The sequence below is a fragment of the Mytilus galloprovincialis genome, chromosome 8, assembly GCF_965363235.1.
Source record: "Mytilus galloprovincialis chromosome 8, xbMytGall1.hap1.1, whole genome shotgun sequence".
NCBI classification, from domain to species: domain Eukaryota; kingdom Metazoa; phylum Mollusca; class Bivalvia; order Mytilida; family Mytilidae; genus Mytilus; species Mytilus galloprovincialis.
Genome location: NC_134845.1, coordinates 91,008,967 through 91,081,055, shown reverse-complemented (window position 1 = coordinate 91,081,055; position 72,089 = coordinate 91,008,967). Strand labels below are relative to the sequence as shown.

General features: G+C 31.5%; 2 protein-coding genes across 2 annotated transcripts; both read left to right on the top strand.

Annotated features, from left to right (window-relative positions):
* The first annotated feature begins 39,185 nt into the window (after window positions 1–39,185).
* Window positions 39,186–45,228, top strand: LOC143043824 (transient receptor potential cation channel subfamily M member 1-like). The gene is made up of 6 exons (XM_076216002.1): window positions 39,186–39,227; window positions 40,449–40,652; window positions 42,377–42,517; window positions 42,903–43,157; window positions 43,657–43,834; window positions 45,218–45,228. Exons 1-6 carry the CDS (start codon window positions 39,186–39,188, stop codon window positions 45,226–45,228), a joined length of 831 nt encoding a protein of 276 aa, XP_076072117.1.
* Window positions 45,229–46,534: 1,306 nt separating this feature from the next.
* Window positions 46,535–57,988, top strand: LOC143043669 (transient receptor potential cation channel subfamily M member-like 2). Its single transcript, XM_076215867.1, has 4 exons — window positions 46,535–46,656; window positions 49,253–49,434; window positions 51,822–51,951; window positions 57,211–57,988. The coding sequence occupies exons 1-4, from the start codon at window positions 46,592–46,594 to the stop codon at window positions 57,362–57,364; spliced, it is 531 nt and encodes a 176-aa protein (XP_076071982.1). The 5' UTR covers window positions 46,535–46,591; the 3' UTR covers window positions 57,365–57,988.
* Window positions 57,989–72,089: the final 14,101 nt, after the last annotated feature.

The window sequence follows — 72,089 nt, the reverse complement described above, 5'->3', positions numbered from 1 at the left end:
AAGTTATAGACAAAACAATAAATGGAATACAAATATGGAACACAGCAACTAGTGAAAACCACTGAATTAAAGGCTTCTGACTTTCGAAACGCACGTTCATAATGGAGCACAGTGAAACATCATGGTGGTAGCCTTATCCTTCTCTAAACCTAAAACAAATAGTCCAATTTTGGAAACATTCTCTTTTGACATGGCTCGGTACTTACTAATGTGCATGGTGATGTTTTGTATTTTGGATGTTGCTAAATGTGCTTTGTTTGTATGACTTGTCTGTTACTTTTTTGGCATATATGTTTTGTTGTAGTGTTTGTTGAAGCGCTTCATTCTAAAAATGTGCGCACGGTCAACGCTTTTACAACCCTATGAAGTTACAAAAAGAACCATTCAATACTTATAATTACATATTTTAGCAATGATTATGAAAACACGAATTTTATAATTGTTTTATTAAATTCACCTGTGCATTTTATTGTGGGAGCACGTGTTATCATGAATAATAAGTTTTATTGAGTAATGCAATTGCTTATGGAATAACACGTGATGTGCAGATAGCCAATCAAAATAAAGCATTACAATGAAACATACATCTTCTGTAATTATTCAGTAGTGAAAACATTGCGTGTATTTGATAAAGAAAATCGTTGTGGAACACAACCATGGGTTACATTGTAATAAACGCTTACGTGTTTCATTTTTCACTTAAAAAATGGTTACTTCCCTGTTGAAAGTAATTTTATTACTCCTTCAATAGTTCCCCTATATGTTGTGTATACAGTTTCTAGTTTGATTGGATTTCAACTTCATCAAAAGTTACTATGGTTGTCTAACATAACAAAATTCAAAATTCAATATCTATGAAAACATGAAAAAACTAACATTTAGTGCAGTTACTATAAATGTTCTTTCGATAGTATATCATCATTAAACGAATGTATTTTGATATGTTGTTATGGTTACAGATCTATACAGCCTAATACCGATTATTCAATGTATCTTCAGAGGAAATCAAAATACAGGAAAGTGTTGGCAAGTACTATGTTTTTTTATAATCTTGTAATCGAGGATGATTTATTTGTATGTCATCACTAAGTCAGGGATTAGTTAAGCATGATTTAACTCCCTATTTTCAACATATTTATGCTTACAAGAAATAGAAACGTCAAATATTAATGTGGTGGTACTTTAAGATTGAGTTCGTGTTGAATGGTCGTAAATATTTTTTGGTCGCTCTCGACTATCCCTTTTGAAACTTCCGCCTATGTTTTCTTTTCACATAGGGTAATTTTGCATTGAGTGTTTTAATCGTCATAATGTGAAAACAACAAACACAAATGAATTCAAACTAGTGAGAGACGAGCATGTTACAGTATAGGTTTAATACACATATAAATTTACATTTCAAAGATATTATGCACGGCAACATAACATATATGTATGCAACAGTACATATACATGTAGTATGCATGTTCTACACTGTGTCAATTATTTAGGTCTAAATCTGGAAAATTTTTGATCGATCATTAGTATTAAAAATCCGAAACAATCAACACTATGATAAGATCGTATATGTTACAAATGAAATCATATTGAATCTGAATCTTTTTACAATCTGATCGAAGAGTATAATTCAAATTTTTGTGCTTTCTCTTTATGGATAGAACAATTATTTTTTTTTAAGTATGTATCTCATTTAAGGTTGAATGGCAAACAATTCACATAAGATGAAATGATAAGGCATTTATCAAAAATAGCTCTTATATATTAATACACGTTACGAAATTAGAATAATATAATAAAAATAGCCTTGTAACCTCATACTGATATAAATATCTTATTTTATTTCAAACACATGAAAAGTTATATTTGCAATGTTTTACTTAAATTATCAAATTGATAGCGCTACCTTGATTTTAGTCAACCATGACAATCGAAGGTGAAGTTTTATATTTTCTTTATCTTTTTTCAATAATTCCGAACAAGGATACTAATTTATTTACACCATTATAGTTTTAAAATAATAAATATGTATTACAGTATACACTAATTTCTGACACTGAAGACCATAGAGATCAACTGCGGAGAGAACTACCGAAACGATGGCGTGTACCTACACCGGAGGTTGTTATAGCGATCACAGGAATACATCATCAGTTCAACTTAAAAGACAAGCGAAATTTGAAACACATGTTGATCGAGGCTGTCAAAAGCACTGGTAAATTATAAAAAAAAGTATAAAATATTCTTTGTTTTCTTTTTTCATTTAATAACTCGTGCACGTGTACGATAAACATTTGTGTTCTGTTATTGTGGCTGTAGGAAATAAGTCAGCCTATTCTACACGAATGCAAAACGAAAAATAACACTAGTTGCCATTATCATCTTTCTAATACGAAAATTTAAAATGAAAATATTCAACAGATCTGTTATTTTTATTTTTTCGAATGTAGCTCTCCGTAAAATTCAATTAATCAAGACAAATACTGTTTTCCGTTTTATATTTAAGCGTTGTTTTTTTTACATGTTAGGTTTGAATAATCAATAATAATATCGAAATGTTTAGTTAGGAAAGTAGTAATACGCATTGAATGTGCTCAGCTTATGAGTAAGGTCTTTACGTGAAATTTAATGTCTATAATATTCTTATGACATTTGTACAATTGTAACACCAAAGGACGACTTCATATCAGAACCTATGAAAGAATAGACGGTGGCAATTGTTTGTTCTTATTTCTAAGTACTACGTATTCACTTATAGTATACCATTTTACAGCTTTTCTCAAAATAGGGCAAATATTCACGATTCATGTAGTTTATAAACAGTTATGTGCTTACAAGCAATTGATTAATTGAATGTAAGTTTAAACGCCACTTTCATATATGTTACTTTTTTCGTGGTGTTAAGTTTTTGTAGATGGAGAATGCCTGAATGACCGAAAAAAAAACAACCACCTTTAAATGGAAAACTGAAAAACCTATCTAGTTTACGACATTATTAATGATAGACTAGTCATACACTGGTTCAATACCAATCGACCACTGTGTCCTCACCAAAAACTCGGCAAAGATATCACCATCATAAAGTAGTTATTAGTTACAACGTGGTTGAAAGGTAACAGGTTTTTAGGATCTCTAGACATCAGTTTTGTTTATAGCCTCTTGTATATTTTGTACTAAATCTTCATTCAGATCGCGGATGATTAATGTACAAAAGTGTAAAATGTGCACCCTATTGACCAACTCGTTAGTTGTATTAAGAGGAAATGTGATCTTTAATCTTGTTACTGTGTTCTCTGATTTGAAAAGCATATATGAGTTCTCAGAATTAGTAGACTACTTTTGCAAATATAAAATATTTCGGCAATACACATATACACAGTGTGAGAACGGAAATGTACGGTTTTCTAATAATTTGGTTATTCGGGAGACTGTCAAGCAGGGCTCCGACATTCGAAAAAAAAAACATATTGCTTGATGGAAACTTTGGCGAACTCTAATGTTACTATATAACTTTTCTGCTTCAAGTTTTGATTGATTAAACATTCTTTATGTAAATATGAACTAATACAATAATAAAAAATGATATATGCATCCAAACGTTTTCCTTAGAATGGTGGAGCTCCGTCTAAAACGATTAAAAATGTCACACAACAGCGATAAAAATGTCAAATAAACATCGAAAACCCAATCGTTGCTATCAGAATTTTCACATGAACCCTTTCTGATATATAGTCTTACCTGTTTGAAAGTTCCAAAGCAATTATTCCAGTAGAAATGAAACAAACTGAACACAAAACCAGTCAATTGACAATTTAGATTCTATTAAGAAACTCTTTTAGATGACTATATCAGAGTACAAAACAAAATTCGTACAATAATATAAAAAATAGAAGACAACTCCCGGCCACATGAGACTAAAATGACACAGAAATTAACAAAAATAGGTCACCGTACGGCCTTCAACAATAAGCAAAGCTCATATCGTATAGTCAATTATAAAAGGCAAAAAAAAAAACAATGTAAAACAATTCAAACGAGAAAAATAATGGCCTTATTCATGTTAAAAAAATGAACGAAAAACAAATATCTAACACATAAACAAACAACCACTGAAAAAGTATACAAGATAAAAAAAGGACAGTACAAAATATGTTAACATCACTACTATAAAATAAAAATGCAAATAATCCTCGTAGAAAATAAATATCATTAGTTACATAGTGTGCTAGTGACCTAATACGATATATATGGGGTCTAGTTGGCCAAACGATTAACAGAAAAGCTCCAAGTGATTATACAGGAATGCTCCGAGAGATAGTACAGTACACTTGCAAGCGATTGTACAGTCAATAAAAATATCCGACATGGAAAACTGAATATATTTGAAATTCTACTGGAAAAATGGCTTTAAAGCTTTCAGACAGGTAGGACTATATATCAGAAAGGGTACATGTAAAAATTCTGATAGCAACGATTGGTTTTTCGCTGTTAATTTGAGAATTTTTGATCGCTGTTGTGTTTTACACAGAGCTCCACCATTCTAAGGAAACGTTTGGATGCATATATCTCCCGAATGACCAAATTATTAGAAAACCGTACAGTTCCGTTCCCACACTGTGATATACAGGAAAGACTATTATGCCATGTGAGTCATGTTTGTTGTAGGATCTTGGATTGTTACTTGTGGAACAGAATCAGGAGTAGTCAATTTCATCGAGGAAGCGGTAAACGAACATTCAACTTTAGAAAAATACAACATTCCTATTGTTGGACTAATGTCAGAGAGAGTAATAAATGAGGTAATTAACTGTTAAGTAATGTTGTGAAATTATGGCAAAATACAAAGCTCAAACACATCATATTCTTGACTTGGTACAGGCTTTTTCCTATGAAGAAATTAATGGATTCAACCTGGTTGTACAGCTTGCTAAACCTCTCACTTGTATGGCAGTGACTTCAAATTTCATTATATAGACAACGATAGGTGAAAAAAAAACCTGACACAATAGGAAACAATGTCAAAAATAGGATACAACAGTCAATATTGTCTTATCATCTCAATCACTATTAAAAAACTCAAAACTTTCATGCATGAAGCATGCACGATAACAATACATCTGTTTTTCGCTTCTTTTTTTTTATCAATTTGAAGGTGAAAATAGGTTTTAAAAATATAAATAGGTAAAGACTATTGCATTTTATACTTACATTAACCTCATTTAAACTTAGAAATTACTAAGATCATCCATATTTCATGGCACTAGAAAACAAATTTCGTTTTTGATCGGTTACTAAATGAAATGTTTAGACTAACCCACTGTGGTGACATCGACGTGTCCAATCAATTAGTTTGCACTCAATTGAGAAATGTACAGTAACTTTAATATGTTGTTGATGTATACTAAAACGACTGAACAGATATTAGTTGACTGAAAGCGAAAAGCGTGAACAGGTACTAAATCTGTCGTGGGGGATAAATCTAAATATTATTTGAAAAAACACAGAAAATGACCTAGTGAATTACAGTCAACCCGTTTGTTTGTTATCTGTAGAGAAGATAGTTATCAAAAGTACCAGGATTATAATTTTATACGCCAGACGCGCGTTTCGTCTACATAAGACTCATCAGTGACGCTCAGATCAAAATAGTTGAAAAGCCAAACAAATACAAAGTTGAAGAGCATTGAGGACCGTCTGTTTCAGATTATAGATAACATGATACAATAATAAGTATTTCTTTTTAAATACCTGTTTAAGATGTCAGTGTTTAAGATGACGTCATTCTGATGTCAAATGAATTTAACATTTTTTTTTCTGTTTCAATAAATATTGCCGTTCTAAAAGTCTGGTTCAAACTTATCGGACATTTTCTTGAAAGAATATGAAGATTGATTTAGATACAATTACAATGAACTTCAATGTTAAAACGTATAAGCAAATACGCAAGGAAATAATTGTATAAACGTGTTATGGATAACTAAATGTCAATATCAGCTTAAATCAACATGTTGTTATTTACTTACAGACAGTAAAAATGAATATTTATTTTCATTTTGGCTTGTTTGGTGATAAGGGATATTGCAAAATACTATTATAAAATGATTTTCTTTTGCAAGATTAAACATCTTGATGAACATAAAAAGGTTGAAAAGATCATTGATGGAAAAGTCAAAAGTGTTAAAACTCCTCTTTGTTCAACAAAGGAGACACTAAATCCAAACCATACCCAGTTTATTGTCGTGAAAGATTCCTTCGAAAAAAACTCCAAACTTTGTGCTTCATCTGAATGTAGAGAGGCTTTTGAAAGTTTCTTGTCGAATATTAAAGATACAGGTAAGAGTTTGATAGTATTAAGATCGAGCCAAACAAACATGAATATTGATTCACTGATTAACACTTATCATTAAGAATTTAACTTAGCACCAAATGGATTTCTAGTGAAGTGAGGATATTGCCATACATTTAAGTATCACTGCTATGCAAATATCATTACATTTATTGTGAAATTGCAAGTAGTTTAAAAATTAACAATGATAACTGTCAGAAACATAAGGAATAATTGGAATACTCTTATGACCATAAATGTACGTTGCAAAACGTAAAATTAAGACAAAAAAACTCAATGGTGAGAAATTATAGATAATTCCAAAGGAAGACGACACTGATAATTAGGAAATATTAGTCGTGTGTTTCTATCCGACCCGCTGAATATGATGTTTTCTATAGTATTGACCTTATATAAGATATCGTTTATGCTGAGGATAAAATTCGAATATCACGGCCAGACCATGCGTTAATTTCCAAGAAACGTATGGCTTCCATAAATTACCCATGCAGCACATATATCGCTTAATGTTGTGTTTTTCAAAAATATACGATTTCTATAGAAACTATTTAATATTTGGTGTTTCTGTTATTTTAATGTAGATTGCAAACTTGCTCATTATGACACAAATGGAATATTGCCTGTTGTCTTGGTACTACTTGAAGGAGGTATTGACGCACTGAAAACAACCTGGAGTGTTCTGAAAAATAACAACCCTGTTGTAGTAATTAATGGTTCTGGAGGAGCAGCAGATTTTCTCTCAATTTGTCATCAAGGACACACTAGGTTTTTATTCTCTGCATTACATATGTGGTTTTCTAAATCGTTTTTCAAATTTCTAGTTTTTATAATTTGTTCAGATATCTTTTTAACTAATTTTATCTTCGTGTTTATATCTTGTATCATAAACTTAATTATATCCCTTGCAGGCAATGGCTCTTTCTTTTAAAAACCATACGAGATATATATATATATATATACTGCAACACGTATATTACGGTATTTATTAACTCGAGACACTTACATTTTATTATTTAAATCGCGAGGCTTGAGGAGCATTTAAATAATCAAAATTTAATTGTTTAGAGTTTAGAAATATCTTAATACACGAGTTACAGTGGTGGAATCTTTTTCTCTAAAGTTTTTTATCCTTCCATGACGTCACAATAAGAAAATTTAGAAGAAAACAAGAAAATATAATGTCACAATTACATTTTTACCAATTATTTGCCGATAACAGATGTTGCTCTAGTTAGGAGAGTTATGCTTCTCACACCAATCAGGAAATGTAAAAATAGCACAACAATAAGAGAAAAGACTAAAACAATTTGTGTTAAGTCATGATAGCAGGATACATATTTTCATTTCAATCATCAAAATACCATTAATACAATGTTCTTTTGGTATATATTTGTTTTGCTATGATCTTCGAGTAAAAAACGGTTTATGTTTTCTTTACATTTGTTTTCGCTTTCTAAGCTACAGCATTTCAATCGTTTGAAATGATACTTTCTGATATTGGTTAACAGAAACACAAATTTTTAAATTATCATGTCTCGTGAAAAAGAACATGTAGGGTCATGCTACTATTGTGTTGCTCATCGTGGATTCAAATAATAAATTATGCCATTTTACACATGCAATTATACTTTCAAAGACAACAGTTGATAATTATCTAAAAACAAATAGTGACGAATTGAGAGCAGATTAGATATAATCTAAATTATTGATTGATTTCAAATCAAAATGTTATAACATATGTTAATGAGAAACCTCTGGAATGATTGCATTATATGAAATGTGGAAAACATGTAAGTATGGAATACTCTGGACGTTTTACTCATTTACTAATGTGCTTAAGACAGTAGTTTATTTCAAGTCTTATTTGGTCGGGAGTTGATTATTTTCGATACGTGCATTCTTCAGTATTCTTTCTTTCTATCATGTACTTTTTTATACATTATATCTATTGATACATGTAACAATCAACATTTGAATACTCTTATTGGTACGTGAGCCTTAATATGCCAATATAGGTTCAAGGGACTGAATATTGTTTTATGTGTTTTTATCATGAATGTGTGACATGAAAAATAAAAGTTAAAGTACCAACATGTAATTATTGCAAATTCTATGGTTTGTATGATAAATACAGGTTTTATGTTGTAACCTGGAAACAAAACAAATTGAAAAATCTGAAGTGTGATACTTTTCTTTCACTTAACGTTTATCATTTTGATTTGATTTGATGTCTAATTTTAAAAGGAAGACGGACAGTGAACAACTAAACCTGTCAGAATACGTTGAAAATTTACACGAGTTAATAAGGAAATACTTTGAAGATAAATCCTATGAGATGAAAAAAGAAGCAACCAAGTGGGCCACGAAATGTCTGACGAAACATGAATTGGTATGATTTTATTTGTAGATAAACAGTAGAGAATGTATAGTTACGACCTTCTTTACATTACATCCACATGCATTTTTAGACAGTGATGTGCACACAAGTGGTTCCATAGTCACTTCCCGTTATAAAAGTTCCTATAATATAGCGTATTGTGCAATTCTGGTCAAGTATTTGTTTCCGGCTTGCAATTTATAAGACGTATTTGACTATGGCACGTAGTTTTATATAAATGTACACTGTTGCAAACATGTTTGATGTTTATGACTATTAACCTAGAAATAAGGGTTGTTAATTTGATATTCCTGGTAATAATCTCGGTTTATATGAGCTTAAACGGTTTTAAAAGTAATGTATTTCTTAAATTATTTAGTAAAATAAAGCATCTAATTCGCCAGCATTTGTGCTATTATTTGGCATATCTGACATCTCCTAAAATACTGCTTTCGATTCCCTGATTATATTATTAGGTAAATAAGAAAGCATTTTGATCTTTTGCAAACGGTTTGAAATCACCTTGCAAAAAACCAAGAAGGTGAGAAACTTGTATAATATCCAAAACATGACAATAACATATTTGGTGTATGATATTAAACATTTATTGTGTTTCGAAAACTCACCCTATGTAACCGAAGACTTATCTATATGAAATGATCCCTCCCAAAGCGATAAAGTCATTGCGTAAAGTATTTTCTCAAAAATATTCCATACCCTTAATATGTCTGTTGAATTTTGTTACATAACTGTTTTGTATGAGAAACTTTTCTGTGGAAACACCTTTTGCTTTTGTTCTGATTATAAGGGCTTTCATTTTGTCTGTTGAAATACCATTGTTTTGTTCAGATTATTATGTTTTTCCAATTTTCCCTGAAAAGACCTTTTGCTTTTGTTCTGAATAGTTTTTGCTTTCTACCGCTTATTTTTTCATGCGCTGTGTTGTTATTTAAAAAGATGTCGCTTAGATATTTTGCTGACACCCCTATGTATCAGGATAAAAATTTAATGCGCTAGACCCACTCAGATCAAAATAGTTTTAATGCTAAACAAAATTGAAGAGCATTGAGTACCCAAAATTCCAAAATTCCAAAACGTTGTGCTAAATACGGCTTTGGAATTAATCCATGCCTGAGATAAAAAAAAATCCATAGCTTTGTATACAGGAAATCTATAAAAAGGATAATTAATAATTAATATTCATGTCAACACCGAAATGCTGACTTCTGGGCTGGTGATACCTTCGGGGAAGAAACGTCCAATGATAGTAGCATCGATCCAGTGGTGTAAATAGTTATCAAAGGTACCAGGATTATAAATTAATACGCCAGAACACATTTATGTATAAGAGTTATCTTTAAAACACACTTTTTCGTGTGTGTACTAATCCTTCGCAACCGTAAAAGTTTAAGACAACTGTATTTACAAAATTACTCGTTAGATTCTCAGGTTTTCAACAATCATTTGATCGAAGGGATCTGAACATTCTATATCAGAGGTCAATGTCATAGGTATATTTGACCTTTGCTTTAATAACATATTGATACATTACAAAGCCAAAGGACTTGATGCATTGGATTGAAAACCATATCACTTTGAGAAATCAAACAGGAAGCTTACATTTAAAGATACAATATTTTGAAATCCGACAACAAGGCTTCTATAACAGTAAAATTGAGAAAGGAAATAGGGAATGTGTCAAACCGACAACAACTAGACCATAGAGCAGACAAAAGCCGAAGGCCACCAATGGGTCTACAATGTAGTGAGAAATTGTAGCGAGTGTATGTTTTTCCATACAGTCAGTTATTTTAAAAATTCAGATATTCATACTTTGTAAATCATTGGTGGAAAAATGTTAAAGGCATGACTCTATAATCTAGTGTATCTATGTTGTTCTGTGTCTTTAACTTTTTAAGCCCTGGTGTTGACAGTTTATTTCCGAATTTTAATTTGGTACTTTTTGCCACTTTTTTTACAATTGTTTCCGCAAATCCGTAGTTGTTTCCTCGAATTTGATCTATCGGATTAGGTGTATCATCAACACTGTAGCAACATAATTAGCAAGACAGTTGTCACATGTACATGTAGAACATGATCTGAAAAACCTTTAAAAACATCTGATATCACCTTCAGTTTTTAGTTGTGTACCTGTAAGTTAGTCATTTGTCTTAGATTTTGTGTTTTGTAGAATTGTCAAATTTTGCTTTCGACATTGCATTGTCAACTAATGATATTTGTGAACTATTAGCAATGTTCCCATACACCGGAGCTGACAGAGACATAGCGTCTTTTGAATAAGGGTTATTAGGTCGGAGTCCACAATTGTCGTCCATTGATTTTAGTGTGGACAGTTTGTTAATTGCCAATTTTAGTATGTCCCTTCCAGATGTGTTTTTTTTTTATGTTTTATGTTTTATGCCTTAAATAGCTAGTATTGGATGAAATGACACTGTCAAAAAAATTGGGTCATGAATTTTAAAGTAAAGTAGTTATTAGTCCAGCTGAAAAAGATTAAAAAATAGCACTCCGGAAGCTGTCAAAAGATTTCATTACCTCCTTAACATCAAATTGTCCATATTTTGAGTTAGAGCTGATGAGGTTTTCTATAAATTAGATTATCTGTCCCAAAAGTAGTACAACACACTGTAAAAGAAAATTGAGAAAGAGCAGGTGGGATTGTTTTTGAATTTTTATGTATTGTCTAAAAGAAATACACTACGAAATAACTATGGTCTCAGACCATTAGTCCACTCGGGATGCAATGAAGACAAAGTTGCATACAAATTCCGTTTTTTTTTTAGAATTGTACGTCTTGCTACTTTATAAAAGTTTTGGTCAATAATCATCATTACTAGAATATAACATTTTATAACAGCTGTATCATAATTCAACGGAATGATCATGTTTTCTGTCATTTGTGCAGTTATAAGATCCGCTACACGTTTATCCAGGAATTCTAGTCAGTCTTTTTTGAAACTTGTAGATTCATGTATATTCACTAGAGGATCAAACAACTAAATTAGACGATCTGATTCAGAATGTAATTTTTGGCATATATAAAGGTAACTATAGATAAAAACAGTTTTGCAACTTATACTTTCACATTTTACAATTAACCACGATAATTACATTATCTTCAACAAATATCTAGTTAAATTAGTTAATAATAATAATACAAACGCTTATAATGGTATTACTATAACAATTTGCATATGACTAGCCGTCTACAAATTAGCATTCAAACCTTTGATGCATTTATAGAAAAAATATATATCATTTGTCTATCGAATTCGGAATACTACTTTTTGTATTTCTGTATTTCTATATTTGCAAAGAACTAATTAGCTGTTTAATAACAGAGAGAGAAAAATGAACATAAAATATGCACCCCACTCAAGTTAGTCTTTTACATAAAGATATTAATTTACGAAATGCCTATTCGACATTGAAATTGTTATAGTACAATCCATTTAAACGAGAAGCTGGATACACATACACACACTTTCTTAATTTTCGCTTTTGGAGGATTTGAGCATAAATGTAAACAAAATGTTTTATACAAATTTGTACTTTTACAGGTTTGTTAATAAACTTTAAGCACATTAATTCATTGTCTATCTGTGTATGGTAATCAGTTGGTGAATTTTGGTTGAGAGTCATATAGATTATTGTTTTTCTATGTTATTTTTTACACTCATTGCGTAATCTTCTAAGGGAAATGTTTCTGAAATATTTGCAATCATTAAAATTTCATGCAATACGTTACTAACTTGTATTATAAGTACAGAACCAAACTCACTCCCACCAAGAAAAAACAAATCTAACATTGATATATAAAATTATTTTACAAACATTGCTGAATGGTAAGAATTGAAATAGAAGTATTTTTCAAGTCCCTAGGTGCTTCTTACTAGTTGTGGAATATAGAATGAAAGTTTTAGCATTATATTCATAAGTGCAGATGTATAATATTGAACTGTAATTGCTTATTGAAATAATTTCATATAAGAGTGAAGTTAATCATATATTTTTTCATATATGTAACTGTATCAGCTGAAAATTATAAATTAAGTAACATTGGTGTCATGTCATCTTTTCTTAGAATATTTGAATGCGGAAGACAGTCGTCAAACAGATTGGACAAGCGGATATACTCCAGAAATGAATGCTGTAAAGAAACATCTTCAACTTGTTGCAAAATGGAAAAATTATGATATTGCAAAGAAAGAAATCTTTATAGCCGAAAACAGAAACCACCTTACCCATTTACAAGTAAAATCTACATGTTTGAAAAATTGTCATACAATAATTTTGTATCATATGTTTGTCAAGTTATAGGTGTTTTTAACAATATATATATATCCGTTTAAAAAAGTGTATATTAGTACGAAGTGTTAAACCAAACAATATTTAATATCTATTACTTCATATGCGGGTAACAATTATTCTAAATCATTTTCATAACCAATAGTAAGATTAAAACCAATAAAATTGAGAATGGAAATGGGGAATGTATCAAAGAGACAACAACCTGACCATAGAAAAAACAACAGCAGATGGTCACCAACAGGTCTTCAATGTAACGAGAAATTCCCGCACCCGCAGGCGTCCTTCAGCTGGCCCCTAAACAAATATATACTAGTTCAGTGATAATGAACGCCATACTAATTTCCAAATTGTACACAAGAAACTAAGATTAAAATAATACAAGACTAACAAAGACCAGAGGCTCCTGACTTGGGACAGACGCAAAAATGCGGCGGGGTTAAACATGTTTATGAGATCTCAACCCTCCCCCTATATGTCTTGACAATGTAGAAAAGTAAACGCATACCAATACGTACATTTAAAATTCAATTCAAGAGAAGTCCGAGTCTGATGTAAGAAGATGTAACCAAAGAAAATTTGTTGATAAATGTTTGCCTTTTAGCAGTTGTTTTCCATTTCTAACAAAATCAGAATGTAATATTCTGTTTGTTTATTTATTTGTTTTACTATTTTCTACTGCGTTATGTGGTTCTTCATTCCATTGCTGAAAAAATTCTTAATAATTGTTGTTTCAAATTGCAGGAACTAAATGAAAAAAGGATGTACACTTTGAAAAAGGAAATCCGGAAAGTAATAACAGCGGTCCATAAAGAATATGTACGATTATCAGTATCTGAGAAGAATACAGAGAAATTATCAGAGTCTTATTCGGAATTCAAAAAGGATGTATTACATGTATTTATTCTTTAATATTATACTATTGATATACCCACATCTATGTCTTTTTAATGAAAAATCCTCCCGGACGATACCCAGTTCCTACATTTTGTTCAAAGAAATTTTATGCAAGGAATAAAATAAAGACCTGTTTACGGTCATTATCGTTCCATGATATAAACTGCAGTATATAATGTACCGGAACATGTGTAACACTCAATTCATTTGATAGTTATCGAGTGGTATTCATGTTATTGACAATTAACTGCCATTTTCTATTTTCGATAGGTTTAAAACAGAAACTATCTTAAGTTTTCTCCTTTTATTAAGCTAAAATTCCAAATATTGCCGTTCAAAACACATTTTAACTTTCGAAACAAAATATCAAAAATTGAGACTTTTATCGATGACATATATTTATGATTCGGCATACTTACTCTATACTAGACTATTTTCCTATAACATAAATTAATGATTTTACTGTTGAAGGCAGAATTTTGTTTTTACGATATGTCATAATATTCGTCGAACAGAAAAGTGTCTTTTAGTAAGTAAACAGCACACGACAGTAAATTGTCAAGCTATGTCTGATCACATTGATCACCAGATGTTACATAGTGTATATGTAACTTTTGACTTTTAATGGTTTTCTTCATTCTCCATAATCAATGTGATTAATAATAATAGTACTTAAAGCACATTAACATATTATCAAGCCTTCGTTTTAACTTAAAAACTTATTATTCATGTATTAAAGAAAATCGTGAGATCGTCAGTGGTTGTTAATTTTGCACACAAATTTTATTCACAGTTCTTTTGGGTAAGAAAGTCAAAATACTTCGCAGACTTATCAAGATCATATTACAAGTTGGTAAAATATTTGCCATTTCAAGATCATCTTGAATTCCAGTCTATATCAGAAAGGTTTGCAAAGGTGAGTTTGATAACAAATATATTTGTTGATCTATGTATCTTTCTCTTCTCTGTTTTTTTTTTTTACCTATTCTGACATCGAAATCGGACTTCTCCTAAACTGAGTTTTATTATTGTTTACTGTACGTTTAAGTATGTGTTACCTTGTTCTAAATGAAGATAACTACATGTACTAGTATGTCATTATTTGGTTCTTGTACATATTCGATAATATACACTCAATCGAATTGGATGATGAATGTTAGCTCCTGGGGAAAATATCACAAAAGAAGATGTGATATGATTGCCAATGAGACAGCTATTTACACGGGACCAAATGTCACAGACATTAACAAACATAGATCACCGTAAAGTCTTCGAAAATGAACAAAGACCATTCCGCATAGTCAGCTATAAAAGGCCCCGAAATGACTAATGTAAAACAATTCAACAGAGAAAAAGTTACGGCCTCCTTTAAGTACCATCGAAATTATAAAAACCCAGCAAGAGCCACTGAATTATAGACTCATGGCTTAGGACAGGCACATGCATACAGAATATGGCGGTGTTAAACATGTTAGCGGGATCCCAACCATCCCCCTAACCTATGACAGTGGTAAAACAATACAACATAAAACTATCAAAATCAGTTGAAAACGGCTCAACTCATCAAGTGGATTGAAATATAAATACGTCTAACGAAAACACAGAGTTGCCAGGTACTTGTACATCCTAGCAACAAACAGACACTACTTGAAGATCTGAAAGTCCTCGCAGTTACTGGATGTAAGTTCAACGCCATTAACAACTGAATGAAACAAAAAGCGTGTATCAAAGTTAACATGCCTACTTTTAATTTAACTTTTTTGCTATTACTCCTAACTATGTAATGTTGTTCTCTTAGCCAATAATGATTGACAGCACGTACTTTTTTCAAATTGCAGATGCACCAATTTGATGAAAAGAGTATGGTCAAACTAGACAAAAAAATCAAAGAAACGATTAAGACAAAGCGGAAATACTATTCAAACTTAGAATTAGATGAACATTATGATCAATACAGGAATAAATTATCACAGGTATTCATTCTTGAAATATAATAATGTTATATGATATAAACGTTCAACTACTTTTTAGTAGCACAAAACCGGAATAAACGTTTCAATTTCGAAATGCCAGTAAAACTTTTAAAAGAACATTGACTCTCAAATGCATGTTTCCCGATGTGACAATTTTTTTTACATACTGAATAGTATAGTCTGGTGATGGTGAACAGAAGTATAGATGTATAGCAAACTCGTGAATAGGGATTTTTCTACATCTTGTTGATTTCATATTACAAGTTAAACAAATAATGTTAATCATATATTCTACCTGTAGAAGGATACGTTTTGTGAATTGAAACTGTCTATACAATGATATACCTTTGTTTCACTGTCAATACTGCCATTCTTTTTCTTTTGAAACACCATAATTCATGTGGAATCCATCTCCAGCTAATGAGTTTATTTGAAGGTCACATGCATACGGATTCAATGAGGTCAAATAATTTATTTGCAAGTGCATAATTTATCGTTGATGATTCTCAGCTCATTTTTACAATATTGTAAAGTATACTTGCTGCTACAAGCGAATAATATCAGATTATTACATGGCATTTTTCATATCGCATGTATTATCAGCCCTAGGTTCAATATCAGCCCAAGAGCCGCATGGCTCGAGGGCTGATATTGACCGAGGGGTGATAATACATGCGATATGAAAAATGACATGTTATGATCTTTTTATCATATGCCTCAACAGTAGAGAAAAATAACAGATTCATATATTGATCCTTTTACGTGGTTCCCGAAGTTTAAAGAGTAAAAACATGAGTTCACGGCCGTCGGACCCAAAATTTGATACATTCAATCTGAAATCTTTCTATTATATGCCTCAACAGAGAGAGAAAGAAAAAAAACCATATTAATATGGACGAATCGACAAAAAAATAAGTCAACAATATACATAATGATCATTGTTTGGAAAAGTCAACTTTTTAAAGAAACTTTCTAAATTATGTTTCAGAAAAACTTAAAAAATGCATTTGTTAAATAATTTGTTTGGTTTTTTTGTTTTTTTTTTGTTTTTTTTTATTATTTTAAACAATATACTTTCCAGTATTCAAGAAATTATTTTGTACACTACTTTGTAATGTTTTTCACTGAAAACGTAACATTAAGGTGTATTTTCCGGAATTGGCCGAGTATTACCGGAATGTCATGTGATAACGTTACGGAAAGGCATGTGATAACAATTGAAGCATGTGATAAACTTTTCATATCAGCCCGCTAAGCACCAATTCGAAAAATATGGAATTTACGTCAATTTAATGCTATTATCATACGGTAAAAATTATATGTTATTTAGTCTAAGTATATGATAATTAGTTTTATTACATTGCTGGTACACATTAGCCCAAACTGTTACTGACAAGGCAATAACGATAAAACATCAACAGAATAACTGCAGTTAATACAACAAATAAACCAAAGCCGGACAACAAGAATCAAAACACACATGACAAATACCGGGGACGTTCATATTTACTGAGGTAAAGTAAACAGATGCTGACCAATTGTTGCACCAATCGTGTGTGTTGCTAATGTAACTTTTCCCCGGCGATAAGTATAAATCATTTATGCACATAAGACGAAAAGGGGATTGTGGTTACTACATTAGAACATATTTCTCGTCCTCTGTAAGGCTGAGGCAGAAAATACATATCGGTAAAAAAAATCCAGATGGCGGCCATAGAGTTTTCAATCCAATATTTAAATAACACAACAGGGAACTCTTGGTTTGAAAGCTATTGACCCATTTTTTCATTCCATGAGACAGTATTCGCTGTATCCGTTATATCCTTCTTTTGAAATTGTATTGATAAATGAGTCAATACATTATCGAATGATGTAGTGCAAAGTTCAGTTAAAAGATAACACCGGCATCTTTTAACTATTTCTAAGACGCTCGCGTATGAAATAAGATGCATGTGAATAAATGAACAAAATGACAAGAAAAGAAGCATAGTTGATATACATGTCATGAACATATTTTTTTAAAGCTCGTCCTCCAAAGTTTCAAATATGTAATATATATGTAATAAAGCAATCTTGATCGTGTCAGATTAAGAAAAAAAAGAATTGTTGAGTCAGAGTGCGTTTTGTATTAAGTAAGATGTATCTCTCCATGTTATATGTGATACAAGATAACTGTATCCATCAGAAACTGCGAGTACTCTAAAATCGTACTTTCTTGTTAATTTGACCTGTTGATACTATTTCAAATGTGTTTCTGTTATTTGAAGTTAACTTGTATTTGGTCTATGTAACAAATTTGATTGTTGGGAATTACTATCTACTTTGCGCATCCTTGTACTATAAACACGGTCTTTAAAAACACCGCAAAGGACATGAAATTATTTAAAGAATGGGGAGAAAATCTTACGGAAAAAATGTTGAATTTTATCAAAATTGAAATTAAAGTTAAAGATTTACGAAACCGTGTTCTGTAATCGGTACAGGTATGCATAAGATCACGGCCCTTTTCTATATGATTTCACTAAGTTATTTATTCATATTTTGAAAAATATTAAGAAAACACAACATACAAATACTTTTTACTGTGTGCTCTTATCAAACTTCTTTGGGGTCCTTAGTGCTCCTTTGTGTACACAAAGCAGGTCATTCGGGTATTTTTAGAAACCCCTATAAACATCAATTTGATATCCTTTCTTTATATATATCACACTTCCGGCTCCTGTACATGACCCGACCGCGCAAGGGCTGTATAGCCAGTTAAGGTCGTTTAAAACTTCTATCTGTTGTCCTGTACATGAAGAACAATTTTTTTTTATCGAGCACCAATTTTATAGTTTTATTGCTGATATTCACTCCACATGTACCAAGTTTTAGGATAGTTTTATTGATAAACACGAATTTTATTGGTATCCCTAAACGGAAGATTATACAGACGGAAGAAGAAGTACACTTAACAATGTTGTTTTCTTCTGAACTTGTTTAGTATTTCACAGCGGTATTATACAATTTGCATTAATTAGCCATCCTTAATTTTATCAGCTTTGTATTTACATTGTATCCTAGATTTGTCCTACCATAGAATTTTACTTCTTCCTACTGTGAACAACAAAATTATTTATTTTGTAAAACTATATCCATCTCCATTTAAACTGTATACCTAACAACATAATTATTTTTATTTACCTGTATATAATATTATTACATTGCGCATGCTCGTATAAATGGTGGTGGTTTTAATTTGAGAGAGGAAAATTTTCATTGAACTTGATATTTTAGAAGATATATTGTGACAGGAACATTGCAAATACATCCCATTATTACATATAACACTGGCGGAATACTTTTAAAAAACTTTTTATGCGTTTTATTTGATATATATAAACACTTAAACCAATCCGGTAGTTGTGAGTCCATCCACAAACCGCATGTCATGGCGGCCATCTCTTAATTTTTTTTAGATAGTCTGTATGCACCTATCAATAATCATCTCTCTGAATTAAAGTTTTAATAGTATCATATTTTTATAAATATCAGTGAAACTTACTACGTTATTCAGAATGTGAAATTTTTGTGTTATTGTTTTACCGAATAAAACATTTTTTATCAATTCATGACTGTTGTAAATATATAGTCTGCAGATATTATATATCGTCTTCAAACAAAAGTGAATAACATTATTTTAAGAGGCTATGTCACGCCCATGTGGTTCAGTGCTTAGCATTATATGGACGTTGTGTCAGGTTAGGCAATACATGATATGTCATCAATCGAGATTATATAAGGCCTTAATGCTGAGAGACTAAAGTGTTTATATTTGTCTGTATATGTGAAAAACTGTTCTGTACCTATTTCGTTTATTTTTGTTGTTGTCTGATATTTAGTTAATTGTATGTATTCATTGTTTCTCAAGTATGAAGAAATAAAGACATGAATGAATGAACATATATCCAGCCTGCTTATATAACCCATAGATAGCTTTGCTTTTCTTGTACATGTGTATACTCCTGCACGCTTGTGAATATGATCTATATATTAACTATTGATTGAATAATATACAACTCATGACAGAATATAAATGATTGAAGTATCTACGTGAACCTCCTTCGTACCACCTCCTGGTCAACGCTTGTTAACTCCGGTTGTTCTTACTTACACAAACAAATGGTGGTTCAAGTCAGGACGCACTTCAACTCAAGGACTTGAGTGGCGACGAAGCAATCTATACTCAAAGATTGGTCAGCTTGATAACATATCTCTCTATATATGGTTAGGGACCTGTGATTTAACAACATATATGACGGAAAATACATAGCTGTAAGGTCCGAAGAACAAGACACAATCAAAACAATTACCGATAACTATCAATATATAATTGAACTATTTAGGAACTATTCGGGTTGTAAACTCACCTTCTTGCAGCTTCCACCATATTCTATACATGCGTGGAATAAATATAAACAACATCCTGAATTAAAACAGTGTATAGAACAAGACATCAAACTTCTGAAACAATATACAGAAATTAACGAGCATACTAGCAACCTCAACAGGACACTTGGATTAATTTCACAAAATTTTGCTTCAGATATCTATCATAAAGTAAACAAGAAAAAATCCGACAACAAACGTAAAGCATCTGATAAATATAACTTTAACTTGTACCGTGACGGAATACATCCAGATACGACCCTAGCAAGAGTGTGGCTGCGTAAGATAACAAAACTAGTGATATTTGACTGTTGTTAATTGCTCTATAGGTACAAGCGAACAGGGTGGGAATCTCCACAGATATCGCTGGTCTTATAGACAATTTTAATACTTGGAAATTTTATAATACAAGATGGCTTTAGTTAAAAAAAAACAATTTAAAGCATTTAATGAGTGACAGCAAGCTCTATATGGGAAAAACTTATGAGAACAGATATGTGTTAAATATTGAAAAGAAAAAATATGAGACTACACAGAGGTCTGAGATTGAATATTCATTTACAGGCGGGGGTATAACAGCTAAACTAGATACAGTTTCGTTTGAGTTATTCATATTCGCATGTGAAACATACTTTGATACATGTAATAAAACAACTACCAAGGACAAAACTGGCAACAAGGTACAATATACCAATCAAATCACTGACTCGACAAACTTGAGCTTCACAATCAATGCCTACTTAACAAAATGTACATAACTGATAACTTGGAAAGATGCTCATCAATTCATACATCAACATGCTCAAGAAATTCACAAAATTATGAGTAACACACAGATAAATGGAGCAAATAAAGGAAAAAACAAGCCAAAATTACAGGTGATGAATGAGGAAATCCGTAAAGCTATCAGTCACAAGAAAGTAGCGTTCTATAACTGGAAAAATAACGGAAGCATTAATGATCAGCACAACTACTATCTGAAGCAAAAGAAACTAACAACTTACGAACTGAGGAAGCAATGTCGTTTAGAAATAGCATTTAGAAGAATAAACGAGAGGCAAAAACTAATTGAATCTAAAGTTTCCGATACCAAAACTTTTTTTAGAATGATCATAAATCAAAGAGGAAAAATGTCCAAACATATAGATGAGCTCAATGTTGATGGTCAAATTTATAACAGCTCACAATCAAATAATTAACGGCTGGCATATACATTTTGGAGAACTAGCTAAAAAGTCTGTCAATACAAAGTTTGATCATAAACATTTGGAAAATGTCGAAAAAGAAGTTAAAGTTATCTGATTTTTGCCAAGAAAGATATATCCATATGCAAGTGACTGATGAAGAAGTTGAAAAAGCAATATCAAGCTTGAACAAAAATAAAGCAGCAGATATTTATGGAATCACAGCAGAAAATATTATATTTGGTGGTGAAGATCTTAGAGCTTAAATACGTGAACTCATAAATATGTAATTTAAATACTGCTTTGTTCCAGACCTACTAAAAATAGGCACATCATTTCCAATATTTAAAAATAAAGGAAATATTAAGGATGCTATTAACTATCGTGGAATAACTGGCTCTCCAACCTTATCGAAAATAACAGAAAAGATTTTGAAATTGAGAGAAAATGTAAAAATTATAGAATCTCAAAACCCATTACAAAATGAATTCACAGAGGATACCACCCCATTAATGTGTGAACTCATCATAGAGGCATTTGAGAGAGAAAATATAGACCTAAAAAGACCAACTTACTTAGCTATGCTTGATGGGAAATCAGCCTTTGGTGTTGTGGTACATGCAAATCGCATTAGAAGACTATACCAAATTGGAATATCTGACCAATCTCTACTAATGATACAAAACCTGTACAATAATGCTGCTACATGCATTAAATGGAATGGTCACCTTTCAGAACCTTTTCTAGTAGAATAAGGAGTACGTCAAGGTGGACCTATATATGCTGACTTGTATAAAGTATATGTTAACCCTTTATTGAACCTCTTGTGTGAAACAGGACTAGGCGGAAAAATTAGTAACATAAACTGTTGTGCACCTACCTGCGCTGATGATGTCGCTATTATAGCAACTAATCCACTTGAGATACAGTCTTTGGTCGATATTGCATTTGACTTCAGTAGAAGAGAAGGATATATCTTAAAACCAACAAAGAGGGTCATACTGCCAGTAAGAACAACCACAAAAACAATAGAAACTGAAGCAGGATTTTGGAATATGGATGATAAGCCAATGCTAGTAGTTAATACAGTAGTTAAAACAGCAAAACATATTGGAATACATGAATCAGAAAAAAACTCAGTCCTTTTAACAGTCGAAGAAAACATCAAAAAAGCAAGACACACTTTATATAGTTTAATGGGATCAGGTTCTCACGAAACCAACGGATTAGACCCGGAAACAATACTCATACTAGTTAAAACTTATGTACTACCAATTCTAACTTATGGACTAAAAAATTTGATCCCAAAAGGAAATTTATACCACAAGAAATTATTAAAACAGCTATTATCATTATCTACAAATACAGCAGACCCAGACATTTATATATTCTCTGGCATGATACCAATTGAAGTTGAGTTACATTTTGACATTATTTGGAACCATCTCTAGATCAGAAAAAACTTCAAATGAGTGGCAAATAGCAGAAAGACAACTTAAATTGAAATCCTTTAATAGTTACAGCTGGTTCATTGATATAAAAAAAATCTGCTTGTTATATAATATAGAAAATATAGAGAAGTATCTGGACAATCCACTTACAAAAACAAAATGGAAATCATTTATAGACAATAAACTGCAAAGCTACTGGACTAACAAAATTCTTGATGACTCAAAGATGTACTCAACTCTTCAATATATGAACTGTCAATATACTATCGGGAAAATATACCCACTGATACCCAGGCATAGATAACCTTAGCCGTATTTGGCACAACTTTTTGGAATTTTGGATCCTCATTGCTCTTCAACTTTGTACTGGTTGGCTTTATAAATATGTTGATATGAGCGTCACTGATGAGTCTTATGTAGACGAAACGCGCGTCTGGCGTACTAAATTATAATCATGGTACCTTTGATAACTATTACTACAAAAACAGCAAATAATAGAGACATTGTAAGGATTCCTTTAAGAAATAGAATTGCTACAGAAACTTATATATTTCAATCAAATCGAGCATCGTTCAATAAAAACAAAGTCAATCCAACATGTAAACTTTGTAATAAGAGTCCTGAAACCTTGTCACATTTTCTATTGACATGTCAGTCACTTGAAATGGTCAGGAAAAGATTGGTGGATATAATAATTGATATGGGTAGTGAACTTTTAGCAAAATCTTACTTTGCAGAGGAAGTTGACTTAATTCAACTAATAGCTAATCCCTTCTACTATACTGTGAATAAATGTAACAATGAAATTGTTCAAAATATTGCTGGACAACTAGAAAGAGTGTGTAGACAGCTTATTAACAATCTGCATATAAAGCGATATGATCTTCTAACTAAACAACAACAATGTGAGGAGAAAAAAACAATCTTTCGTGAGGAGTGTATATTAAGTAACATGTGACATTATGCTGATGATCAGGATGGGAATCTCCACAGGTATCATTCAGTTGTAATCAAATCAAATAGACAGTTAAATAAACCTTAATAAATTTTGGTTATTATATATGGGTGCATACAGATCAAAATTAAAAATAAATTTTATCTTTTTATTGTCAAATTCAATATAATATTTACATAACGGTGGCATTACAGAAGTCACTTTTTACCGATATATTACTGTGTATTCATAATTGGATTAGACATTCATTGTGTATTATAACATTGTGTGGTGGAGGATTACATATTCAACTCCTTTGGAGAATTTATATTGATACAGATACAGATTGAAAATGGTGAAGTGTTGTTAAAGCTAATCGTCGTTGTTTTCTTAAACTGTTTCACATTTCACAGCAGTACAATACTGTTGAAATACATCCCATATTTTCTCGTTTCTCGTTTTTTATGCTAGTATAGATTAGACCATTGGGTTTTCCAATGGTTTTACACTAGTTGGATCGTGGTCTAGTGGTTAAGACTGGTTGTATCTTTTATTTTGTATTCTGTGTAGGTTTTGTAAATAAGTTGAATGAGTGAGCTACATATGAGATAAGACTGAGATGCCTGATAGTATAAGGACTTGATGTTTTTGATATTGAAGATGTAAATTGATGTACTAGATGATAAATATATATGTGCAATAACATTTTATCAAGAGAAAACAGAATGATGGTTTCAGTGCTGAAGGTCCTGAGTTCGATTCTTACTCGGGACGTCGAATTTTCAGTACAACATTAGGGTGATTTTCACCCTCCTACTAGCATTCCTGGTATCCAGACCAGAGTCTAAACTAGTTTGGATACTTCGGCGGCCTCGGTAGGTCACAGTTGTAACCAGCTTGACCGGGGGATCAATCTTCTGAAATCTCTTCGGGTTTTCTGTTCCCGCCGAGAAGCCCGGTGGTTCTCTCCGAGTACTTCGACTTCCTCCACCATAATAACAGACTTCCCGGTGTCCTACGCGCTCCCTTGGACGGTGTTGGGGTGGGGATGTTCTGGTGATGGGTAAATACTGTAAAGGACACATCTCCATTAATCCTTAGGGAGTGTACATGGATCCACTGTACCCTTGCACTCAATCAAGTGGTGCGTCTATACTAGCGGAATCTCGAAGTACATACATACTTGTATTTTTTTGGGGCTCTTTATAGTTTGCTGTTTGGTGTTAGTCAAAGCTCCGTGGTAAAGACCGTACCTTGACCTATTATGGTTTATTTTTATAAATTATGACTTGGATATAGAGTTGTCCTATTTCCACTCATACCACAGCTTCTTTTATCTCTGTCAGTTATTATTTTATGAAACAAAGCTAAACTATTCGTATTTAAGTACTAAAGTTTGGAAGAAGGGGAATACTTGTATACAGTTACAAATGTCAAATATTGTGATGTTATTGAATTGAAGAGGTAAGAGATGTAGATAAAGTTAAATCCACCATATGGTTTTTAAAAGATGTTTAGTAATCATATCACATCTGTGCTGCCTCTAGATTAGTTTTAATTGATATAAGTCAAATTTTAAGAAAAATAGTCGAATTATTCAGATTACTGGTAAAAAAAATGGAGTCAAAATTTGTGCTGATACTATGTATAAGAATTATGAAGCTCTAAAAAAGCAATGCAAGCCAAAACACATTTCTTCTTATAGTTTGTGGAAATATACAGGTCGGATCACTTCAAGGACAAAGACTGGCCCAACTATTTCAAGATCATAAACAAAGCTACATACTTTACAAATGTTTCAAAATCTTTCACAAAGCTGATTAACACTATGAAGGATGAGTCTTTTATAGAATATGAAGGAGACTTACGGAGGATACTACAAGAATTCGTTGATGTGAGTTTGATACGAAATATATCTTCTTGATCAATACGATAATTTTGTATAAGTGAATGTTTGTTTTTTTTTTTTTTTGGTTTTAGTTTAGTTTGCTTTTATTACTTTTATACTCCCGTTTACGGGACGTATAACGATAAACCGATGTCAATCGTTCCGTTTGTCCGTCCTTCGGTCGTCAACAATAACCGGACAATAACCGAAAACCGCTTTAACAAATGCCAATGAAACTTTTGTGAATTGTTTATATCTAGATTAAACGTATGCTCCCTTTCTATTTTCTCCTAATTTTGTATCTTACTTTTTAAGTTATGTTTTGTGGTTTTATACACTCAAAAACGGTGATTTTTCAGTTTTCAGACAATTACCCAAACACAATTTTACCAATTTGCATAAATCTTTGATGAATGGTTCATACCAATTGACATGTGGTCCCTTTCGATTTTTCTTTATTTCAGAATGTGTGTTTCCGAGTTATGTTGTTTCATTCATAATGAAATGGTTAATTTGTATAAAGTTTATGGTCGTTATAATCAATCTATTATGGAAAGTCAATTTAAATTGAATATAAGATATACAATTTCGAAACCCAATATTAGTTTTGTTTGAACACTAACATTGAGAATGGAAATGGTGAATATGCCAAAGAGACAAAAACTCGACCATAGAGCAGACAACAGCCAGGGCCACCAATGAGTCTTAAATGCAGAGATAAACTATCGCACCCGGAGAAGTCCTTCAGCTGGCTCCTAAACAAATATGTTACTACATGTAGTTCAGTGATAATGGACGTCAAACTAAATTCCGAATTATACACAAGAAACTCAAATTAGAAATCATACAATACCCACAAAGGCCAGAGGCTTGTGACGTAGGACAGGCACAAAATGCGGTGGGGTTAAACATGTTTTTGGGGATCTCAACCCTCCCTCTATACCTCTAGCCAATGTAGAAAAAAACAATACGCATGATTAAACTCAGTTGAAAGATTATGGCTTCATCATATGAATTTCAAGCATTAAGCATCAAGCGTTAGGGGTTTAGTATTATACCATCATTAAATATATGATAAGAACATAAACCGTGTCATGACAACAACTGGTTTTAGAGTAAATGAGTTTAATTCCGGTGCAAAGACCATATACGTGAATCAATATTAAATCCAAAATATGAAATCTTTAATGACCTGACAACAGTATCGTAACTATATCCATTCTTAATAAGTATGTTTTTTTTTTATTTTTTGTTAGCTTTTGGGGTGAATACAGAAATGATTGTGCTTTGTAAAATATATTTGTATGATAAAATGGACGTGAAATACCTGAACGTATAAGATGTTTACATGTTGAGTTATATTTACGAATGATGTTCTTGTACCGATGGTAAAATTTAGTAAATGTTTTGACTAGTTTGTGACAACGAAAACCCGGGTGTTATAATTTTCAGTAATACATAATTTTTTTCTCGCTAAAATATAAAACGTTCTTACATACACGAGCGAATCGTACAAGTTGAGATATATAAACACCATAAGATGGTAACAAAGGAACATCAACATCTAAAAACAAATAATTAACGATAGAAAATGAAAAATCATTTCTTTTATCATAAATTCTTGTATTTAGCATCCTGTTTATGATATAGATCGAGGAAAGGGCAGTGGTCATTGTTAGTCTTAACTCTATTTTAAAGTAAGTTCAACAGGAAACATTTCTTAAGTATTCATACAGAAGTCGTCATTATTGAGAGCCAATATATCATTCAAATATCTAAACGTATTGTTTAATTGTTGTATCAAATGTTGTTTCGATGGGTCTTTGATGGTTTTTGTCATCAATTGTAACTCATAGCAATACAAAAACAGGTCCGGAAACAGTTAATCCTCATTGTGCTGATATGAATAGTCATTGATATGGTTATATTTTTAAATTTACTGTTTACAAAATTTTTAATTTTTTGAAATACTAAGGCTTTTCTACCTCAGGCATAGATTACCTTAGCTGTATTTGGCAAAACTTTTAAGATTTTTGTCCTCAATGCTCTTCATCGTCGTACTGTATTTGGCCTTTTGTTAACCCTTTTTTTTATTCGAGCATCACTGATTACTCTTCTGTAGACGAAACGCTGGTCTGGCATATGTACTAAATTTAGTCCTGGTATCTATGATGAGTTTATTTTCTGCTAGTTAAGAAGTCGCTAAAAGTTTATGATTGTTACAGATGTCGTTTTCCGAAAATGAAATCATTTGGAATGTAGTTGAATTCGTGATTTCTTTTTTGCAGAACCTTGATAAAAAATGTACGTCAAATAATACTGATTTCCTAAGCAGCAGCTTTTTGTTTACGGGCCAGCTGAAGGACGCCTCCGGGTGCGGGAATTTTTCGCTACATTTAAGACCTGTTGGTGACCTTCTGCTGTTGTTTTTTTCTATGGTCGGGTTGTTGTCTCTTTGGCACATTCCCCATTTCCATTCTCAATTTTATTATCAACCGAAACAAGAAAGAATTCCTTGGCTTGTTCTTTTAGTTTGTATTTATTACCAGAAATAAGGTTTTTATGGCCGTTGTTAAGAGAAAGAACGTTCTTTAAAATGTTTCATACGTATGTTCATTACTTTATTGAAAAAAAGTCCAAAGATTTCTAGTCAGCTTTTTCTTGTTTTATCCATTTCAAACAGTAAGTACGGAGTAAGTCGTGAATGATTAAACGACACTCATTCCAATTAATAATTGACGGAGGACGATATATATTATAGGTTCTCTTGCGCTCAATCCTTTACTGAGTAATGATTTTAACTCTCGGTCGCGAACGACGTTAAGGTCTCCTGTTATTACATGGAAATTGGGGCCATAAATGTATCCTGAATTACTGCAATTGTATGATATCAATTATTTTGTTTCTATAAATGGTGGCGTTAGTTTTTGTTGAACTTCTTGCTGTGCCTTTGTTTTTCACTTGGATGTGCTTGCCTTAGTTTAAGTTTGTAACCGGTTTTGTTTTCTCAGAATCTATTTATGACTTTTGAACCCCACTACTGTTGCCTATATTTGTGTTCTAGAAACAAATATTTCAAATCGTGTAAACAGTCCTTTTTGACGTAAATATTTATCAAAGGTACTAGGATTATAATTAAATACGCCAGACGCGCGTTTCGTCTACATAAGACTCATCAGTGACGCGCAGATCAAAATAGTTATTAAGCCAAACAAGTACAAAGCTGTAGAGCATTGAGATCCAACAATTCCATGAACTTTTGCTAAATACGGCTAAGGTATTACACAGTTTACAAGAGAACAAACATAATATCAAAGTTTACAATACTAATATTTATATCGCTCTGAACAAAAATAAGACTAGAGCCAAAAAAACAAACATTGGAAGGCTTTTCAAAATAATAAAAAAAAAATATATTTTCAAAAACAGGAATACGAAAAAGACAGTGTTTCAGAACTCTTGGAGTCGTCGCTTTTAGCCGACAAAACGGACTTGGTTATTCTGGTAATGCAGAAAATAGAAAGCATGAGCTCATTTGTAATCGACAACTTACCAAATGTATTTATGCTTGTAAGTAGAATGATTGTTTGTCTCTCGTATTTAACGTAGAAACAACATTATTAACTTTTACTTCATTAAACTTTTAATGCTGTTGTAATAGTCGTATTTGATAATCACATTTGTTTTAAATTTATTTAGTATGGACCATAACGTTTTGGAAATGTTGCTACACTGCATACCTAAGTTAAAAATAAAAGAAAGTGATTAAAGTGTTAAACTTTATAAGCCATATACCTTTGTCAGTGCTACCTCCATAACTTGATATGTTTATAATAATATCAATTTCAGAGCATTGGAATCAAAGAGTGTTCAGCAATTCAGCTTATTGAACAGGTAAACTCTCAATTATTTTGAAAGATATATAAACACCTTTGACAATGGTACAATGATTTTCTTTGACTTAGCATATACTCAGAAAGTCTACAAGTATGTCTATATAAACGACACGGTTCTTTTTTAGTGAGAAGATTTAGAAATAAAAAGTACATTAATAATTTTCTTTTTATACAAAGAGAACAAGTGTGTAACTCTGTAGGCATATGCTGTCGATTCATTAGGATACGTGGTATTATTTCGATTCTTACAAATTATTAAGCAGTTTATTTAAAATGTTGCAATTTGTTATCCATGTTAACCTTGACTTAAATTAATTACATATTTTGACATCGGCAAAAGGTTTAAATACAATTGCATCTCATATCTTCCATACATATTTCCTCCATTCATTGATGCATTCAACGACGTCATAGTTAATAAAACCTGCGTATTACTGATTAGAAAGACGTGTCGGCAATATCTATTTTTACTCTTTTAGCATTTGGATAAACATAATGAACAAGACTTAGAGACCGATTTGGTAAGTGGAAGTTTGACTTTATTGATTGTTTACTTCACTATTGCGAATTTATGTGAAGCACAAACAAAACAGTCTTAACTTGTAGTTCAGTTTGAAACATGTTGAAGATTGTTAATCATACTCAATCCAAATCTTATCCATAATTGAACTTGTTGAAGCTGTCAGTCAGGTTTATCTATCTTCGACTTATTCATAATCTATCACTCGCCAGGGTCTGATTTGATGAACCAGGGTTAGGCAAAAAAAAACCGCCTCGTTGATAGATATTTCGTATCAACATCACACATCTCTCCTATTACATGATGGTTTCAAACTATAAATTGTAAGTACTAATTTTGTGTATCATCTTTTTTCATGTTATACTGTTGTTTTTATTTTTTTTTTATTTCTCTTAGCATATTATAAACATATCCTTTTTAGTCCATTTTGGAATTTGTCCTTTTGGTGTGTTTGGTTTTTTTTATAATGTGTAAGATCAGTATGCCACATGTGCAATGTTCACTGCTTTACCCAAATTTTTGACTGTTTTATGTATTTAGCGTGTTTGTTTTGAGCACTCACTGCTGTCAATATGTTGGAAATTTTAGTCAACTGCCAATCAAGTGAGAAGTTAAGCTAGGTATTAAACCAGGTTTATTCAAATATGTTATACATGATGAAATGCTTTTATCTAGTTAGGAATGTGACAATTGTTCGGTGTATTCGAACTTTTGATTTTGCCATTTGATAAGGGATTGCTGTTCTAAATTTTCCTTCGAGTTCGGTGTTATTGTTATTTTACTTTTAATTATTTGTTCTACTAGTATTTATATTTTTTAACAGGATTGTTTTCCCTTGGCCAAAAAATAAACCAAAAGGTGTAAAAAGAATAAATGTACAAATGTTGTTTATTGTTTATTGTTTAATAAAACGATATATTAGACAATGATTATACTATGTTCTGTACAGGTTGAGTACAGGTCGAGAATTGGTAAAAGACAGTTTCTGTTTGTTTGAGTAAGTTTTGTCAATATGGTCCAGGTAAAGATCTTTTTTTTATTATCTTTTTTTTTTTATTCTTTTAGCATTTGAATACACATCATGAACAACACTTGGAGAGCAATTTGGTAAGTGGTTATCAATGTTGTCATATTATGAGTTGTGTTTGTACAAGTGTATTAGGCTGTGTTGATTCGTTTACAGTTTCTAATAGGTTTATCACTTGATAAGCATGTGTAAAAGGATATAGTGCAGTTTAATCACACAAACCTTTTATGAACCAATAAGCTGTATTTGAAAAGCCAAAGATACGAATATGAGAGATACTTAACAGTTTCATATTTTGCACGCTTTCCTACATACGTTAAAAAAGAGATGAATAAAGTAAAGAAACTCATAAATCGAAAACAAACTGAAGCCATGGCTAAAAAGAAAAAAAAAAGACAAACAGCCAGTAATATTACACAAGACACGACATAGAAAACTAAAGACTAAGCAACACGAACCCACAAAACACTTGGAGGTACTTCGGAAGGGTAAAACAATCCTGCTCAACATGCAGAACATGTTATATTGCCCATAATATTACAAACCCAGTAAATAGTCTAATTCGGTAGAGAATATTCGAGAATCGGTAATTGTTGCTACGAAATAAGGAACATATCCGATATCACCTGTGAAACGGATATTCCATATCGGTCAATTAACTCATGATGGCGTCCGTAAAATAAACGAAGGTATCATTTCAACTTCACCAATCGTAACTCTTAGTTTGATAGCTTCCTTGTGAGCAGCAAACTTCAAAGAACTCATAATAGGAAAAACAAGTCCGGAAATGTCGTATCACTTCAAAGATCTGTACTCTGTATACAAGCGCTGCTGGAATGTGACTACCTAGAAATAGAAAGCTCACATTTGGGAATGTGAATTCTCCTCTTTTGTCGTACAGTTTGTTTCCAACCGATCATCATTGTCAATTTATAGATGTTAGTCAAGATATGAGGTGGAATTAATTGTAACTGTTGTATTCTTTACCTCTAGTGCGAGGGGATAGATGCGTTCAAAATAGTCACCATTTTTTTTATTATTTAGTGAGAAACATCATATGGATAGCGGAAAGTTAAGTTAAAGGATATTGCTAACTTCGTTTCTTTCTTCTCAAGAGGTTCTTGTATGAAGTCAGCCTCATAAGAATAAAAAAACATTTCGGCAACAACAGGGTCACAACTAGTTCCTATGGGAATGATTACAGTTTTCATTGGGTTTGATCAAGCTGACAGTAACGGGTAACGACGATGACCTCCGATTTGTACTTACCGTCTTTTCATTTATTTATTTTTTGGTTTAGGGAATGTATAAGTTTCCTGCCACGTCTGGTTTGATATTTTGTAGTGTTTGTTATGATCTGTCTTAAATTGATTTTATATTTGTATGAATTTTAGACAGGTAAATTACAGTGGGAATTGAAAATGAAAAGGGACAAGGTAGGATATTTAGCATTTTTAGTTTTGTTTTGTATATCTCTTAAATGTGATTGATTATTAGGTATTGTGTGTGTATAAGCCCGCTCACATTGTGTGATTCTCCTCTTATACAAAAGATGTTTTCGTTATTGTGAAAATCAAAATGAGTACATGAGATTTGCTAGATACAAACACGCAGAATATGAGGTTTATGACTAAAATAAACAAAATAGCTAATTTATCCTGCATTTGACAATTTTCTGCGTGAGTCTAGATATTACCTAAATAGATTTTCATTATATGAAAAATAACTATAAAAAGGTACCTGATCTAAATTAAATGCCACTAGAAAGCAAGTCATAATACCAATATATTGAAAATCGCAATACAGTTGACAATAAATATAAAAATGGTCTATTTCACTTGGTGATCGTATCATTATAATATAATTTGCTCTTTTCTCTGTCTATGTGCAGGACTTCATTTTTAAGAATTGACACCTGTCTGATTTAGTCCATTACGTTGCATTGACTTGATGGTTTGTAGACACTGTACATTATTGTGACTAATCATTTTCTTTATAGTGATTCTAGAATGTCAAAATGATCTCGAATTGTAAAAGGAGTTTTGCTTTCATTATGACTTTTCTTAAATAAAACATTGCAGTTGAAGATAAAGAAGGAAAAAAAGAACAACAGAGTACTCTTAGCTGTCAACAACTTCATCATAGATTTGTTTCAAAATCCAGAATTTAAGCTGTACGAGTTCAAAAACATTAAAGGTAAGTAGTTTCTCTTTTGATATTTCGAAAGAGGTACTAAGTTCAGTGTCAGATGAGAAATTATTCTTCAGTAATTTAAATGTATAATAAGCTACAACTATTAGAGAAATAGATGTATCGTGAACTCCAACATTGTCCAAAAGAAGTCAAATGTGTTCTTCTTGGACGCAACTACAGCAAAATGATTTAATGTAATATCATGAGAATGTTTCATCATGACAAAAACGGCATTGAAATTTAATTTACTAATTTGACACTTTTTTTTAAATTTTGTAGCTTTTAACAAGTTGAATTCCATTATGATTCATAAGTCAATAATTTTGCTGTAAACTTTTTATAAATTAAATGTGTGGACATTTTCATAAAATATGGTTGGCATGTATGAGAAATGTATGTGTTGTTGAAATAATTAATAAAACGGAATTAACAGGGGTTTACTAAGATCGTCAATATATTAGTAAAAAACAAACTGCATGTAGTTATTTACAAATATATTCCTTGCTCCGTTATGCAACAAAAGCAGTATCTTATTGCTGTTATTTGTGCAATTATGTATTAGGATGTTTCAAACTCAATATGGTCTCATAAAAGATAACATCCTTGATCGGATATAGATTTATGATTCATTATTACATGATTATCCTCATTTAACAGATACCAACAATATATCAAATTTTCTGTCAATTTTAGCATTGTGTTGATAAGTGGTTTATGTCTAACCTTTAAATGGATATTTACAAAGCAAATATTCTTTTTATCAGGTGGAGAAGAGCTAGAGTTTATCCATAAAGACAAACCTTTCCATCACCTTTTTATTTGGGCTGTTCTGGTAAATTGGAGAGAAATGGCTATGATTTTCTGGGAACAAGAAACCGACCTTACGTGTAAGAGGTTTTACTCATTAATAAAGGACATACAATTAGATCATTTACAGACTTTAACCTTTGCTTATGTATTTTATTGAATGTAATTTAGGAACTCAATATCAACCATGCTTTGCGGACGAAATAAATATACAATATCACAGATTTCAAGGTTATTGGGGTGTTTTGATAGCTTTAGGGGTTAGAAATGTCCACATATTCAGTCCTACATATCAGCAATTGTTTAACCCATCGTTGTCTTATACGACAAGAAAAACACTCAAACATGTGTATCGAGATCCATAATAGAATTACAACTACATGTGCATTTTTTTCTAATTGTTATCAACTATAAATGAGTTGACCTAAACGATGAATCATTTGGTAAGTTTGATTTTTTTCAATTTTTATAAAGATATAAATACAACATTGACAAGATAGCTTTGACTAGTTTAGTTTTTTTAACGGATGAATAAAAATGAACTGACAACGCCATGGCTACAAAAGATAAGACAAATAGACTAACAAAATTACACAAAGCACACAAAGAGGAAAATGAATATTGAGCAACACGAACTCAACAAAACAATTGCAGTGATCTCAGATGCCCCGGCAGGGTTAGCAGATCCTGCTCCGAATGTGACACCCTTCATTATTGAGACATAATTAGTCAGACAACGAGTATAAATTGAATGTTGTTACACTTCAGAATTTTTTTTTTTTACCATTTACTAATGGGTGTATGTCTTGCATCAATTTCGACGTATGCCATAACAGTTTGCACGTTTATCCGTTAATGGAGTGTTGCTAAACGTACATGTAGATGTACAGACAGCTAAAGTACACAAAATAAAACATAGAAAATAAAAGACCAATCAATACGAACCGAGAACTGGGGCTGCTATATATTGCTCTGGCAGGGTAAGCAGATCCTGTTCCACATATGGCACCCGTTGTGTTGCTTAGGTAAGCACAAACTCGATAATAAGTTTAATTCGGTATGTCATATTCGTGAAAAGGGATCAGAATTGTAGTAACAATATAAGAACATAGCAAATATGATCTATGAAACGGATATCCCATAACGGTCAACCGTAAGATTTATGAAGGGGTTATCTATGCATTTCCATTTTTAACTCTTTTGAAAGCTTCCCTGTGACAACCTGCTAGCTACACTCTATCTAGGAAATCATGATAGGAAATACGCAACTTAAATCAATGTATCAATAGGGAGATGTATACTCTGTATGCGGGCGCATAAACTCGTGTTGTTATACTATCTTGTTAAGGGGAATTAACCTAAAGATATGTTTAAACAATTTTCTGTCTCATGTTTTGATAAAAATGATAAAATCTAGTTCTGATAGCATTTGACAATATATACAAACAATTATCTTTATGAATCTGTTTCAATTCTAATACATCCTTGGCTTTGATATATTCGATTTTGAAAGTACACGTTGAGGGTAAAACCAGAAAAGTACTTCGAACGCAAACAGTTATAAAGTACTTTTCCATTTTTTTAGACCCCTATCAATCCTATCAATCTGAGAAAGGATACTGACATGGACGCTTTATTTATATTTAAACCATTTGAAACGTCAAGATCAGTTTTCGGGTCGAATATTTTGAAAGTGTTAATTAAGTATTTATTAATTGCAGGTTCTGCTTTATTTGCGAGTGCAGTGCTAAAAGAATTGTCTGTAAAGGCACACTTTTCTAAACATATGCACCTCAGTCAATCATTAAAAGAAAACTCAAGGTAAGCCTTTCAGTAAAACACAATACTATTAAAATGAAACCACTGTACGATATATATTTAATTCCTATCTAAGGTCATAACTATACATGTTGGTGTTTTGTTTGGCTTCGGCTGCTTGTTGACAGTTTATATCTCATCACGACTGATTATAGAACCAAAATCGTTTTTATGACAGACGATATTAAAACTACATTATAATGGTACTGTTTTCTTGGGGTTTTTTTTAAATATCATAAAACATAATTATGTTTGATTTGCTAGAATTGGAATAACATTTATAATTTAATGATGCTGCAATTGAAAGTTCATTTGTATATTTTGTTTCACTTGAACAAAACATAGATTTTCTTTGTTTTTTATAGAACAAGAGAACAAAAACAGTTGCCCTTGCGTAATTCATGATTATTATAGTGTTAGTTTTCATTTCTTCAAATCTTCACACTTCATTCATTGACTTTATATTGCACCTACTTATGAGACTGGAAGTGATTAGGGGTTTAATGTTTTGAATTTTTCCTCGGAGTTTAGAATTTTTGTGATTTTGCTTTTCATTATGAAACATTTCAATCATTAATGAATTAATTAACAACTACCCGTCCTAGGCCTTCTCCTACACCAACATGTTTACTTCTTTCAAAATGTTTCTAAACGACATAATTAGAACAGACTTACTACTGCCACAGATCAGAATCATATACGTTATTTTACTCAGTATGGATATCCAAGCAGTGACTTAGAACAGAGTGTAATTTCATATACGACAAAAAAAACACATATTCACATCAATTTTCACTCGATCCACCACTTAGTCAGACTAAAATTAGTAGTATAGTCGACCCTTGCATTTTTTCTTTTGAAAGCTGTTAATTTGTTTTGATTATGTTTTATATTTCATTTTTCCCGTTTGGGTTTTTTTCACGTTTTTAAAATCAATTTCAGACACTTTGAAAATCTAGCCTGCAATGTTATGACAGAATTGTATAGTAAAGATAGAGAAAATGCTCTTACCACACTGGTTAAAAAGGTTGACCGATATAAATCTACACCTTTGGAAATTGCTGTTTCGCAAAAACTGGAGAAGTTTATGGCACATACAGCCTGTCAAGCAAAGCTCAACAGTATATGGAATGGAGATATTGAAGAATATACACCATTCTGGAGGGTATGTCGAATGCTATTTAAAGTTTCGATTGGTGCAAACAGCGATTATAAGCGTGATAAAACGTTTTAGTTATGAATTCAGGACACAAGTTTGAATTGAGAATTTGCAATTTGAAGATCGCAAATATTAATAAGTTCTGCTAGTCTGTTCAAGGACAAAACATGGTTCTTCCTTTTTAACACGAGATTACTAAGTTGAACTCATTGTCAATGCCGATATATTTTTTCATATATGCAGTGGTTCATATTCCTCCTTTATTTCTGTCAAGTAATTGTTCAAAATCGACAAAGGAACAAAAGGTATAACTTCGAGTATCTAATCTGTTATATTTCTCTATCAACGTATACTAATTTAAACATTCAATAACAAAAACGTGTAGAAGGATATCAGTATTAACGACATTAAGGTTCCAATTCGTATAAAAATCCTATCGGTCACGATATTATTCGAAATGTACTTTTAAAATGCTAGGCCCATCGTAGATCTCAGACCATTTATTGAAAACGCACATCAGAATTCGTTTTGTACTGATGGATTCGTCAAAGATTGTGTTAGATAATGGATAATACGCTACAAAAAGACGTAGATACTCTGTCTAAATGGATCAAGGCTGTTTCGTCGTTGATACAAATCAGAATAAGAACACCGAATGGGTTTATAATGCAAATTCTTTTTAAAAGGACTTGAATTTTTCACAACCCATATCCTTCAGCCAATACACATTTAGTGTTGTCCCCGTGGAAGGCCTCAAACCACATTTTGTTTGTTTGTAAATCACTTTAAATAAAATGTGTTATTTTTTATTTTTAAGGTATGGCCAATTTATTTGCAAAATCAAAATACATGTACATCATAAACTTCTCATAGTCTAAACAGATGTATGTTGTGCTCAATTTGTAGGGTCAAGCACAGATTTTACTTGGCAATACTTGACATAATCTGGACAGTACTAATCATTCACAAATGCGCCTTGACCTAACTCGGCCAGGTTAAGCAAAATATTTGGTCTTTTCAGACTCTGAGTAGTTTGTGTGAACCCCACGACACTTACATTTAACCAAGACTAAACACTTAAATTCAAACAAACAAAAGACGAACAACTGGATCTTCCTTCACTGCATTGGTAACACAAAATACAAGTGCCCTTGCAGAATAGGTTTTATTACTGGGTCTTTTAATGCTACGCGAAACCTTTTTATCAATTATTTGCATCAATTTTATCAGCAATCAAACCCTGACGTTAAATGTGTTGTGAAACTTCATCATTCTGAGGTTGCGTGAATCAGATATGTTAACTTATAAAACTTAAAGATCTTTGATATGAACTATACCTTTTTCCTGGTTTTGTAAAAACATATGCAACACGATGAGTGTCACATGTGGAGCAAGATCTTGTTACCCTTCCAGAGCACCTGAGATCAACCCCAGTTTTTGATGGGGTTTGTATTGCTCAGTCTTTAGTCTTTCTGGTATAGTATTATTTGTCAAATTGACTAATTCATTTTGAACCATGGTGCTGTCAGTTTATTTTCGATTTATGAATTTGAGTGTTCCTCTTGTATCTTTTGTCGCTGTTATATAGAATCTAAGATATTGTTCCTTCTACTGCGGACTTGTTCCTTTATGCGATTGAGGCTGACTTCATGCAGATAAAGGTTAACTTCTGCTAAACAAATGATTTTTCTCACTAAATAATTAGAAATTAGAAGACCATGCCATGAGATAGATTTAACTATTTCTAGTATTGCTTGTTCTCAAATTTGATGGCATGGTGGTCTTCTAATTTCTAACAACATTGACTAACAACTAGAAAACTGTGATGAGAGGCTTTTGTTAACAAAATCATTTCGCCAAAATAGACGATTTCACTGTCTCAATTGCAAAACTTCTATGTCTATGTAGCAACATTCCACCAGTGTCTGCACACGGAGTATATGTTTCCCAGTAAATATAATATGTTATGGCTTGAAGTTCCTACCATGATGTGTTTGATGCAGGTATGCTGCTCAAGAAAAGCTAGTACACAAGGAGAGAATTTGAGATTATCCCTTCGTAAATGGTGTGGATGCCATCACGGGTCGGTTCACTGTCATGTAATATCCGTTTCATAGATGAGAATTGATATATTCCAAGTGTTGTTACAACAAAGCCGTCCCCTTTATTCGAATGTGACCTACTAAATAGCATGTATCACTGGATTTGTAAACATATGAGCAACATGACGAGTGACACAGTAGAGTAGGGTATGCTTACTGCTGTGGATAAAATCCTTTTTGGTCTTTTTCTGACATCATAAGGCATCTGTACAACATGTGACACAATTTGTATAAATGTCTTATGAATATAAATCCAAAAGCAAATTTTGAAGCAATTTTGCTTTGAGTCTTTTTTTACGCTTTATTGTTTCCCTTTTTTCTTTGTGGAACTTTTCCCAGTTGGTACAGAATCTAAGAAAGAATAGTGACATAGCTAAAATGGTTTAACATGTTTGTGTAGACACTATACTTTTAAGCTTAAAGAATGAAAACAAAGTCATAAATACTTCACAAGAAGTACAGCGAAGACAAAAGGTGGATTTAAGCTCATATCTTGCACGGTTTTCACTTAATTTTTTAGGATAAAAGCATGTTATGTTTTAACCCCGCCGCAATTTTGCGCCTGTCCCAAGTCAGGAGCCTCTGGCCTTTGTTAGTCTTGTATGATTTTAAATTTTAGTTTCTTGTGTATAATTCGGAGTTTAGTATGACGTCCATTATCACTGTACTATTATGCATATTTTAGGGGCCAGCTGAAGGACACCTACGGGTGCGGGAATTCTCGCTACATTGAAGACCCATTGGTTGCCTTCGGCTGTTGTTTGCTATATGGTCGGGTGGTTGTCGCTTTGACATATTCACCATTTCCTTTCTCAATTTTATCATAAATTACTCTGCATTGATTTAACTATGATCATTTTTTAAAGGAAATTATTACATTTGAAAGGGAAACTTAATAGTAGAGACGACTATAACAGTAAGAAATGGAAGATTTGTTTGAATATACTGTACATTGTCAAATTAGAATCATATACATGTAACTCCACGGCAGCATTGAATAACCTGTATGTATAGTTTACTTTCAGTTTAGTTTTCTATCATAAAATTTTCAAGATTTGAAAATCATGAAAATAAAGTTAACAAGTTTATGGTGGTGTCTTTTCTCAACATATTATATTTTAGGTTGGTATGGTAGCTTTCCTTCCTATGCTGTTAATTCAAGCAATAGGATTCATAACTTTTAAAACTAAAGAAACAACGTCACAGCGAATAAGTCCAGATAATTATCGAGAAGAGGACACATATCAAAATCAAAATACTGACCAAGGTCACAACAGAATACACCGCTTTTACAATGCACCAGTTACAAAATTTTTTGTCTATATGGTAGGTTTTTCTATTACTAGTATCCTTCCTCTGGTATACAATATTCTATGAAGTTTACAACCAAGCTGACTTCCAACACATCTATATCAAGCTAAAACTTTGTTATCTAATGATAAGATAGAAGCATGTTCAAGATCAGCTGTTCATGATGTATGAATAACCTATGTGTATTTTAAAAACTTTCAATTATGGGTAAACAATTACATTAAACTTATTGTGTCATTATAATACGTTTTTTTTTTTAATTGGCTAACTACAATTTCGCGTTATTCCTTAATCAACTTCGTTACACAATAACATGTACCATTCATGATAACACAAGGTCCCAAAACAAAGGGCACAGGAAAATTAAATAAAAAAATTGAAAGACTCGTGTTCTCATTATCCTAGCTACAAATGTAATTATCAGTATTGACCGTGTGCACATTTTTAGAATAACGCGATTCCGTGCTTCAGACAAAATGTACTACGGTCAACGCTTTGACGCCCGTGGGAAGTTACAAAAAGAAGCATTCAATTTTCAAACACAATTGTTCTTATATCGGATTGTTAGACAAATTTCGATGTTCAGTTTTATGGGTTCCCTTTTCCAAAAAGCATACGCGTTATCCAATGTGACGTATAATCAACTGTTTGTCTAACACAAGCTAGCATATAGGATGTAAACAAAAGCATAAAAAGTTAAGCTGTTCATTCGATTCCATATGTATACTCTTCCAACCTATAGATGTAAACTAAAAAAGGTTTCTTGATCAAGAAAATAATTTTGAAATAACTTATGGTTCACTTAAAATTTGTCCTATGATTTGCCAATAACACGTGGTAAATGTATTTTATGCTATCACATGTTTGTGTTCCATAGTTGATACATTTTTTCTGAATATCAACATTGGACAGCTAGCAACCAAGAAATCAATTAATCGATGAACTAATATAAAATATCATATTTTGATATTCATTCGATAAATTGGGTTTGTTATAAACGAAAACTAACAACCATTATTATATGTTTCCATGCTTTTTAAATGAAAAAAATGTGTGTTACGTGTTCATGATTTGAAATAGGTTAGTTATAAACGAAGATTTACACGTAAAACTAAATGTCATTACTGTTTGATCTAATTTGTTGAAAACAAATTGTCAAATGTGTGTAATAGTATATATTTCAAAAGTATAAGCCATGATTTATATACTAAGCAGTATTAAATTATACATCTGTAATATAAAATGTAAGAAGAATTTATTCAGACAACAATTGTATTTCAAACAACATTTTTTATTAAGACAATCTATATTACATTTGACAAAATGCATGAATATTGTGACCGAATCAAATACATATAATCATGGTTTCTTAAAAATGCAGAGAGTATGCAGCTTTCCCTAAACTGCCAGTTAAAGACATTTTAACAATTAGGTTAAACAAATAACAAAAAACACATTTTTGTATTCAAACAATGACCACTTTACATGCAATTTTAAACAGATTAACACAGAGCTAACATTTTATTCGATAAAACACAACGAAAGTTTTGTCAGTTAAATCTGTAGGTGAAATTAGCCACTCAAAACTCCTCATGTAATCACAATTTGTACTGGAATCTCTCACCGTAGAAGTCATAAGCGCGCTGCAACTGTTAACAATATAATATCAATTTAAGACGAGATTTATTGAAAGGGTTGATATATCAAATTGTATTACCAATATATAATTTTTCTTGAAGATAACATACATGACATTCGTGGTGATCTTTGCGATATTTGTTTTGACTGATTTGTATCCTTTGTCAGAGAATCCGCCATCTATACTTGAATATTTAACTTGGTTGTGGACTTTGTCAATAGCAATAGATGAAGTTAGACAGGTTTGTCTTATATAATTACTTATACATATACGTAATTATGCATGTAAACAAGATACATATTCGTTATAATTTTTTGAATAATTAATGATTGCAATTATTGGTGCATATGCGATCTATTAATTTTTTGTTTTACAAACGATAGCCGATTGATTTCGTGCAAGATATTTGTTTTTATTAGAAATTTATGACGAAGTTGAACTTAGCAAAAAAATAGTATTTCATTTCAGAATAAGAAAACTTTGTTCAATTTACAGCTGAAAAAACTATATTATAGATGCAGATAAACGATATATCCACTTTCTAAAGATAGATAAAACAATTGAAACTTAACATTGCTTTTTTTATTGATTTTTCGTTTACTTAATTTCAAAAAATGTATTTACAGATATATCAAACAAACAAGGGGTCATTTTCAAAAAATCTCAAGTATTGGGCTAACGATGTCTGGAATATATTCGATATCATAATGTATCTCCTGTTCTTGTTGTCTGTTGTGCTACGCTGTTTGCTGAATTCGGACCAGTTTTACTTTGCCAGAATGTCTTATGCAATTACGTTATCGATGTTTATTTTGCGGAGCATGCATTTCTTCTTCATCCAGAGGTATATTGGACCTAAAGTCGTAATGATAGGAAGAATGGTAAGCAAACAATTCAATGACTACGTTATCGAAGTATATCTTGCTCATTTCTAGACCCTCCCTAATTTCTATTCACATTCGTATAGCTTAGACCTTTTTTTTTTGTTGTCTACTTTTCTTATGTATTTGTGCATACATGTCGTTTTTTTCACTACTAGTATTTTATGACATAGTAAAATAAAATTGAACTCATATGTAAGTAAACTGTCGAAAAGAAAAAAAGAAAAAAAAAGCTGCAGATACTATATGGCATTAACAAATATGACGGGCATGGCAACACAAGTCTAAAAACAATTCACAGAAATCATAGTTTAACGGGCCACAACAAATACTGGTCATGTTAGATTTAGATTTTCGCTGTAATAACTGTAATAAGAGTACAATAAAAGCTTAATATGTTGGAGTAGATAATAAAAACTTTTCGCATTGTTTAACATCAGTAGTTTTGCTAACAGTAAAAGCGGACGAGCACACAATGAATCTCATTTTATTTCCACAGCTTGGAGACCTTGGTTTTTTCATCGCTCTATATGCACTGTTTCTAATAAGTTTTGGAATCATGTACCAAGCTATTTTGTTTCCGAATTCGACTTTATCACCTTGGCAACTAATAAAAGATGTTGTTTATTTACCATACTGGCAAGTTTACGGCGAGCTTAATTTGGAACAGATTGAAGGTATCCACTATGATATTAATACGTGTTACTACTTTTAAGCATTAAGACTTAGCTCGTCCTTGTCGACTAGACAATTGCGTGTATCTTCTTCATTTAGTTTTTTGTGTATTCAAAATGTGCATTTAAAAAAAGCAAGTCGAAAAATTCAGAGGTACAACTTACATGACTAAGAATATCTGAACTTTCAAAACACAAATATTTTCAATTTTCAAATAAATGCGAACATTTACAAGTGTAGCAAGCTCTAAGAAAATGAATATAACAACAGCTTTAAGGAAGTTCACTACTCAGTTTCAAATTAATAAGTTTTATATAACATATATCGTTAGGGGATTAATTAAGGACAATAGGTCAATATGCTTGTTTTCGAGATAATAGGCATGGTAATTTTGGCGGGAACGTGTTCTCTCTTAATTTTTCTAAGATTTGTCATTGACAATAGTTCTTAAAAACAATTAAAAAAAAGCAAAGATTTTATAAGACTTTTACGAATGGGTTGTTAATTATACTTGTAACAGATTTATAAAAAAATAAAATGGGCAAATTTTGTTAAGGCATTCAAATTGATAATGCCAGAGGATTCCGAAAGTCTAACAAAAATCCAAAAACATAACAAGAGAACATCCTTAAGTATCGATAACTTTTTTTCCCGTGGGCACATTTATTGAGTCTCATTTTCCAATGAATAATCCTTCCTAAATGCTTCATTAATATACTCAAATAGATAAAATAAAATGACCAACGCTAATCAACAAAACACCTCAGAAAAGGATTCTTTGTTTTTCTATCAATTATTTAAAATAAAGTACTTTGTGTGATCTATCTTCAATTGAATGACTAAGAGGACAGATTAAATTCGAACAAATGCAAATATTTGGTATTTTGTAAAATGATTCAGAAAATTGTAATAAATCATCTATTATAAAAAGTTCAATCCAATAATTGCCAAACTGTGTCAAAACTACCCCCATTAAGAACTACAGTTCTACAATTCAAGATTGTGGTATACAGTTAACGATTGATATTTTTCAAACGTATCACCAACCTAATTTTCATGCTCGTTAGTGTTGACATGGCTTATTGTTGGTATGAACATATTCATATGTTAAATATCTACTTTGAATTGTTCGAAATACCAAATATTGTCTATAGTAGTAAAATAATAAATGAATTTGACAGAACCCCAAAAAAATGCAGCTTCTCCATGATTTGTTTGGCCTTCAATCTTATGTAGTCCAGAGTCATTGTTAATTCGTGCGAAATAATCAAACAGCGTAGGGCAAAAATTAGGCGGAAGTAAAAAAAATATTGAAAGCGTTCCAATCGAAACTATACATTTTGATATGAAAAATATTACAACCTGGTTTGAAATGTTATTTTCAGTGCCAAACTAGAGTATAAAAACACTGATTTAAAAAAAATATATATGGTTTCTGTCAAATTAGGTTTTATATAAGAGAGACAACTTTTCACTAATTCCAAAACTACCGAGTTCAATATACGTTTACATAAAGTAAGTACTAAGACGAAACGCGCGTCTGGCGTTAAGATAGAATTATGATCCTGGTATCAATGATGAGTTTATTTTCAATGTTATATGACTCGGAACCAAATGCAAAAATTCTTATATATATATATAAATATAAAGTTAAAGCAGATGTCAAAATCTAGAACATCAAATTTAACGATGAACTTGAACTCAATGTTAGGTCATTACCTAAGGATCACAATGGAAAATATCCAAGATCTTTGGAATATATGGTTAATGAATTATATCACTATACAGCTTATGAAATTAAAGGTGGCGAGCAATCATCTATTTAATGTATATGAACTCTTTCGACTAAGATCTAAGTGTTACGACATGTCGCAATTTAAAATTAGTTAACAATATTTTGTCGATTTGTTATAAGATTTAAAAAAAAAAAGTGAAATCAAGCCACCACAAATTGTTCAACATGACATTGACCTTTACCTCATTTTCGTTTATATGGACCAAAGAACTCAAATCAAAAGAACTTAATCCTCAAACAACCAATCACAAAAACATTTCAATTATATCAAATACAAAAGGGAATATATATCTTATATGGACTCTCTTTACGGCTTCGGTCACGAATTTAAAAAAAAATCATATTGGCCCAAAAGAAAGCAGTTTTGTAAAATTATCAAAATGTAAATTTTAGATATCTAATAAAGTAAGACCTACAAATAAGTCCACATGACCAAACTTGAACAATTTCTCATCAAATTGTGTAATCTTTTACAAAAGTCTTCTGAATTAACAGAGACAAATGTAACCAAACTTTGCCACAATCAGCATTAAGGTATCTAGTTTACGAAATGTGTCAAATGACCGTGCCTGTCAACGAACATGGCAGACACGGCTTAAAATAGATCATAGGGGAACAAAGCAGTTTTGAAATTTCTCTGAATAGGAATACCAGTAGAGCGACATAGGCTCAATGGAGCTCCTTATTACCAAAGGCAATCATACCACATCCCATCAATTGTGTATAAGAAATTATACATTGAGAACGCGCCATCCAGATTTGTTCTATTCCCACTTTGGATAATCATTCACATTCTTATGTAATAGAGTTTACTGTTTATATAACTTGTTTAACTAAATTGAAAAGTAGTACTTATACGTTTAATCTTTTAGGCGACAAACCTACGAACTGTACACGTAATCGTCAGCTCTACACGGATGGACCAACACTACGATGTCCAATAAAAAACCAGTTCAATGCGGTGATGCCGGCTGTGTATCTAATTTTGACAAATATTCTGTTAGTGAATATTATTATTGCGATGTTTTCGTAAGTATTAGATACATATATATGGCTTGACATTTAGACATTCGAAGGTTGTCACCATTAACTATTACAGAATAGTGACAAGATAAACTGGAATTGTACTGTTCGATGTGTACACTTGATCTACGCATTTTTAGTACTCGCAATAACATAAATCGCAATATTTATTCTGTTCAATATTCGAAATAGGTAATTTCTTTTTTTCTAATTGTAAGGTGTTAATATTAAAAAGATGATGTATTATTATTGCCAATTAAACAACTCTCTACAAGAAACAATATGACACAGAAGGAGGTACACCACTAATTCATGGTCCCATTGCGTTCTATGTTAAATTCCTCCGTTTCAAGAAGGAACACCTCTTTGTTTTAAGTTCAAATAAAGTGGCAATCACTGCATTTCAAAGCAACACTTTATGGTGTCTTCTACTGAAAAAAATCAACATACCTTTAATGGCATATACGAAAGAACTGGTTCCCGGAACTTTGGATGTACCAAAACAGGTACTTCAAATCTGACAAACAGACAAAATGAACCCTCTTTTTAAAATTTGATGCAGTTTTTTTGATATTCATAATTAAAAGTCTAAAAGTGTTCTACAATGATCACCAGTCCTTCAGCTTGTATTTCATACCAAAAATACCTAAATATTCTATATATTTTGAAAGTTAAACTCATGCGTAGGAACTATTTTGTGTTAAATATGTATTACTTTCTGGTATGTGCTTTCTGGCCGGGCCTTAATTAGTGGTGTTACACCTATAACAGGACCTAACTTGCTATATTGACTTGAGCTTTACTTAATTTCATTCTATGATCTATTTCAAGCAATAAAAAACATATAAAGCTTTAGTCCAAATACTATTTTACTAATTTTAAGCTCAAATTGGACTGGTAGTAACATATGGGTTATTCAAAGACAGCTGCATATGGCTATTACCAATGGCCAATATACTTTTTATATTCTCAATATCATTTTTTATTTATTAATTTCTATTAGGAAAGATATGTGCTTACCAATAGTCATTTTTTTATCAGAGGTTCTACATTAAATAAAAATATATTAGTCAAAACTTAAGACATAAATGAGAAAATTATCCCCCTTTTTTCTTTAAATTGAAAAATTGCTTTTGTTTTGTATAAACCATAATTCTGTGGTTAAACATAGATTATTAAGAGCAATGTATATATCCCTCAGCTAGATAACTTGCTAAACTGGTTCAAAATTGAATGTACAGTGAGATTCTAGAATTCGTATATGAGTATATACCATATGCCTAGATTGTAAAAGGCTACCATAAGAAAAACAATAAAACTTGAAAAATGATGATTATTTTGACCAAGAGCTTTTTTGTACCATACACAAGTCATAAAATACATGTTTTATTGATTTCAATCACAACAAATGCAAAAATAAGAATTTTGAGTCAAGTCTTAACTGCATGCATGTTGTATGACCATAAAAGGCTAAAATACTTGAGTATGCCAATTAAAGAGCTTAAATTTCCCATAAACAGGATGGTTCACCAAAAAAAGATGTTAAACATGATTACTAACATCAAATTTAACTTATTTTCATTGGAATAGGTACAACTTCTAAAAAATGGATTTCTGATGATTCTTTGTAATAGGAAGTACACCACTAATTCATGGTCCCATTGCTTTCTATGTTAAATTCCTCCGTTTCAAGAAGGAACATTTCTTTTGTTTTAAGTTCAAATAAAGTGGCAATCATTGCATTTCAAAGCAACACTTTATGGTGTCTTCTACTGAAAAAATCAACATACCTTTAATGGCATATAAGAAAAAACTGGTTCCCGGAACTTCGGATGTACCAACACAGGTACTTCAAATCTGACAAACAGACAAAATGAACCCTCTTTTTAAAATTTGATGCAGTTTTTTAATATTCATAACTAAAAGTCTAAAAGTGTTCTACAATGATCACCAGTCCTTCAGCTTTCATTTCATACCAAAAATACCTAAATATTCTACATATTTTAAAAGTTACACTCATGCGTAGGAACTATTTTGTGTTAATTATGTACTACTTTCTGGTATGTGCTTTCTGGCCGGGCCTTAGTTAGTGGTGTTACACCAGAAGTTAAAGACTATAGATATAGGTTTATTCAATATAAACAAACAAGCCTGCATTAGATGATTACATGCTCGAACAAACAATGAATAAAAAAACAATAAGCATTTGTTTCATTTTTGTTTTTGCCTTTGTTACAATGTAAAAAACAATTAAGAATTAGCAATTGCAAAATTCCTCATAATATTGTAAAAAGTGTTTATTTTTATCTAATGCGGAGATACATCTTTATTTCATACTATAAGTTTATTACAACAACAAAAGATACACTGTGGATTCATTAATATGCGTTGGATACCAATTATCGTGGCTTTCGTGGGTATAGTCTAACCACTAAATTAAATGTTCAACGAATTACATATTTTCTATATGCTTGAATGTTTGCTTCGGCAAAACCGTGAAATTGAATATCCATGAACATGCAAGTTTTCTTTAATCCAAGAAAATTGGTACCCACGAAAATGAATGAATCCACAGTATGTAGTAATAATTTTTTTTTCACAGGCGAACATTCGACACAGTACAGGACAACTCTGAAATGATTTATAAATTCCACATGTATGCATTGGTACATGAATACCATGACAGACCAATGTTTCCAATACCGATAATTATACACGTCTGGAGATTAATTGTGTTTTATCGCGACATTAAACGGACTCCTGAAAAGTACGGGAGCGCCTTTGGTAAATATTGCCAATTTATGTCGAAAAGCATTGTAATTCTGTATTTACTACAAGTGCATTATGCTGTAAAAAAAGAAGATAACGTGTGAATGCAAAGTTAATAACTCTGCACTAGATACCACCAAAATGACACAGAAATTGAAAACTATTTGTAACATTACGGCCTTTCAAACTGAGCAAATTTGATACCGCAGAGTCAGCTATAATAGGTGCCGAAGTTACAAACACAAAACAATGCAAAGAACAAAACTAACGGTATTATTCAATTTTGAAAAAAATAACAAAAAAAGGTATTTGAAACACAAACATTGACAAAAGTCAAGCAAGCAAAATCTCTATAACACTTGTATTTTAACAATTACCGATACAATATATCGAATATTTTCGTTTGAAAAATGATTCCACAAACAATTTATCAAATTTCAAAATGTTTAATCAGATACCTATAAAGAACATTTCATTAAATACAATGAAAATACATTTTTTTTGTAATTTTGTTACGATTCTTTTAGTTTTTTATTTTTTAATTTTCGGTAGAAAGTGATGCCGGCAATATGACACTTTAATCATTTTAACAATACATTATATTTATGATATAGTTTCTGATATGATATACTAGTTCTGAAATAGTATTGAATGCTGAAAATGGTTTTTAAAAACTGTAGCCCATCATTGTGTTATAGGCACATTTATATGTATTGCGTTAATCAGTGAATCAAAGTTTTGAGAAAACTCAATGCTTATATATCAAATATTTCGTAATATTTTCTAAGCAACAAAAAAAAAGAAACTTTCGAAACGTTGTAACGTTTTTAAGAGATATTATGAAATATACTCATTGGAAAACACCACAACGACTGCTGATGAGGATGTGACTACTGATTTGAAATATCTAACAAAAAAATACTTTGTCAGTTAGAAAGCAGGTCACGGATTGACCCTAAGTCTATCAGCAACAATAGAGTCACGTGATCGTAAAATTCAGTTAAACTACACATGAGACAAACATCATTGTCATATTGTACTCACTAAGATACCACTGACATGATACAAACTTATTAAATCAAAAAATGTTTAATATGCATAGTTTAAACTCGTCAAAACTTACATGTCAACTCAAAGTCCCTTTTTCTTCATTTTATCTTCAAACTGTCTCTTGATCGAAAAATCTAAATATTTTCGTGGAAACTATAAATGAAAAAAAACTCTCTGAAAGCATTGCGTATTTCCAATCAGTAGTTTTTGAGTAATGAAATTTTCAAATTTACTAATTAAGTCAGTATTTTTAGTTATAATTTTGAGGAAAATGGGTGAGGGATACAAAAAATGATTTTACCAGAACTATAAACATCCCATATAACTTTTACTTTTCAAATTTCTTAGATATGTATTTTTTCAAAGATGTATAACAAGGAAAAGGAAGTTGAAATAATATGAATTTGGTTCTTTAAACAGAGAAAAATCACAAATTTACAAAATTGACAACATGGTAAATTTGACACGAAAAAGCATCAAAATATGATAATACTTTCTTACATTAACACTTACCTATAGTTTATTTTAGTTGATTTTATTCAGATTGGTCTACTTCATCTTTATTGAGAGTATGAAAAAAAGTTTAATTGTAGAACTTTGATTTTTTTTCACGATAATAGCCCAAAAATGGGTAAAAATTTATGAAAAATTGGGAAATCATAAGAATTTGATACTTTCAAAGGGAGTAGAAACAAAAGAATCGCACCATCATGTGATTTTTTCTTCGCCAATTATTTTTTACAGTCATATAAACCAAAAAATCAGGTAAGGAAAAACAGTTTTATTCTAGAACTTGTTTGCTCCTCAGAGGTGTATATCCACAAGACAAACACTAGATATGAATATTTAGGCAACATAGTTTTGATTACGCACAACGTCAAGTTATTTTAAACACGAAAAGATGGGGGGTCGCCACATTTTGCTAGTGGTTATCTCCCTTTGCTATTACATGTAACAGTCAAAAATAAAAATCCAGTTGAATCAATAAAAGAAATTCTTATTTTACAAAACTCAAGAATAAATAAATAAAATTCAATTTACACTATGTTATTATAATATAAAGAACAGAAACTGTCCTACTTTTCAGCAAAGGATTAAAGGTATAAATTAAAAGTAAAAAAATGATAAAAGTCTAGAAATGTTACATTTAAACCTATGTGAATTTATGTAAATGTACTCTAGTTAACGAAATTTAATTTTCAATTCTTTTTGTCATCATATCACTCTTCCTGTGGTTATTATCAAAACATAACATTTACTATATTATCTAAAAAAAAGTAAATAACTGATAAGAACTTAGTACAATTATACATTTTGTTATTTGTTATTAAATAATGCTCATTTTGTTGTAGTACATGATGTTCAGGCTGCCGAAATTGAAAGACTACATGTCGTTGAAAAAAATGCATTCGAAACTTATCAACACGGACCTGAGTATGCTCGTAGTAGATATGATGCGAAGAACATGATGACTGACGAAAGGTAAAATATTATTATTCATTCGAAACAGATAACATTATATAAATAACACATAGCTGTTATTTAATTTATTATACTGAATGTCCTATCATTATTGTCTTTTACAATTTAATTGTATATTAAAGGTATTTTCAATGACGTCACGTACATATCAACGTTACATTCAGGTATAATAATAAAAACCAGCAAAAGTTAAGCAATATGTTTTTTTTTTGTTGTTTTTTTTTTGACAGTCAAATAATAAATTCTGATTAAAAAAACGTAGAACTTAAGCATTGCATTTATTTTCCTTTAAATTGTCGATTTTGATTGATCTAGACTAGAGGGTAACATTAACAAAAATGGTCATCCTCTCAGCCATGTGATAGAGTAAATTAACACCCTCGTATTAGCCAATCAAAATATGGCATTTTAACGTGAAGTATAATAAAACAGATTGTTGATGTTCACTTTTACCCTGTATTCGTTATTTTTACATATCTGCTTAATTAAGGCTCTTACTGGTTGTTTTTGTGGGATTTTTTTTTTTTGGCCTCTTTTGGATAGTATGTATCCATGTTGAACAAACGATTAAAAAAGTATAGTTATAAATTGTCATATATTATAGTGAGAGAAAAACCATTATTTAATTGGAATGACCGGGTTTTTTTTTTAAACAGCTATTGTTTTGTTATGACAGTCCTTATAAGTTTCAGACTTACTCACATTAGTAAAAATCTCATTCAGTTCTTTTAACATTTGTAAGACATTGCTTTCAGTGGCGTAGCTAGGTCATTTCTACATGTACGCCCGAACCTGTGTTAAGGTCTATGGGACCAAAGCTGGTCAACGAGGCGAAGTCCCAAAAAGGTAACGAGTTATGGAGAATGAGATACGATTCCTGTCATAAATAAAACTCATCTATAGCAACATACTTTAGAATCTAAATGTTGTATTTGTTCTGTTTAATTCATTCGTTGTGCTAATTTAAAACATAGTGGTCAGAGAGAAAATGTCCAAACCAATAACTTTGAAATATGTTTAAAAGAAGCCCTGGGGTAAAGCATTCAATTGACAAAAAAAAATACATCCTTAATGAACATGAAATAATTAGAATTCGTAAAGAGTCCTGTGGTATAACCTGAGATGTTGTTCTCATGCGAAGCTACTTTAGGATTAAGATTAAGACTTTTCCTAAGACCATCTTATGACACTTTGTTGTCCTCAGTTGTGATCTATAAGCTCTCTTAACTTAAGACATATCCAACTTTTCGTCCGACCTTTATGACACCTAATCATCCTACCTGTAGGACACGTCTCAGATAATAATTTGCAAACGCATGCTTTGTTTACTGAATACAATGCCTTTCTGTCTCTTCACTTTACTTTAAAAAAAATCATATATTTTCTTTAGATATTTTTTCTCGATCTTGAATATAAACGTTTGCCCAATTTTCATGAGAACCTATGGAGGTTCATAAGTTTATCATGGAAAGAAATTCCCAGACTGTCAGTACAGAACTGAAAAACGAACTAGAAAAATACTTTCAAAGTTTTTGCTTTAGACATTAATAAAAAAAAAAGTTTCTTCCGAAGTTTCATAACATTCGATGTACGTTTGACAAAGTAAGTGATATGTGTAAAAATTTAAAACCCCAAACTGTAACTACTTGTTTTGAAACTGCGAATAAAAAAGTAATTTATCCGTTAAACACAGGAACATTTAACGTATACTTCATCAGTATGCTCTGGATACTCTTTTGCTATTTGGTTTAACATAGCATTTCGTCCCTTTTATTCCCAATTGAAAAAATAAGTACAAGGCTCTTGTGCTTTTGATCAGTTCTTTTCATTTTTAGATTGCTATTTTTTTTTTTGTTATCAAAATTCACGTGTACGGCCGGGCTTTTTGACGTAAAAGTAGCTACGCGCCTGGCTTTCAATAATGAAACGTATGTCAAGTCTTTGTTTATACTATTTTAAAGATTTGTTACTCTACCCATATACAATTTGACAACAACAACAAACAAAATAAACTATAATATAAAATATTCATATTTAGGTTAAACATTTGCAAATAATGCATCTTCTGGTAATGCATGATTTGTACATGTTTACGTAACATATGTTGGTTAGATTCAGTTTATAAACGAATTGAAAAGTATAATGAGATAAAGATCATCTTTTGAATGTAAACAGTAAACCCAGAAATATTAATATGTAATTATGTAATTATCGTCCTTCCTTACGCCTATATCACACTGCTCTGTCACTCAGTAATTCTCGTATCTAGACTTAAAACGAGACCAGGCATTATCAGTGACGTCACCATGTGAGAGTAGAAGTTATCAGCGACGTCACAATGCGAGAGGAGACGTTATCAAGCTTGCTTTCGTCAATCGTAAAACTGTCTTAGGGAGAGGGAAAAAGACCACTAATATAACGATAAATAGATAATCGGGTTTTCTTGGTATAGATATCGTACAATATCAGCCGCTCGACACAGTGCAATATACTTAATGCAAATTTCCTATTCTATTCATTCCTACTGACCTTTCATTAGCCCCGCCAAACCATAAAAACATCCTATAATATCAGCACTGGTTCCTAAAACCTTACACGCTGAGCCCGATGTTTGAAGTTCCGGAACAATTCATAGCCATTCCGGCATAGGTTAACGGATTCTTATTTCTACTTCATATTTGCGCTTTGTTGTTATTAGCATGAACATGAACACAAACGTATCTTTTTAAAATGATTAACTCCCATGACTTCTGCATTATTGCAATATAGGACATTCATTTCGGGTACATTTTGTATAACTACCATCAAAATTAGTTTAGACTTCATTACTTAATTTGCTTTCCGCTATATAGATGATGTTCTCTCACTAAATAATTCTAAATTTTGTGACTTTGTTGAACGCATCTATCCCATCGAAATAGAGATAAAAAAAAATACAACAGATTCAGTTAAGTCGGCCTCATATCTTGACTTACATCTAGAAATTGACAATGAGGGTCGTTTGAAAACAAAACTATACCACAAAAGAACTTTCCATTTGTGAAACTTCCATTTTTAATTAGCAAAATCCATGCAGCAGATACATACGGGGTATATATCTTCCAATTGATACCATATTCCCGTGCTTGTATTTCCTATCATGATGTTCTTGCTAGAGGGTTGCTGCTCACAAGGAAGCTAGTAAGCCAAGAGTTCCAAATGGTGAAGTGGTAATCATCGTTTCGTAAATTTTACGGAGGCAATTCTGGAAAAACCTTTTCACATATGATATCTTATATGATCCTTACGTCGTAACTACAATCTCCTTCCCTTTCATGAATGTGACCTCACGAATTTGACTATTTACCGGATTTGTTATAACAAGAACAACACGACGGGTGTCCACATGTGGAGCTGGAGGTGCTTACCTTTCCGGAGCGCCTGATATCATCCCTAGTTTTGGATGGGGTGAAAAACGGGGGGGGGGGGGGTCGTGTCGCTTTATTTTTCTATGTTGTGCCATGTGTACCATTGTTTGTCTGCTTGACTTTTTCATTTCTAGCCATGGCGTTGTCAGTTTATTTTCGATTTATGAGTTTGACTGGCCCTCTGGTATCGTTCGTCCCTCTTTTAATTACTTTGCCATTTGCCTTTTTTTATTGATTTCTTTTTTTTTTTCTTTTCATAACAAAGTTCATACAACTGTATCATTTCGAAATTTAGAATAAGTGAAAATTTACTGTCTGGGTTGTCTGTAAATAAATTAAGCACTTATTATAGTCAATGCATCTAATTAGCTGATGGAATAAATCAGTAATGTTCAGATCAACACAGAAGAAAGCGAAGGAGGTGATTAAAAGTAGAAAGGTTAAAAGATGTACATGTATGCCATCAAAACGACGTATCTGATTGTTTGACTGAGGGATCTTCGTTCTGTATCATCGACACTATAATTCAGTGACAATAGATTAAACATAACCTAAATTAATTTTAAATAATTATTTGAACATGTGTCTAGTCATTGGCAATTTGGAAATTGTTCTGATTTTATCTTTAAAAATTGAAAATGGGAATGGAATATATTTCAGAGAAAACAACACGTAGAAAGAGCGACTGTTGAACACCACCATTGATTCTTCAACACAGGGAGGAAATTCCGCAGGTCCCTAATAAAAAAAAACATTCTAGTTCAAATAAAATGACTGACAAACAAAACATATAAATGAGCTAAAATTCCAGGAAAAAACATACAAGACTAACAAAGCCTGGAGCTTCCTGAATTGGGATACAAGAGCGCAACGGGTTTTTAAAATATTTTTGGAGATCTCAACCCTCACACAATACCTCTAGATACAAGATAAACGCACATCAATACGCACAGTCAAACTAAGTTTAAAAGAGTCTTGTCCGATGTCCAAATCGGAAACACAAGATACCGCGCAAAATGACAATGTTACATAAATAAGCAAAGGACTTCTAGCAGTTACATCATGTCAGGTCCAGACCTTATTTTAACTGAATGAAAGAGTACATGTATGTCTTTATGTAATGAAAATCCAGAACAATTTCTTCCGTTCAGGGTCAAGGATCATACTATCATAAACAATATTAGAAACGCATTATCCGTATCATGTCCACTACTGGTTTTCGAATAAATGTATTTATTTCCGATGCAAAATCCCTATGTTATCAATATCAATACCAAAATATGCTGTCCTTAATAACCAAACCACAGTATCGTAACTATATCCTTTCTTAATTAGTCTGTGTAAATGTTTGATTAGCTTTTGAGGGGAAAACCGACATGTTTGTGCTTTGTTAAGAGTATTATTGAAGATTGAATGTGGAATACATGAAAGAACAAGATGTCTGCTTGATGATTTACAAATATTATCCTTGTACTGGTGATGAAATTTAGTAAATGCTTTGATTAGTTTGTTATATCAAAAACTCTAGTGTAATAATTTCTAAATGATACAGACATTGCTCTCCTTCAAATCAAATACGTTTGTATATACTTTCAAAACTCCAGCTTCAAATTTGACATTGGTGCTTATTTTACCTTGGCCCAAGGCTTAAATACGCACATGAACAATACAGCTCCGACAAGTGTTTCTAAGATTAATGCTCTGTATCCATAATTTAAACATCCGAAAACTTCAAGTTATTAATAAACATTGTTGACATTTTCATTTCATCAAGTGATAATAGTTATATTCGCTTTGCCTCGATTACTTAGAAATTACCATTTGATTTTTAATGACGCGTAAAACATTTCAGGGATATAAACAAGGAAATGGAATCAACACCTACCCAGCAAAACATCAAGGATTTACGAGAGGAAATGCATCAAATGAGAGACACTTTGATTCAGGAGATAAGACATTTGGATTATCGACAACCAGTTGTAGCATCAGTTTATCAAAGGCGATAATATGACATTAAAAGATGCTCGAATACAGTTTGCATAACACATCGTCGGCTCTTACTAATCATTTTTTTGCAACTAAGTACTGTTTTAAACTGCGATCAGGTTTGAGTTATATAGACTTTTTGACAATTGATATGAAATAAACAGTAAAAGTAATAGTGCATCGCGTTAAAAACACATATATTCACACATAAGTTTTATTTACGTAGAGCGGTAGGTCATTATTTAAGTTTGGTGTGTTTGTTTTTTTGCATTTCTAAGTTGGTCTTGTCATAATTGTATGTGTTGTAAAAGATCAAGATTAAGTTTTGCTTTGCCACAAGTTTTGCTTTAAAATATGTTGACTTTTTTAAATTTGTAAAAGGTTTTCTTCGGGGTCATGAGCACCTAAAGATGTGGTATAAATGTTATAAAACTGATTGAAAGTAACCTTTTTATGTATTTCGAATTCATTTATGTACATAAAAATAGCATGACTCGCGTATGCAGTAAAACAGTTTTCATTCTCAGTGAATCTTGAATAATTAGTAAACATGAAAACTTAATCAATATGTTGTATCTACATGTACTAACTTTTTTAGTATGTTTCTCTATAATAAAGTGTTTAAGAAATTACAGTTAAGTTTTTTCAGTCATATAGAAACAAAAGCAGATTGCAAGCGTTTGATAAATATAGTTGGGTGCTGACCAAGTATTAAATGTAAAAGGGCGGAAAAGTTAACTCTTCGATCACTCGGACATTTCCGAAGACATAGAATGTAAACGGGCGTTTGCTTTTGTGTTTGTTTTTTTTTTTTTTTTCGCGTTCACGCGTTGTCAATCTTGTAAAAGAAAATATTAAAAATCCACCATTTTAAGTTATTGAAACTGATGTTTTGCAATTTATTTAAGTCATTATTTCGAATTAAAAGTGTTTTTAAATTGTGACGGGTTCAAACACATTTACGGTAATTATTGAGGTAAAAGTCGTTTTAGCAAAATAAAAAATTGAAGTTAACTAATTAAATATGTGCACACGAGGTCATGCACGTTTATTTGATTTGGTTTTGCACCCAACTGTAGACATGCTCATAGTTTCATGTGAAAGGTAAAATGTAACCAAAGGGGTTACAATTTAATGCAAGCAAGTATATACACATGTTTGTATATGTATATGTATATGAAATTGTGAATTAGTGATTTATATTTAAAAATGGTTTAATTCTCATGAAGATGTTTATGCAAAATGCAACTACAGAATATTCAATATTAAAGTTCTGTCATTTATCATTCATATGAAATGAAAATACATGCCTTTTCCACAATCACTTTTATTATCATAAATAACAACAATGCTGTAAAAGGGGAATTGCATTTTGACTTTACCTTAGAAGCATTTATTTCAGATTTGCATACATAATTGAGAGATAAACGATTACAATGTTTTTTTATTAACAATAAATTTCTAGCATCACGACATTCGAATCATTCATTTTTAGTTTAGTTCAATATGGGGGAATAAATAAAGCAGATTAATAGACCTGATATTGATTATATATTAGCCAACTTGATGATGAAAATAAAAAAGTGTAATTTTTGAAGCCCCGATACAAACGATACTGACAAATGTTATTCATCCTACAGGAATAGTTGATAATAGATCGATTAAGGTACGTGCACTTTGTTCATACCTTGTTATCCATCATCGTCGTCTTCTGTAATCGTAAATGTTCGAATCTATAAAAAAAAAATTCTTATCTGAAACTTCTGGACCCAAACTGTAACTTTATGATTATTATGATATTTAGTATTGAGTTAGACATGCTTGTTTTAGCCAATCAACCAACATAATCACCATAGCTAAACATGAAAAACTGAAGCTGTTTTTAAAGATATAAGTCATTCTTACAACACAAGGATGATCATTTGGCTCCCTACAGGAAATGAGCTGATCAGAGATACCAAGTTTAAAAGGTTGTACGCCAGATACTCGGATAAAAAACTTCAGAAAACAAACAAATAGAAGTTTTAGCAAGCAGGATCCATAATTCCAAAGGTTTTCCCTAATACAGCTTACGTACTTTGTTCTTCGGGAAACAGTCCTTTGAATTTCGAAAAATCAAGGTCTTTAAAACAGGTGATTTTTAATTATTACTAAATCGATAATAATCCACGTCACAGCAGAAGTGCTGCCTTTCTTGCTGGCGTAAACCTCGGTGAAAATTTTCTAAGACTTTTAACTTTTTATGAGTTTGTGTGTGTATGATCTAAACCAGTTAAGGTCTAGTATAAACTGTTACATGTTACAGTTAGGCTGTCCCTCTGGTATCTTTCGTTCTTCTTTTACAGCAAAGCTGATAAGCATATTCAATGTAGTACATTAAAACAGTAAAACTGTCATATTCGGGAATAGGTCATGTTCGGTACATAAAAGACTAGACACCGTAAATGGAAAAAAACAATCTGAAACATGGTAAAAATGTCCTTAGTAAGATTATATAGACACATCGTACGGATCAACCAATTCATGATCGTGTCCTTAAAGTGTACCGAGTGTCTTTTGTAATCTGTCCTCCTCATAACTGTACTGTGTTGGGACAGTTTCTGCTTAAATAAGAAATAAGTATATGTTATCGTACATAGCACTTGAGAAGGGAAATAAATGGGAAATGTGCCAAAGAGACAACAACCCGATCAAAAAGTAGAAAACAAAAATGTGTACTAGTTCAATGATTATGGATGTCATAATAAACTCCAAAATATTTGGATGCGGCAGTGTTCAACACGGTTTTAGATCTTAACCCTCCGCTTTACCTCTAATTGAAGTAGGAAAAACATACGCACAGTAAAATTCAGTTGAAAAGAAGGTCAAGTCCGATGTCAGAATATGCAATAGCTAAAAGAATGATATTGATACATGAATTAACAAAAGACTACTAGCAGCTACTGACATGACAGCTTCAGACCTCAATTCAACTGATTGAAAGATTATGTCTTTATCATATGAATATCATATAAATATCAAGAAAAATCACTCCCAATAGGGGTTTTGTATTATACCATCAAAACATATACGAGAGGAAAATATCCAGTAAAATGCCAACAACTGGTTAAAATATAAATGTTTTTATACCCGATGCAAAGACCTTATACGGGAATCAATATTAGAACCAACATTTGTATAATAGTTCTTGAAAAACTGATCATTATCGTGATATATGGACTGCCCACAGGACAGTGGTATTGACTAAGATAGTGATAATGACTGAGCCGAATGCGAGGTCATTATCACTGTCGCAGCCAATACCACTGTCCTACGGGCAATCCATGTATCACGATAATGACCAGCTTTTCAAGAACTATTATGTTTATTTCATTGAGAAACCATGTTTTTGAAAATTCTCATCAATTGAAAATGCCTACAGCGAACTCGAGTAGTTGTACGATTTCTATGGCAAAGAGTGAAGACCAGTCGTAGTAATACTGCCATTCATTTTAGTGCAATTTTTCAGTATATAAATACTTAATCAAGTTATCTTTAATTTTATAATTAACGAAAACATATAATTATCAATTCAACAACATAAATATAATATTAAAAACAGGAACATGTTTTCTAAAAGGTACATCTCTCTAAACAGAGAAACCACCCCCCACCGGTCATTAACAGAGAAATCACGCCCCAACAGTCACTTTCAGACGGAAACCACGCCCCAACGGTCATTTTCAGACGGAAACCACGCCCCACCGGTCATTATCATGTAAAAGTTTTTTTCTGTTTATGACCCATGGAATTTATTACTGAAGAATAATGAATGTCATGTGACCCCTTTTAATCCAATAAGAGAATCTTATTCTCAACCGATATGAAATAAATGCCATTTGTTATTCCCTGACTACAGTATTGTAATACCTTAGTAAAAATATACCAACTTTACATGCATCAGCGAACTATACAACCAGAATCAATCCACCATTTTCTATATTATAAAATTACTATACAAGTCAGGTATATGACAGTTGTTATCCATACGAATCATGTGTCTTCCTAGGAGCATTTTCGTTATTATACGTTTTAATTGAAGGGTTCAACTGTGCTTTTTCAGATCACTGATATATTGTTCTGTTTGTTTTAGTTTTATACTTTCGGTTCTGTTAGGTTTCGATTATGTGTGTTGATAGCTTGGCAATACACAAATAATTGAATTAAAATCTTTGTGTTTTGACTACAAAAAGAACAAGATTGTGAAGAACTCTCTCCCTACCTTTCAAAGTTGTAAAATCTACGTGTATGACACTGACTACATGCATGTTGTATTCGAGTTCAGAACGAGTGAAAAAAGAACAGGATCTTTATTGAGTGATTAAAACTGAGAGTATAGTTTCTTCGAAAATCAAAACATGGTTAAGTTTGTTATTAATTTTTTACGATTCAATAGCGTTTGAAAGAATTGGCAACAAGTAGAGTATAATGTATATCAACCTTTCCACAATAGGTTACACTAAGCTATATATTTTAATTTAAAGATTGCGGCTATCGTAAGGCTAGCTGCAAAAAAAATTGGATGTTTGGATACATGTAATAAAAAATATCAATAAGAATGCAGAATTGTTTTAAAATTTTGATGTTTGATTCAAGATACATGTCATTACGAATTGATGGTGTATGTCGTTTAAATATGAATGACACGGAAATATAATATATATGTACATTATTATTTTCAATTTATCAGTTTTGCAATAAAGACAACAGGTCTTTGGTCTCTTGTGGAGAGTTGTCTTATTGGCAATCATACTAAATCCTCTTTTTTATAACACATATTAACTTGTCCATAGCCTCGACGCAAAATATATAGTATGAATAACAATTATATAATTGAATAAGACAAATAATTGTACATAAAAAAACGTGTGTCAAGTTCAGAAAAGGATCTTTAAATATAATACTTATGCAAGCAAACTAACAAAACATTTTTACGAATACATTACCTTTTCTGTTCCAGTCCAGATAGAAAATGCCATGGAGTTTTTTTAAGTCTATAAGACACCTTAGATCACCAAAATAATGTTTTCAATGATTTAATGAGTAAAATTTGCTTCTACATTAAAACATTCAGCATCCCTGTGTGTATGGCAAAATATAGCTTACAAACAACTAACTCGCTATTTTTTTCAGAATTACGTAGTATTGACATTTTTACCTATTATGTCTGTTTGTTTTGTTCACTCATCATTGTCAATATAACGGAATTTGATGCGACTGTCATACAGGTGAGAGGTTTAGCTAGCTATAAAACCAGGTTCAATCCACCATTTTCCACATCAGAAGTGGCCTGTACCAGGTCATGAATATAACAGATGTTATCCATTTGTTTGATGTGTTTGTGCTTTTGATTTTACCATTTGATTAGGAACTTTCCGTTTTGAATTTTCCTCAGAGTTCAGTATTTTTGTGATTATACTTTTTGCTATTTACAATGAATTCTAAGTTTATCCACAGCGGTCACTATAATGTAGTATATAGAGAATATCAAAACACCTCAATAACGAATGGACAACAATTGTCGTATTCCTGACTTGGTATAGACATTTTCAAATGTAGAAAATGATGGATTGAAACTGGTTTAATAGCGCTAAACCTCTCACTTTGTACCACAGTCTCATCAAATACGTTATATTTACAACGATGCGTGAAAAAAAAACGGAAAATTATACAATTTGTTCATAGTATATGTATGACCAAAGGATAAAGGAAAACGTGAAAATAGTAGGCCTGTCCCGAAGTACAAAGGATTTGTATACTAGGTAAAACAGCCTTAAACGGAAGGATATTACTTTAAATCCGTCCGATGACGGAAACAATATCCGGACGTCAATAGTTTTGTTTTCCTCCCACAGTAATCCAAACTGAAAGTCATAAGAACATTATATGCCATAGTACATCATGCATGTCATGTAGATTCAAATACACTTTATTGTTTGATTCATATATATAACGTAAGCTACTGCTCAATATAACTTTTTTTTTTAATTTAGAAATAGAAATATCGGTTTCAATTTAAAGATATAATTATGGAAAAACCGATTACGTTTGTATTATTGTTACGCACAGTGCTATTTTTTATTTTCATTCAACATATACATATCTAAATAAAGTTTCATAAACGTTCTTTACAATGAATTTACACTTTTAACCGTCTGTTACTACACATTGGACATATATTTAACATAGACACATGATAGGTTGGTGTAGTGTTACTTAAAACAAAAAATAAATACTTTCTAAGCCATATTAAATATTGCAAGATTTTGGTCCATTTATCATGGATTTTTTGTTTTGTAACGTCAGATTTTTACTTTTTGACTCTCTTTTTAACAGTTTTTATAATTAACATTATTTACTTGACTATGATATTTCATTATATGCTGAAAATATGCTTTGTAGTGATAAGTGTAATTATGATTTAAACTATATGCTTATTAGGTTTGATTTTTTTTTAATTCTTCACATACCGTCTATAGCTAGCAATAATCTGTTTCCTTGTTATTAATATTATGTATAAATCTATTTTATAACATTTATATAATGTTGCATTCATGAATGAAATTGTATTCTATTAACGTCAAGGGCATATGAAACAGTAGTCAATGTATAAATAAAATAAAATAAAGCACCTACGTTTAATGCGTTTTTACGGCTTTAGAATTGCCCGGAAAAAAACTGAACCTTAACAAAGAAGAAGGTTCAGTGTATATGAGAGTGGTATCTCTTCTGAGTTAAAAACCTTCACTTTTCTGTGGTATGAAATGAAACTGTAATATATCAAAGTTAATCATAGTCCCCCGTTTTAAAGAAGTCGTGCATCACATAGATAGTGAGGATAACAAATTTCTGATCAGATTATTCAAAAGGTTTCCTTTTAAGTGTATAGCTGAAGTTCAAAAGAAAACACTTTATGAAAGAAGGTTATATAAACAATTGAATGATTTTTATCGATAAACATTTAACACGCAGTTACATTTTTGGATTGTACTATAGGTTAATTGTTCGCTATACTTAAACGTCATCCATTTAAATCTGAAATGACTTTTTAGCTATTATTTATTAGCGAAACGCTATACAACTGTACATCGGAGAATATTGATCATTTTGCATACTAAATTAGGTGTGGTCCAGCGGCTCATTGTCGCCTTATGAACTACTTTAAATATGATACTGAACTAGTAAAGTTTAACGAGGTGTCATATATTCTAAATGGATTATAATCCAAAGTATTAACAACAAAGGCTTTAGGAAAGATTTTGCTTTTTGATGATACTAGTGACTAGCTAGCATGTTAAAAACTTGATTTGAAATTTTCTAATATAATTATATTACCAAAACATATTGTATCTATATAACTTAAAACAGTTTATTTTACTTCTGGCGGGTCATACATTACCACACCTGCCTAGCAGTTAAACAAGTGAGAAAAGCAGTTTTTCACAAAACATGAACCTACTTCATAAAAAATAATTCTCGGAGTTAGACAAAGATAGCATATACAGTTTGCAATTTGTATAAGGATCTTCTTTTAAAATTGTCATTGAAAAACGTTCAGCCTTTGGATGATATCAAAGTACTCTTATAATGTCAATGGAAACACACAATACAATAAAACAACTTTTTTCATTATAGCTATTGAATGATGTAAAAAATCTTATTACGTATTGAATTTTTTAAATACAATTAGTTGAAGCTGTAAATGGCAAAACCTTCACAGTGTAAAAATAATAACTTGGTTTGTAATTAGTCTGTTAAAAACGAACGCAACACACATTAACAAAATTTATATAACCAATCAAGGGGAAACAATGTTATTTGACTGTGTCTGTTTACTCTGTTTGACAAAAATAGAAAGCTAGTATTAATTCTATATCGCTAATTTTATTTTATTATATATATAAGCATGACAACATTTGTGAGTATAACAAAATATTTGTAAAGATGCCTATAAGAATTATCACAATAAGAAGACTTGGTCTGGATGCCATGAAGTCTCTTCACCAGAGACCAAAAAGTATAGAAGACAACAATTGGTCAATGTTCGGGTTTCAGCGAATGCGAAAACCAAATACTGCATAGAAAGTTTTGTCCTGATCTGACAAATAAAAACCATTTTAAACGTTGAAATGTTGAACAGCAAGAGAAATGCATAATTACCATGCTGGCGATACACTCTTGTATGTGGTCTTTATCTGCTCGCAATTAATTATAGGTACCTTGATGTGCTTTTTTTCTAATAGCTCCATAAGAGGTTAAAACATGTATCTTATAATGAAAAATAATATATTATTAAATTAATTGCAAAACATACATGTATAACAGTATATCAACTAATTGGTGTCTCTTTCAAAGAGATGTGATACGCATATGTCAATTTGTACTCAATTATGAGCATGTTGTTATTATGTTTTCAGATGATAAATTGCGTAGGCTTACGTAGCATATTTATTTATAACAATTGTTATGTATGTCATTGTCATACTGTAATGGTAAACCATTTAACGAATGAATGAGTGGACGATTTAAATAGTTTTTCATTGTGTCGTATATCTACTGGGAATTTACATTTCATAAAGGTTATTTATAGAATATTAATGTATTTTCTAAACATAAATAACACACTTTAGATTTATAGTAACCATTTTTACGGGAGCTGTCTTATAGGTAGCAGATACATGTATGCAGACGTGAGAAAAAAAATAGGATAGAAATCGTTTAAAACTAACAGAAAATTCAGGTAAATAGAAAATAAAGTAACTCAGATCAACGAATATAAAACGCAAAAACTACTAAAGATACACTTTTTTGAATCACATGACAATCATAAACTAAAGGCATTTTTTTAAAGCTAGACTACAGACGGACAAATGAAAACCACATGTACCGACATAATGCAGTGACAACATCAATGAAGGCTACTCAAATAGAAAATAATGACTTTTGTTTGATAACTCTGCAGATGTAAATATAGGAAGATGTGGTATCAATGCCAATGAGACAACTCTCCATCCAAGTTACAATGTATAAAAGTAAACCCTTTTAGGTCAAGGTACGAACTTGAAAACGGAGCTTTTGCTCACTGAAACAGCAAGCTATAGGACCTAAAAAAATAATTGTGTAAAACCATTCAAACGGGAAAACCGACGGTATAATCTTTAGTCTACCTCAAGAAGTTTGCTGGGGCGTTTGAATTACAATCTATACAAAATAAAAGTTTTTTGTCATGCTTTTATAAAAAATATAATAAAATAATGGGTAACCGGACTTTTTCACGCTTCAGGTTGTACAAAATTTTACGATTTTGTATAAATCATGCATGGAAAATCCCATTTAGTATGATACAAAGTAAACTACACCAAAGAAGTTTATCATAAAATGTGAGAAGAAAGCTCTTAACACATGCTTCTATTAGATTAAAAAAAAAAGAAAACATAGGGTCAACAAACATGTTTTTCTGCATCATATTAAGATAAGTAATTTCACAACACTTTTTTATTATAAAATTACTTTATCTGAGTTATTTTTGCCTACTATCTTAGTTATTTGATAAAGTTGGAAAAAAATCGTATCAAACACAAATATGGTGTTTTGGAGAAAATACAGCCCCAAAATATATAAAAACATATTATTTTTTATAGTTACATAAAAAATCTTACACTTGAATTACATACTACTCTCTAAATGTGCACATTTCATTAAAAATCTAAAACAACTGATATCTACTACTTCCAAATCCAAGATAGAGGAAGACATCCGAGCAACCGTAAATCTTATAACATTTCTACAGGAACTAATAACTACAATTTATCAGTACTTGAAAAATTTATATTTATCCGATTCCTATGAAACTTTGCCGCTACCGAAAATGAGTCAAAGTATATTTTGAATTGTATTTTTTAAAACACATCTTCTTATTCAAATACTACTTAGATGAATGAAAGTTAATGGACTTCTGCATACAGTCGAGAAAGAAAAAACGTCATATGTTGATGATAACTTGTTTTGATTTATTAAAGCCTGTTTCAACAGCAACCTGAAAATAACATATATAAAGAGACATTAGAAGAGTTGTGAAATCAAGAATAAAAAGCAATGAACACGATACAGAAACGGCGCCCACCATTTGCAAAGATAGGTAGGAAATATACTAAAAATCACTCTTTAAGATATATTTTATGGTCAGAATAGATTGCTTTTAATACATAAATTTGGACCACTTTTCATGTGGTCGATAAAGATGCAATGTATATCTAAATTAATACTTTCTTTTAATGAAAACTATATCTATATTTTCTTTGTTTGCAAACAAACGTTCACAAAAGAATCGAAGGACCTCGACATTTGTAGGTACAAGTTAACCGGTAATGCCACGACGACAAAAAGGTACAAAGAAAAACGAAAAATACAACATTTCATAGATGCTGATGCTACTTGGAATAACCAAGCAATTATGTCAATTTCCTTTTTGGTCGGTAGTGCTTAACAAAAAAATGTTTTAGGTATTTAAAGATAGTAATTACCAAGTTATCGTAAAGTTACACACTTCCTCCTGTAGTAAGTATTAATGGAGTCGCTTTAAACAAAACAGTTATCAGTTCAACTCAATGATGAAGTTAAAAAGCATTAGAAATAGAAATTACACGTAACCATAATTTGCTGTATATTTTTATTAGTTCATTTTAGACTTTTACATTTTCTTCATAATTTATGCCAAAGGCTACTCGGGAATATGAAAGATGGGTTAAAGGTATCAGATGGACATTCACATTCATAGATAAAAAAACAAAAACTGAACACGACATGGGTAAAAAAGAGAAAGGCAATCATTAGTACACAAAACAGAACATAGAAAAAAGAAGAATAAGCAACACGGACCCCAACAAAAACTGAGGATTATCCCAGGTGCCCCGGAAGGGTAATCATATCATGCTTCACATCCTTCGTGTTGCTAATGTTATTACAAACCCGGTAAATAGTTTAATGCAGTAGGTCACAATCGTGAAAGGGAACGGGAGTGTGGTTGTTGTATGATAGTTGTATTCAATTTGTTAGATGCGTGTGTGGTTTTAATTTTACTATTTGAAAAGGGACTTTCCGTTTTGAGTTTTCAACGGACTTTTTTTCTTTATTATTTTACTTGTTATTAGATTTTCTGTAGGAGATCATATGAAAAATCCAGTCAACCTCTTGCTGTTTTTTTTTTAGTTGCATTTGATACCAATTACAGTATAAGTTTATCTGTGAAAGAACCAGTTATATAACATTGATTATGTTAAAAAAAAATAGTCGAGATTGTGCATTAAATATTACTTAAACGGTGAACCTAGATGGTAAATAGAAATTTATTTAAGCAAATGACATGACAAAACAAACAAGGCGAAATTGTACACATAATATAATTACGGCTACTGATCTTCACTTTCTGATGTATTATAGTTTCTGCCTTATGTTTTTATCATAGACTGCCAGAGTCTTCTAGAACAAGATGGAGCTTTTTCAGGGTGGCTTAGGAAAAACAACAATGTAAGAAAAAAATGTAAGTTGTTAAAGGTCAACGATACGAAAGGACAATGTCATTAAAACGGCTGAGGGATTAAATCAAATGTAGAAACCTTGATTTGTTTCTATGAAATTCAACATTTTTAAGCAACCAAATAACAGAAAATGATCATACGAATGACCACAATAGGACATTAAAAAATTGTAAATCTACGTATAAATGAGTGTATTTTTCATACCGATTCGTCGATGTACATGTATAATATAATGTAAATGTATGATACAAGTATTAATAGTGAACGGCATAGATTATATTACCCGTATTTGGCACAGTATTTTGGAATTTTTGGTCCTCAATGCTCTTCAACTTTGTAATTGTTTGGCTTAAAATCTTTGTTGATCTGAGTGTGACAGATAAGTCTTATGTAGACGAAACGCGCGTATGGCGTATCAAATTATAATTCATGTACCTTTGTTAACAATTGGCTATTGCCATAAAATTGCAAATCGATGTTTTACGTATATGACATGATTCTTTCATGCAATATATGTCTTTTAATATTAAAATGAAATATCTTTGTTCTTTCTTTCAAATCATATTACAGACTCGGTATTTTCATGCGTTTTTGAAATTACTGGATTGATGCCAGTACCTCGTCCCAAGGCTTTCGTACTCCCAATAATCACCATGGTTATGAGGAAAAAATGTCATTGTTAGCTTTACTTAACGATGTACTTAGATGCGGTTTTGGAATGTGTGTCAGATGATCGAACTCCTTTGTTTTTCCCTAATTAGATACAAGATAAAAGAAAATGTTTCTAGATAACACCCATTTATATTTTTTATATAAGACCTAATAGCTCATAAAAGATACTTCAGCAAAAATTAAGCAGATTCTGAATTGCATTTTTGATTTGAGACCCAAATAATGCCAATGCAAATAAAAGGTGAAAGTCTGCGTCAGCCTTTTCCATCCATATTTTACAAATCAAATATGACCTATTACTATTTTTAGCTTGTTTTGTTCCCTAACTACATTATGTTTTTTTCAAATTATACAATCAATTTTAAACTTTTGATTTTTTTTATAAAAACAAAGAGTGGACATTGCCCTGTATTTGTATATCTTCACAGCAAAAACACAATAAGTAGAGATCTGAGCGTACTCGCAGATACTGACAGCTATTTTAAAGCAAATCACAACTAATAAAAAAAATCCAAATCAGATAAAAACTTTTATTGTGCAAAGCCAAGAAACAGGTAACGACAGATTGTTGGTCCAAGAAAATGCACATGTATATAACAATAATAGTTAGTTTGCTTTTAATGTCCTGATAACTAAATCAATAGTAATACTATGTTAAACAATACTTAAACTGGTAACCTTATAGAATACATTTATTTAAAGGATCGATAAGTTTATCTGAATCGTTTCTAAGTTTCCGGCCCAAAAGATTGCACGATTTAGAAAAAGGAAAAACTTAACAACAGGGAATCAAAAATTGTTTCCTTTGTTGAAAAGCTAAGTATTGAGTGTTCCGTGTAAAAAGAAAATATCTTAATCTAAGACATTGCAGTTTTTAGCGTTTAAATTTGATTAAAGGTAAGTTTATTTGAGTAAATTTCGGCAGTATATTTTGAAATTCGTGATTATTTAACAAAGAAATATCATCAAGAGAACTTGGAGAGTGGTTCAATTTACCAATTAAATACAATACATTATACAATCTAAAATTGGACTAGACTGGATGTTTTGAAAACAATTATGTTTGCAGCGATTTCAATGAATTACTATGATTTCTCTGTGAAAAATAATCTTATCATTTTACGTTGTCGATCGCGTTACATTTAAGCTAGTTTCGAACGCATTGCAAAGAGTATAGTTCTTTATATTTCCGGCTTACATTTCCATCAAAAGTCCAATGCCGATGCTATAAAAAGGAAACATAATCATCGAATTCACAAAATGAGAATATTCGATTCGTGAACCAACAGTATAGATAATTTACGACATTGTAATACTTCGTGATTTAATTGGTTGTTAGGTCACTCGGTGACAATCTTCTATATTTAAATTCTTAGAACAATTATTCTGTAAGTAATATGTATTGCATTCAGATTAATGTGTTTCTTTCAGGGTCGAAACATTTTGTTGTTTTATACAAAGGGCATGTATACACCTTTAAAAATGAAACATCAATGAATCATATGGACAATTTTTCATTATATGGTTATATAAGGTAACATAGCATTTGTGTAAGGTGGTACGTCTGGTTATACTATATACTAAAAGTTATCACGTCTTTCTTTCTTATTGGTGAATCATTTTCGCTTTCATACTGCACATGTTTACATTGAATGTAAGGCACATACAAAGATGCAAATGATAGTTGAAACAGCTTTTTTCCAAACTCCGACCTTGGTAGCTTCTGCCATTTACTCATTCAAATATGAATTTGTAAAATAGTACTGAACATTACGGAGTTCATGTATCTTTCAAAATTAATATAAAAGACAGAAAACAGATTATGATTTAAGATCAATATATCTGCTATGCTACCCTTTGTGAATACATTCACTTTCGAAAAGACCATGTACTAAATCTAAGGGTCAATTATCTAATATACAAATTACATAGATCTACCAAAACGATACACATCTAGGCAAAAACTGAAGGGATTAAATATCTAATATAAGGCAATGGACTAACATGTAAAATGAATAACACTGAAAAGTGAGCCATTTGTTTTTTTCTGATACGATTTTTATGGATATAATGTATTCCATACCAACCTTGTACTTTAAATCTATTTAATTTGCTTATCCGTCAACTTTTACTTCGATTAAGGTGTAAGTTTACTTATATTGCAAAACAAAATGTATGCCACAAACAAAACGTTGATGATTGGTTATGGGTAAAGTTTTCCTTCTAATGTCAATAGAACAATGAATAACGGACCACCGTTCCTAAAAAAATATCCTACTGGTAAATTGGTATGAATTATTGGTTGTGTTTTAATGAACCAAAGATTTGTATAGTAAACTTTTTGGAATTTTGGATCTTCAATGCTCTTCAACTTTATACTTGTTTGGCTTTATAACTATTTTAATATGATCGTCACTGATAAGTTTTATGTAGACGAAACGCGCGTCTGGGGTACTAGATTATAATCCTGGTACCACCAAATTTTAAAAATTACCAC

Bases quoted from the DNA above. Each gene is read 5' to 3' on its own strand.
- LOC143043669 (XM_076215867.1), top strand. From the start codon at position 46,592: ATGCCGGCTGTGTATCTAATTTTGACAAATATTCTGTTAGTGAATATT. The intron at 49,435-51,821 runs GTAAATATTGCC...ATTTTGTTGTAG, and splicing joins AAAGTACGGGAGCGCCTTTG to TACATGATGTTCAGGCTGCC. The intron at 51,952-57,210 runs GTAAAATATTAT...AAAACATTTCAG, and splicing joins AACATGATGACTGACGAAAG to GGATATAAACAAGGAAATGG.
- LOC143043824 (XM_076216002.1), top strand. From the start codon at position 39,186: ATGTTATGGCTTGAAGTTCCTACCATGATGTGTTTGATGCAG. The intron at 40,653-42,376 runs GTAGGTTTTTCT...TTTTTCTTGAAG, and splicing joins CAAAATTTTTTGTCTATATG to ATAACATACATGACATTCGT. The intron at 42,518-42,902 runs GTTTGTCTTATA...ATGTATTTACAG, and splicing joins CAATAGATGAAGTTAGACAG to ATATATCAAACAAACAAGGG.